The 70,118-nt window shown below is 47.6% G+C and overlaps 2 protein-coding genes across 5 annotated transcripts; one reads left to right on the forward strand and one right to left on the reverse strand.

Moving 5' to 3' along the window:
* Positions 1–1,637: 1,637 nt before the first annotated feature.
* Positions 1,638–10,480, reverse strand: RAC2 (Rac family small GTPase 2). Its single transcript, XM_068191182.1, has 7 exons — positions 10,291–10,480; positions 7,352–7,423; positions 6,044–6,161; positions 4,516–4,578; positions 3,690–3,849; positions 2,676–2,810; positions 1,638–1,905 (listed from the first exon to the last, which is right to left on the reverse strand). Exons 1-6 carry the CDS (start codon positions 10,323–10,325, stop codon positions 2,680–2,682), a joined length of 579 nt encoding a protein of 192 aa, XP_068047283.1. The 5' UTR covers positions 10,326–10,480; the 3' UTR covers positions 1,638–1,905; positions 2,676–2,679.
* Positions 10,481–19,238: 8,758 nt separating this feature from the next.
* CYTH4 (cytohesin 4) lies at positions 19,239–36,914 on the forward strand. Of its 4 annotated transcripts, none has more exons than XM_068191186.1 (14): positions 19,259–19,354; positions 24,705–24,787; positions 27,776–27,880; positions 28,127–28,189; positions 29,349–29,433; positions 30,467–30,585; positions 30,962–31,042; positions 31,685–31,797; positions 32,358–32,506; positions 33,482–33,593; positions 34,007–34,083; positions 34,407–34,478; positions 35,318–35,472; positions 35,802–36,914. In XM_068191186.1, the coding sequence occupies exons 3-14, from the start codon at positions 27,828–27,830 to the stop codon at positions 35,872–35,874; spliced, it is 1,152 nt and encodes a 383-aa protein (XP_068047287.1). In that variant the 5' UTR covers positions 19,259–19,354; positions 24,705–24,787; positions 27,776–27,827; the 3' UTR covers positions 35,875–36,914. The 4 variants fall into 4 exon arrangements, with proteins under 4 accessions (XP_068047285.1, XP_068047287.1, XP_068047286.1 ...); XM_068191185.1 differs by lacking the exon at positions 19,259–19,354 and adding an exon at positions 24,175–24,622; XM_068191184.1 differs by lacking the exon at positions 29,349–29,433 and having other exon boundaries at positions 19,239–19,354.
* The last annotated feature ends 33,204 nt before the right edge of the window (positions 36,915–70,118 follow it).

The following is a 70,118-nucleotide window of genomic DNA, read 5'->3' on the forward strand; positions in this document are numbered from 1 at the left end:
TGGGAAAGGAATGGCATGTGTAGCACTCAGAGGTTTTCTTTACCCTGGCAGGTAAAGGTTTTCTTTACCATGGCAGGGCAGGTGTCTGTAGCACCATGCAGAAGCTCCCAAGCTCCTTTGTTAGAAGAAACAGCCATGCTACAGCAGAGTTCTACACAGTCCTGCTAACCTTGCAGGACTTGTGAGCATAAGCACAGTCACAAATTCCAGGTCTCCAGATCACTTCCTCAGTGCTCTGAGTCGTGTCCCATTCTCTGCCTCAGCTCCAGTGGGGGGCTGTGCAAAGTGCTTAAATTGTGTTGGGAGGAGAGCTCCGCCTGTGCACCTCCACAGGTAGGCATATACATGAATTTTGTTTCACACACATCGTGTGCATTGCTGTACGTTATAGGGGATGGGCAGACTGAAAAGGTAAAAGCCAAGGCTTAAAAACTGGAGAGAAGTAATAAACCACGGGGAATATATTGCCTTGAGTCATGCTTAGGATGCTTAAAGGAGGTTAGATGCCATTTTCAAGTACTTTGTGTCCCTTGCCCTTTCACAGGCCTATGCCTATACCAGAGGCTTCATTTTTATTCTTCTGGACTTACACTGACATAATTTATATTACCTTTGGATGGGGCCTGGGCAATTAATCCAGCAGCCCATGTGCAGTGCAGATAATTGTGGAACTCCCTGCCACAGGGTGCTTGCCAGGGACTGTTCTGAACTTTATTAGTAGGTAATGTGTCACATCACTGAATTAACTCCCTCATTCAGATCTGACTGTGAATTGGAACTGCAGAAATCTCCCTGGCAGCAGGGTACCTCAGGAGCTTCACTGTGTCTGGTTGCACCTGGCATCACGAATGCACCTCCTCAGTGCAGGAAGCAACCTTTGAAGCTCAGAAGTGTTGCTGCATCCAGAAGCAGTAATCTGGCTCAACTCCATAGTTTCTCTGTGTCCTCCTAGGACTGCAGGATTTTGCAGTGCCAATCATCACACCCTGAGCCCTCCCCTTTCCTGCAAGTAGTGGCAGTAGCAGCCACCCTGTAACACTTACTCTGAAGTCCCTGCAATGCATCAGGAAAGCAGGTGCTCACAGCTTCCAGACCCACAGTACCGCTGGGACCACTCTCTTCAGCTTAATTTTAGTGTCTTGGAGGCAATTTGTCTGGACTGGTGACTCATTCCTCCCTCTTTCATTTTTTTTCCCTGCTCTCCCCCTTCCTATTCTCACTCTGCCTGTGTCTGGCATTGTGAGAGAGTGCCAGAGCTTAGAAGGATTAATGCAGCAATGTTTTGGTGAAAAGATGTCCCCAGCAACCTGCGGGGGCAGTCCCCACGGAGAGGAGTCTGCGTCCAGGTGTCCCCTCCCAAAACCTGCATCCCATCCTGAGTGGCACAGAGGGGAGACGACTTTTCCTTTGAACACATGGAGACTGAGAAGAGGAAAGGTAAAAGGAATGCGGGGGGCTCAGCTGAGAACTCAGCAACCTAGCAATCATCCTCCAGCAACTGGAGCCCACCAGGCCTCCTGTGGGGCTGCCTGTTGCTGCCGAAGGAGGGGCACAGCTGGGCGGTGCCTCCAGCCCAGCCGTCCCATTGCTCACGGCTTCAGGGCTGTGTCCCCCTGAGGCGCAGCGCATCACCGACATGACAAGAATGTACAGTCTGTTTATTGGGTCTTATTCACTACGTTGTAACCTCAGGGGCCCGGAAGGAAGGGAAGGGGCAGCTGGGCAGGTGAGGTAAGAGCGGGGACGTTGTGTGAACAGACAAACCAGTGCTACAGACCCACAGCAGTCTCTCAAGCTGGCAGAAGGAAAAAGCAATGACCACCCCAAGGTGCTGAGCTCTGGGTTGCTGGAGCCATCACTCTCCTGTGTGCTGGGCAGCCCCTGGCATCAGGATGAGACCGGGATCTATAGCCAAAAACATGACAGACCTCATAATACCAGCTCAACCTTCTTCCTGCTCTCCCTCCCTCTGTTCTGGTGATGGTGGGTGTATGAAGGGACAGGGTTCAAACTAGTAGGCTCTCATTCCTCTCTCTCATCAGGCTCTGACCAGCTTTGACTCTTGTCATGAAACCTCTCTCCTCCCTCTGCTGCCTTATACTGAAGTGGAGGCAGTGGAGGCAGGTAGGGACAATATGAGGAGTAAAGGAGTCCTGCAGGAGAAGCTGCCACTTGCCAATGAACAACACAAGAAACCCCTTGAAGTGAGCAGGGCTTGGTAAGAGGAAGGGACACTGGTAACTGCCATGAATAAGGAACAACTTTTTCTTTCCCTTTTTTTTTTTTTTTTTTTTTTTTTCCATAGGCAAAGGCTATGGCCCCATAGGTCCCAGGGCAGGTCATCCCCAGGGCAGCCTGGATGTAGTTCCCTCTGTGGCAGAAGCTGACAGACAGTTCTTCTCTGTGAGGGCACCTGTGGAAAATCCTATGCTGCCCCACATCAAGAGATGGGAACAAACTTGCCCACAGTCAAGCAGAAAGGAGGGGGAAGTTGATCCTGGGTGCATCATACCATGTCCTATCCTCTCCTCAAGCAGGATCGGTTGTCTCCCTCTCTCCCTTTGAAGGTGACCCTTTCCAACAGCCTCACCAGGAACAGAGTGGCCCTGACCATCTGGGTTCAGGAGCAGGAAAGCACCACTGGTGTCACTCCCAGGGATCTCTGTCAGACTTACTTGCTTAGAGGAGGCTGCAGGCCCGTTTCTTTGTCCGGGTGGGCTGTGGGCACAAGACTGCTCGGATGGCCTCGTCAAACACCGTCTTGAGGCCTCGCTGCGTCAAAGCCGAGCACTCGAGGTATTTCACAGAGTCTGTCAGGAGGAAAGCGGGTGTTACAATGGGGAGGAAGGGAGCTGGGGTAGGCAGTGGGGGTACCCAGGTTTCTGCTCCTTATGCTAGAAAGCATGGCCCCTGGCTCTTGCCCAAGCTGAATAAACACATCTCAGGTGATCAAAGACATTACCCATTGTCAGGACACATTTCACTCACTCAGACAGTCTTGACTTCAGGGCAAAGCTTGTCAGCTGCACTAGACCTAGGTTTGCCTACTGGCTACCCAGGTAGCCAGAGCAGAGCCATTGTGTGTGTCTGACCATGTCATCCTGGCCAGATACTCTCTCTGCTGAGCTTCTTCTTGAAAACTCCTTCAAGCTATGTTTCTCATCCTCTCTCCTGTTTCTGTGTGCCACATCTGAGAAGAGCTGGATGGTGAAGTGAGACACCCATACCTGGGATGGCACATATAAGCCCCAGCAGACAGAAGCAGAGACAGGAAACTGCAGTTGCAACTCTTCCTGAGAGATGTTAAAAGCCTCTCTCTGCCACTCCGGATATGGAGGAGTGGCCTCTGCCCACAGTGCAACTGTGGCTTGCACAGAAAAAATACTGTCCCAGATAGAAGTAAGCAAAGTAAAAGGGGAAGAGAATGTGAAAGTGTGTATATGTGGAGGATAGTGGCCAGAAAGAGGTGGAAAACAGAGGGCTGAGGGGTTGAGTCTTCCTCAAGAAGCAGATCTCCTTCCTGAGTCTCCTGAAGTGCACTTTGGCCCATGGCCCTGGATGTGTCTCCTTGTATCCCTCAGAGATATCACTGTGAGATACCACTACAAAAGCCTCGTTAAATTCAGGTGAAGCCCTTTTCTTCTGCCTCTCTCTTTTCAGTAGGTCCAAGATGATTCCCAAACACATACCTATTTCCTTGGCCAGAGCAAGACCCTGAGGATATGTTATGGGGGATAGCTTCTTCTCCTTCAGCTTCTCAATGGTGTCCTTGTCATCACGGAGATCCAGCTTTGTGCCCACAAGGATGATGGGAGTGCTTGGGCAGTGGTGCCGTACCTCAGGAAACCACTAGCAATGGAGTAAAATGCCAAAGGTGTGAGAAGAGGTCACATGTTTGGGCATGCATATGGGAAAACAAAGAGGCACTCCTGAAAAAAATGTCAGCAAGGTAACTAACAGCCTGTCCTTTCTCACATCCATTGTTGGGCACTATAGCCTGGCCCAGGCCAACTCCTGTTGCTGGGTCCTCAGGCATAATCCCTGTTAGGGAGCTCAAATTTTGTTATGCAAAAACATCAGCTGTTCTCAGCTCTCGACCCTCCCACCCAGGGAAGAACATTAAAGTGGTAGGGAGGACATACTCTTGTTCTCTGTTCACCAATCTCTCCCTTCTTTCCTCACTTCCCATCTAAAAGCTGTGGGCACCTGCTTCTATACCCTATGGACCAGTCCTGTGTGTCTGTCCTTTGACAGTCTTGGCTGAAAGATGCCACCAGAATATAAGTCTGTGATGTGACAGCACAATTCCCCAGCAAGATGAATAGTAGCCCATTAGTAGAGTTCTTTAAATGAACCAGAAAAGGCATCTGAAGGAGGTTTCTGACTAACAGAAAAGAGATACAACCTTTGAACCTAGATGTCCTACTGATAGTCTCCACCCATAATCACTGTTCTTGCAAGACCACCACCAACATCACCTCCCTCAGTCCCTGGCAGACCAGGATAGGGTCTCACCTTAGCACGGACGTTTTCATAAGATGCTGGGCTGACAAGGGAGAAGCAGATCAGGAAGACATCCTGTAGGCATACAACCATGGTGCAGAGTTAGGATGGGAGCATGGGATGGCATGATGAAGCAGGAAGGAGGCGGGAGGGGGGGGAGGGGAGGGAAGGTCTGTGTGGGCAGCACCCTCCCTCTGCAGCAGAGGGTTGTGCTTGGGAAAGCTCTCTCTATAATATAAAAGTCCAGACTGCTGCTTCTTGCCTCCAGTGGAGAGAAGGATCTCTGTTGCCCTGAGTCATGGTAACCATAGCCACCATTATCAGAAGAACCAAATGGTCAACTCTGAGGACAGGGTTTTTGCGGTTGGCACACTCATCCTCATGGGAAATGGCCTGACAGCTTCCTGCTCATTTCTCACAGAACACCAGAGAGCTTTTAGGCCAAAGGAATTTTGCCTACAGTTGAGACAGACCTAGTTTCAGCCTAAAATGTATACACACACAAAACTCAGAGAGCGCAGTTTTAGATCTCTAGGTAAGCGATTCTCATGGGCATGGTAGAATTCAGACTTCCTTTAAAACCAGAGCCAACCAAACAAAACCAAAACCATACCAGCTCATCAAGGTTATATCTATTTCATCCAGCTTCACCTAGCTGGAGCAGTGGTGCTAGACCCAGCCTATCCATTTCCATACTTCTATAGCCATCAGAGACCAAAACCTTGGAGAAACATTCCTCCACCTATCCTTGAGATATGTCTCAGGGTGGATGCAAGCATGCTGTTGAGAAATAGACCTACTTGCACTGACTGCAGGCAAAACCACCTTATACCACATGTCTGATTTTTAGGTGGCTGAAGCTAGCCCTAACAAATAATTTCTAATCAATTCCTAACCTTTTTGACTGCATTGGCAACCTTCAGACAAATGTCTCATGCAGCAAGGTCTTTCTGAGCTGGCCAAAAGACTGCTTGAAACAACATTTTCCAGAGAAGGTGATCCTCAAACCCTGAAATCATTCTGTCAGTGAGGTGAAAAACTGGTGAACACAGTATCTGAGGCACCCATTTATTCTGCTAGAGGCACCAGCAGATCAAACACATGCCCACAAATCATATCTCTTTTAAAAGGCAGAAGTCAGGAGAGAGGGGTTCATAGAAATGTGACAAGCTCCTGCCTCAGCTCTTAAATTCCACGAACCACCTTTACTTTACAAAGGGAAGGTTTTTTCCAGGGCTGTGTAAGGCATCTGCCCCACACAAAGTCAGTGATAGCTGGGCTCAAGAGTCTTTGAATGTCTTGTTTTCTTGCTCAGTTATACCAGTTACGGGAGTTTAGATAAAGGCTACAAAATATCCTTAAGATATCTTTCAACTTTTGGCTTCGAGGTGGTTGTATATCAACAGAGATATTCTCAGAAAAGGGCAGAGAGAGACAGTAACAACCCTGTCACTGTTCCATGGCACATGTTGAGTTTTGCAGAGAGGGATGGAGATGTAGCTGAGGGAGGAAGGGAGGAGGGGCATGGAGTATGACCCACCGTCTGCGGGTAAGAGAGCGGCCTCAGCCTGTCATAATCCTCTTGTCCAGCAGTATCCCACAGTCCCAGATTTACAGGCTTGCTGTCAACCATCACGTTGGCAGAATAGTTATCAAATCTGAAATTCAGAGACATAGGCCATGGCTCAAACAGGAGAAGAGGGAGCCCTTCCAGTAGTGTAGGTGGGGCTCACTAGGTGCACCCAGGAACAAAGGGTGATGATTCCTCTTCTCAGCTCACCTAGGTGATGCTGGTTTCCTGTTAACCTCCACTTTATGGAATCCTCACTCATCAACTTCCTCCCCACCATTCAGCTGTCCTGGACAGGTGCCTGGCTGCAGCTACACCTTTGATGTCTTGCATGCAAGTTCACAAACTGTTTTCTTTTCCCATTTTTTTCCCCAATATCCTTCCCACAACTGCATCTGCTCTACAGCCAAGCCCCTGTCTTTCTTCTGTGTTCTAAAACCTAGTTTTATTCTTAGAAGTGAAGAAGAATCCATGTCTCTGTAGTTTGCTGCACTCCTCAACAGCCCTGCTGGAACTGAGAACAATGCATCCCATCACCCTTTGACAACCGAGCTTGGAATATTTTGGAACAACTCTCAGGATTGCATGCTTAGGAGTAAAGTCTTGGTAGGAAAAAAAAAAGGAAAATAAAGCAACAGAGAAGTTCCTACCCTCATCCTAGAAAATTTTATTTCCTGGTCCTTTAGGTACTTTTTTCCCAGATTAAGGGAAACCAGTGATAGGGAGAAACCAACACAAAGGTCTTTTGAATGTGTTCATGGCATCTGCACATTAGAAGGGACATGATTTAGTAGAGGGCTTGGCAGGGCTTGGCTAGTAGTTGGATCTAATGATCTCAGAGGTCTTTTCCAACCAGTTCTGTGATTCTGCTCCATGCAGAATCTGTGACTGCTCCAATGACAGCAAGTGCTTTGGACAGGGAAGGAAGTGGGCTCCCATGTCCATCCACCTGCCTTCTCTTGGGCCTGGCCCAGTTGTTGTAACTTAATGCCTCTTTGTTTTGGCCAGTAGGATCCCATCTGCTACTTGTAAACTTAGCAAGCAGATAGACCTTGAGTTGGCTGGAGTCTCCCAAATATCCCATTTCTACCAGGGTTTTATAAAGTTGCTTCTTGTGAAAGGTAACAGATCCAAAGTTAGAGAGACCTTCACTGGGTTTTGTCTGCTTGGCATGGAGATTGTGACCCATGGAGTGCACAACAAGTGGTCACTGAGCCCCTTCACATCCTGCTTTTAATGCCTGCCACCCACTCCAGGACCTGTTTATGAATTACTCACACAGTGGGGATGTATTCTCCTGGGAAGGCATTGGTGGTATAACTGATAAGGAGACAGGTTTTTCCCACAGCCCTGGAAGAGAAAGAAAACAATGGCAGGAATTCATGGCAGCGCAGGCAGTCTTGCTAGGGTGAGATGGAGATGGGGCAATCCTTCCACACTTCTAACCTAGCCCTATCTGGAGACCCCTGGAAGCAGAAACACATTCACAGGGCCAGACAGTGCACAATAACAGGTTAGAAACCTGACAGGAAGAAAGACAGGATGTTGCCCAGAAATGTTTGTTGTCTTTGAGCATGAAGGCTTATTTTTATGGTCTAGTACAGAGGTTACTCAGGTAAAACACATCCACTCTGAGATGGAGGTGGGAGCCCATTTTACAGTGCATGCAGAGTGCTGTAGGCTCACAGCCAGGACAGGAGCATTGGTTTGGTGTGCCATGACAAAGCTGCCATGCCAGCTTCAGCACTCGAGTACAGGCACTCCTGCCTGCTTTTCAGCTGCTGTGGCCAGGGACTGGTAGCAACTTTTACTGACTTACCCAGTCTTTCCCATCTACAGTAAGCTGCAGCAACACGTGCACAGAGAGCTGTAAGGAGCCAGAAAGGTGCCTGCCCCCATGGCTGATGGGGGTTGCTGGTGGTGCTCCTGAGCTAGAAGCTGGTGTTTCCTCCCCCACAGCCTGATGCAGCACGGTGGAGTGCAAGGTAGCAACACAGTCCAGACTGGGTGAGAGCATTGGTGGGATAAGGAGCAATAATGCTTTCATGTGGGGGAAGGTGTTGTGGGCAAGCTGAAGCCTGTGGTGAGGGAAAGAAGTGCAAAGAAACTGGAAGAAAATTAAGCAGCCAAGACAGGTGTTGGAAAGAAAATCCTTCTCCTGCTGGGATGCTGTTTCTCAGGTTTGTGTGGCCTAGGAAAGCTTGGCCCTGTTTCAGTTACAGAACACAGGCAGGTGACAGCAACCTGCCTCAACTAGAACAGCCCAGAAGCAGGGAGAGGTCTTTTCCGGGCAAAGGCTGGAATTCTGCTGCTGGGACTCTCAGACCATCTCAGCTGTACCTGCAAAGTCCCCTACCACAGGGCTGCAGCTCTGCCTTTTTGTGTGCCCTTGACAGGCACTCTGGTCACAAGGCACCCGCCTGTCGCTGGACTGTGGGGCAGCTGAGGAGGAAGCTGAGCTTTTCGGCATGCTCTGACATTTGCTTCTTCCTCCTGCCACCCCCCTTTCTTAGATCCTCCTCTCTCAGTCCCTGCTCTTTCCCCAGGTGCCTTGCTTCCTTCTTATCATGGAGTTATCGAGGGAGGTGAAGAAATGCCTCAGGAGATCTATGGGCCTGCGAGAGGATCAGTCATGGATGAGGGGGAGGCTCTGAATTGGTGTGGTTGAACAGAGAGCTGCGCAAAGGCTCAGTGAAGGGGTGAAGGTTAGCACACAGAGGTGAGGTTAGTGGCATGTGCAGGCTCCTGTGATTGAACCCAGAGCATGTTAAGAGGTCAGTGATCTGTGATGGAGGGGTTATAGGGGGAGAACAGCTATGGGACAACACGTGAGCTGAGTGATGGGAGAAGGTCCTGTGGTTGTTAGGGTTGAGCCAAGAGGGTGACATTGCTGGCACGGCCAGGAGGGAGGTGAGGGGTGGTGAACCAAGAGCTCAGAGCAATGGGGGCTGTGTTGCAAGATGGTGAGAGGTGTACAGAGGTGCAGTATACAGAGAAGCAAAATGACGAGACAGAAGACATTTAAGAGGAATTGAGGTCTGAGAGGTTGAGAGCAGGACTGTTAATGATAGGTAAGGCTTTAGAAAGCCTTATCGCTCAGTAAAACAGGACATGTGGTGGGGTCAACCATGATGTGAGGGGATGCTGCCTTGAGGGAAGGCTACACAGTTGGTGCTGTGTGTGAGGGGCAAAAGGGATAGGGAATTGGTAAGAGATAAATGCCCAGTGGAGGCGTTAATCCAGCTCCAGTTTAAAGCCTTCAGGGACCTTTCTTAGAGGTTATGGTTTTTATTTGGGGCTCTGTCTTTCCTCATCCCTTCTCCCCGCCCCCTTGCCCCAGCCCTTGAGAACATGTCTGACATGTACGGGTATGTGTGCAGATATCTTCTTTCCCAGGCGAGTTCTAAAGGAGGAAGTGACTGTGGGGAGCAGCACTGCTGTAAATGTCTCTTTGTCTACTACCTTACAGCTGCCCCAGATAGGTCTGGCCAGCTTCTAGGTAGTCATCACAGCCCCAGGCAGTGATGACTGCTTAACTCATGGACGGCTTGGATAGGCCATTTCCAGGCATCAGGGGACATGGGCAGAGAAGCCACCATGTTGTGAAGGCAAGGTTTTGTTAGCTCCCACTCCCAAAGTGGCCTATATTTTTGCCTATCTCAGTGAAAAGAGCTCCACAGAGGGCCCTTGCCAGCAGTCTCCAGCACACCCCAGTACGGAGCTAACCTGCTGAGAAAAGCCAGACATGGAGATACTGATAGACATCTTGCCAGGACCAGAATGCCATGCCCTCTCCCACATGCCCAGTGAGCACATGGCTTTCAAGGAGCCATTCACCTGCAGGAGAGCACTTGCACCTAATGGGTTTTAAATCTAACTCCTGCCTACAAGTTGAATCTGGCAGGAACACCATCACCTCCTGTGTATGGGACAGATCTGCTCTACTTCCCATGAATGCAGATGGAAATGCAGATGGAAATGCAGATACATGATCAGCATTTCCGTGCAGATGCTCTGCGAAATGCCCTCTTCCACACTCTCCCAGAGGAATGTCCCTTGCCCTGGGGAGGGAGGAGTGAGCATGTCTGCAGTAGTAGCAAGCCTGCAGGAGGTCAGAAGAAAAGCGGGGCCAGTTTCACCAAGCATCCACCATTCTCCGTGCCCCTGGTCAGAGCCTGTCCCGTCCCGCAGCCGCAGCAAACCCGCACGGTACGTACCCGTCTCCCACCACCACACACTTGATGGCTTGCATGGCTCTGGACCCGTGGCGGAGGACGGTGCCCGAGGCAAAGGGAAGTCAGGCCAAGGCAAACAGCAGGGAGGGATGGGCAAATGTGGGTATCAACAGCAGGTTGCAAGGAGGGAGGAAGTGGAAGAGGGAACTTCTCTCAACGATCACCCTCCGGTCCCTCCGCCCCTCCACCGCAGCGACAGCGCGGTGGCACAGGCCGTTGGCTGAAGGCGGAGCAGGCGTGACTCCCCGCTCGGGATGACGACTGCTGTCATATTTCTCGTTCTCCCTGCCTGTCTCACCCACTCCCTTCCCACCTCATCCCAATGAACAGAGGGGGGCACCAAACTGCTTTTCCAGGGGAGCTGAACAAGGGTTAGAAGCGGGGTAAGAATGTGGAAGGGTGGGTTTTCTCCTCCCTCCTTTATCATCCAAGCTTTGGAGGAGGTGTTAGCAGGGAAGGGAATCTGAAGTGGGAGTACCAGGGTGATGAGGGGTAATGAAGGTTTTTCAGGTCTTCACAGCGCCCCTAAGTGTCAAGGGTGAAATATCACAAGGAACAATACTGCGAAGGCTGAACAAGGAAGTCATGCAGCCTCTAGAAAGCAGCTGCGATCCAGTGGCTGCTCTGTTCCTCCTCTACTGTGGGTAAAAGGAATTGCTGCACTTACTTACCTGCCCAGACAACTAGTACATCCTTCTCTTCTTCAAGCTGAACAACCCCAACTCTCTGAGGCAGTCCTCACTGTCCTTCAGAAAAGAAAAGATTTTTAGAGCTAAGCATCAAGAAGAAGAAAGCAATCACCCTAAGAAAGAAGAGACGAGAGCAGAATGATCCCGGGAAGCTCTACTCCTTTCATTATTGAAAAGAGCGTTTGCCTCCTCTTCCTTCCTTCTCCTCCCATGCAATATTAAGCCCCAAAAAGAGTGTATGTGGGCACATCTGGGTGCTCCAGCCTGACCTCATGAATGGATGGGCAGGAGATGGGTTTTATAGAAGATGGGATATGGTGGCACAGAATTAATTAAGAATTTCCAGGCTTTGCCTAGAGGTCAATCAGAGCAAGAACAGTGGGTTTGCAGCTGGGATGTTCTTGAAGGAAGGAACTCTGAGTAAAGTGTTTCTCCAAAGGCTGATGACCTTTGTGCTGCTGCAGCCGCAGGAGGCTGTTGCGACTGACCTGCTCTGGAGGAGAGCACTTCCAGCTGTCACTCAGCACTGGCTACAGCCCAGAAACCTTCAAGTATGGAATGTTTCCAAGTCTTGCCGCTATTTCAGAAGTACAAAATGAGCAGCTGTACGAGGTGTTCCCTCTGTGGGTGGTAGGGAAAGGGGAGGAAGGAAACCCTCTGACACCTCTGCAAGTGAGAGCAGGAATGGCACACAGGAATCCAGGTCAGAAAAGGACATAAGAGAGAGGGACAAAGGCTTTTACAGAGGGGAGCTGGAAAGAAGAGGCAGGCACAGAATATATTAACTCAGTTAGAAGGCAGGTGTATCAGGCTCTAGAGAATGCTACTGGTGGAAAGACAAAAACCATTCTAGGACCTGGTGGCAGGGATGAACAAGGACCACTGACCTGCTGAACACCTGAAAACCCGTGTTTGCTTTTGTCCTGGTAGTCTGGCATATGGGCTTGTGGGACTGGCAGTGTGGAAGGGACCAGTGAAGAAGACCAGTTTAATTGGTCAGGGAAGAGGGACTGTTGTGGAGAACCCACATACAGGTGGGCCCGATGTCAAAGACACTGTAAATCTGCATGTCCAGCAATGAGCTATGAAGTCCTGTCAAGAGCCCATTTCTGGGCAAATTACTTTTGCAAGATAATTCCCTGCAACTGCAATGGACAGTCAGTTCTTGTCCAGTCAGAAGTCTGTGCTGTGAATCTCTAAATATCCTTCCTCCACCAGCATTTCTGTAGAGGGATAACAGGGATCTACATAAAAGCTTTCAGGATGTTTCTTTCCATCACATTTAAATGGGATTAAATGGGATTATTCAATAATGGGATATTACACTCAAATAACACATACAGTAATCACTCTAAGAACAACTGGCACCTGCTGCATTAATACCTTTCATTTGTACATGCTGCAGGAAAAGAAAGGAACCTGCAGGAAACAGGCTCATAAACCTGGACTGAGCATATACAGATGTGTTGCTGCTGCTCTGATGTCCTCTCACACCACCAAGAGGTGCTCTTGACATGAGTTTCCTTCTGCATGTGCAGCAGGGCACACATCTGTGGTTTCTTGTTCCCTTTGCTGAGTTTGAGGGAGATGTTAAAGGGAATTAATTGCTCAGTGAGACACTTTTGTTCTGGGAGGCTTTCAGGGTCCTGAGCTGGGTCACCTCAGAGCGACCCAGATGTGCTGGGTTTGCATGGCACCCCTGTGAGACTGCAGAGCAGGGATGAAATGCATGATACTGCTTTTCCCCAGAAAGGATCCAAAGCAGTGAGGACCACCTATCTCTCCCTCTCTTTCTGTGGTGTTTTGCCCCCTCAAGGATGATGGAATAAAAGTAAGGGGGCTCTTTCAGAAATGGTGCTTGCACATCACAGCCCTGTACAGGAGGGCAGGAGCTGAGCAAGAGGCTTGAGCACAGACAGAATAGCAGGGAGAATTCTTTCATGGAGGCAGCACAGTGCTCATTTCTTTGCACACACAGGACACAGTTACAGCATGTCTTCTCATCCCCCTGGATTTTTTTTTTATGTGACCTCTCTCTCAGGCAGTCCTGAGTGGCCATGAGAACTTTTCTCTGTGCACTGGGTGTTCATCAGGGTAAACATTAATTTGCTTCAGCCTGACTGGACTGCAAACTGTCCCCCTTCCTATATACCCCTTTTGTACCTTCCCACTTCCCCTTTGACACAGCTTCATATCATCTGTCTCCTGCTTTTAGTTCTTGCTTTTCTGCTTCTCTTTTCCAAAATTCCCACTCCTCCCCATTGCTGCTTCCCCTCCCCCCGTCACTGCTGCGGTTTCTCAGACTGCCACAGTTGCTTGAAAAGCCTGTCTTGACTTAAGAGCTCAGATCATAACTGAAGTGGGCAATGATGTTCTGCAGTCCTTCTTAGAGAGGCTGTGGAGTTGTTTCACACAGAGTCTGTTTTCTGATAGGGCCCTCTTCTCCAGCCTAAATTTGTTCTATCAAACAAAAGCTTAGAAAAAGAACGAAGTTTCCAATCCAGCCTCACTGAAGACACTGAAGCCATTTACATCCATCATAAGCAACTCAGCTTGCAAAAGTGCTTACTTAGTTTTGCACCTGTCTTACTCATGGGCTGTTCTGGAGACCAGTCCCACTGCAATCAGGGGCAGGTGGTCCATTCCTGACCTCGTGTCATGGAGGCATCTCTGTCTTCTGAGTGTGACTGCTCTCAGCCTTTCCACTTTGGGCCAAAACAGCAGTTCTGCTGCCATCTTCCTACCTGGAGCACTGAAAGGGGTTCACCTCATCTTCATCTTTTCCCTTATGGATCTGGGTAAGCAGAAGAGCATGGCACAAACCTTTGGGCTTCATGTTCTTTGTGATGGTTGTTTCATACTTGTACTTCCTTCAGTCGAGAAGTTGTTCACAGACACTGTCTTACTGGGGTTTTGTGGCTGGGTCTTATCTGGTTCTCTGTACTTCTGCAGGTCCCCAGTGATGCTGATGTGGGTTTCCATTCCCAGTGACATTTTACTATCAGCCAGTGACAACCCCCATCTTGCTGATATGAGTGTGCCACTTTAATGGCAAGAAATACAGATCAATATCTGACTGTGCATTCTTTCCCACAAGGTGCTTAGACAGCTGAATAACATTTTTCACCTGCCTGTTGTAGAAGGAAGGTAACAGGGACTAAAGATTTTATGTGTAAATTCAAACTTGAGTGTCAGCTGCATGACATGACTTGATTCCCTCCCTGCTAGCACCCTCTGTATGTTATCAGATACACTGTGTTTCATAAATATAGATCCAATACATATCTTTACTTGTAAGTGATGATGTCTTCTAGGAAGGCTGCACCAGGGAAGTGAAAAAAACTGTTTAGAGTACTAAGAAAATCTATAGCTACTCTGTTTTACAAGACTAATATTTCCTGAACTACCAAAGTAAAATCTTGTGCTTCCCTTCCACCATTTTATTTCAAAGGCATAAAGCTTCAATCTTGCTGCACTTTCAAGTCTAACAAATAAAAAACATCCCTCTGGCTCTTCATTCAAGTTTATCAGACTCTAAGTGACCCTTCTGTATTCTTCATAAGAGGGTTTCTTCTTGCCTATGGCCTTTTATAATCACCATATTTCTACCTTTAAAATAAAGTCCAGTCCCTAAGCCCAAACTGAATGGCAGCCCAAGCCTCCTGAAGGGGCTATTGAATTTGAACAGATCTGGACATTGTCGCTCTGTGGAGACTTGTGGGAATACAGTTGACATGTTCAGCACAGAGAGATACATGGCACTTTGTCCCTGCCTTTATCCCCTTGAAAGCAGTAGGAAATATTTATATGTCCTTTTTATTTACACAATTATTTTAAGCCTGTACCAAGCAGCAGAAAAGTGCACGCACATTATTGGTTTGATATTTTCCATCGAGATAACCAGAACAACAGATATTTCCAGCTCAATTTTAAGTTTTTGTGTGCAGTCAGGGAGCATCTAGGGAGAAAAATTGGTCCCTGGCACAGGAGGCACAGGGAGTAATGCCTGGAGTACTGATCTGCAGCAGTCTGCCTAATCTGCCCATGCCCGATGAGGTGAGAACAGTGGACCAGCCTGGATACCCCCTTTGCACACACTGGCCTTGCTGACACCATCTGTGGGAGAACCCACATGCTCTGAGCCACTGGCTATGGACAACTCTGACCACACCATACAGCATTTAAACCTCGTTTTCCCTAGGATACATTGGATCCTATATCCCAAGGGCATAATTAATTTTCATTTCCTTCCTTCCTTCCTTCCTTCCTTCCTTCCTTCCTTCCTTCCTTCCTTCCTTCCTTCCTTCCTTCCTCCCTCCCTCCCTCCCTCCCTCCCTCGCTCCCTGTCACTGTGTCTTCCTTTGGGTGTTGTCCCCCTACCTTTTTTACTTGAAATAACAAGAGTTCTGTTTTGTAGTCTATTTATGGTCTTTTCATGCCATGACTACAGAACATGTGACACCTTAAGGGCATTTTCTGACACATTGCTGGCTGGGGTAGTGTTGGTATCCATCTGAGCTGACTACAGATCTGTATTGCCTGTCTGGGATGCTCAAATAGACTGACTTCTCAACTGGTTCTAGGTTTCCTCAGGAGAGGAACAGGTTGTATTGCTCCAGGGTAAGCCTAGAACTGAAGTAGTTTGTCCACCATGAGAATTATTGGAGGACTAGGGACCACAACAGAGAGGCATACTTTCCCTGAACTTTGGAAAGAATGGGAGATGCTCTAGGGTTAGTTTATTTACACAATCCTGTCTGTTGTGTACCCTCAGGAGAAAACATCTCACAGGTGCTTTGTTTTCACATGACATAGACTCATGCAGTTTTTATCAGTGCATTCCCCACTCAGACTCCTCTGGCTGAAATAACTGAAAGCATTTAAGGTCCATCAAATGTTACAAGCAAGGCCCAGAGGAATGCAAGTAGTGGAGGTGATCATTGAACTGAAACAGGAGCAAGGTCTCCAAACAGGGCATTCAGGCATTCCAACAGATAGGCAGGAACAGCTTTGAGAAAGAAACATCAAGGAGCTAAAAGATGAAGGAAGTATGGAGGAGAGACACAGGACCAGGTTTTGTACTCTGCTGGAGTGGCTGAAAGTACTTCTGCACACACTTCTACAGACATCCATTTTGGTGTTTGCATTTTGTGGTTTGACCTGCTCACACAGGTGTGTAAGAGGAGCCCTGATCAAGCTGCCTGTATCTGTCTCCTACCTTTGTGGCAGGCGAGATCATGTAGGCACACAGTTTGTGGTAATTGGGAGTGGGGCTGTGGCTGAGCCTCGTCCCTAATGGGCTACAGCTGTGAAAAGCAGGTGAGCAGCACTGAAAGCAATGAGACTTGGGGTGCCCAGGTACTGACCAATCACCAAAGGGAACAGAGGGCTCACAGGTGCAATGCATGAGCATGAGGGGTATAAAAGGTTGGGCTAAAGAACAAGCCAGGCAGATGCTTGCAGCCTTCTAAAGTGGGGTGATGTTGCTCTGTGTGGGTGGATGCTTTCTGAAATTGTATGGTGTTACTCTGTGCATTGTGGCCATCTCAACTGTGACATATGCTGTGACAAGATCACATCTTTCTAGCGAGTACTTTAGGCTGACATGTCTTGATGTCAGCTGCAGTACTGCTGAAACTACTTTTTTGTAGAAAAGAGTGATGGAAGGAAGGACTGGAGGTTATACACCAGAACCAGCTCCAGTGAAGAAGCTGGGGGCTCTGGCCTAGGTTGTGGAACAGTGAATTCTCCACTCATGCAGCCCAGAATCTCAACACAGAAGTTTAGTGTGCACAGGATAGGATATTGACTATTTGTGACCCAAGTGCAGGCCTCTGATAGCTTTTACGTGTGGACATTTCGTGTAATGAAGATCTGGGTGAAGACATGGATATAACAGCTGGAAATAAGTTTACATTCATGTAGCTCACTCCCTTCCTCTTTTTTCACTCCCAAGTTTCTAACTGCTTCTTAGTAAATACTTAAACTGGCTATAGAAAGTGAGTGCTAAATGCATACCACCAAGTCTTCCTAAGGATCACAGGTTGTGACCCTGCCTACAGCTGCCTGTGTAAATTCATTCTGGATTTCTGCCACTGCTTGACATGTGTAAGCTGGGGATATCTCCCACTCTTCACTGGAGGTTCATCCAAAAACAGCACTGAACTTTCAGCATAACCACAGCTTAAAGCAAGTACAAGGCACTGGGTGGAAGGGAGGGCAATCTGTGTCTTTCTTTCTGAGGCCAGACGTGAATGGCCCTAGAGCAAGAGACTGAATCAGGGAATAATTTTGGAAATTTTTGGTCTATTTCATCTCAGTATGATCTGTTGTAATCATTCAATTTCATTTTTTTCTGGATTTTTAATTTTTGATTGATAAGATATCCTTTTGGGAGTGTTTCTTCCACTCTGTTCATTCCCTTTCCTGAAAGTAGATTCTTCCTTTCAGGAAAGGGAATCACATCATGAAATCAAAGGACAAGGTTGACAGATCATCCCACAGGCTTTTCTTGTTTTCGCATCTTATGGGGTTTTTTTGGGCTTTTTTTTTTTAATTTCAATTTTTCTATTTCTGTTCTATGTCTTTGTTTATCTTTCTTTCCTGATTTTAGGGATTTCAAAGGGAATAAGTTTGGCACATTTTGCTCCATTTCCCTACACTCAATTTCATCTCAGTACTATTGGTTGTAGTCACTCCATTTCAAATTTTCTGGATTTTTCAATTTCATTTGGGTGGATTTTCTGTTTTTTTCAATTTCATTTTTGATTGACCATATCTTGTTTTTGGGAGTGTTTGTTCAACTGTCCTCCAATTTCAAGATTTCATTCTCTCCCCAAAAGGAAGAATTTCCTTTTAGGAAAGGGAATGAAATCTTGCAATTTGAATGAGGATCAACTGGACAAGCTTAGGTCTGTATTCCTGCACTTCAGGTCATCCCATTGGCTCTTCTTGTTTTCACATCCTTTCAGGGTTTGGTTTTTTTATAATTTCACTTTTTCTGTTTCTCTTTGTTTACCTTTCTTTCCTCAATTTAGGGATTTCATATGGAATAATTTTGGCATGTTTTGGTCTATTTCCCTACACCCAATTTCATCTCAGTACCATTGGTTGTAGTCACTCCATTTCAAATTTTCTGGATTTTTCAATTTCATTTTTGATTGACAGTATCTCCTTTCTGGAGTATTTGTTCAACTCTGTCCTTTGATTTCAAGATTTCATTCCCATTCCCAAAAGGAAGAATTTCCTTTCGGTGAAGGGAATGAAATCTTGCAATTTCAGTGAGGATCAATTGGGCAAACTTCGGTCCATGTTCCTGCACTTCAGGACATCCCATTGGCCCTTCTTTTTTGTTGTTGTTGCTGGTTTTTTATATTTCAAATTTTTTTCTGTTTCTCTTCTGTCTCTTTTTTTAACCCTTTTTTCTTTATTTTAGGGATTTCAAAGGGAATAATTTTGGCATGTTTTGGTCTATTTCCCTACACTCAATTTCATCTCAGTTGTAGTCACTCCATTTTAAATTTTCTGGATTTTTCAATTTCATTTTTGATTGACAGTATCTCCTTTCAGGAGTGTTTGTTCAGCTCTGTCCTCCAATTTCAAGATTTCATTCCCGTTCCTGAATGGCTGCTAATTCCAGGTCTCTCACCATCAGGAATATTGCTAAATCTGAGAGAGGACTGCATTTCTCCTTAGTTCACTCTGTCCTTACTTACAAGGTTTCACGTGAAAAGCACTTTGTTATGGGGGGAAAACAGAGCAAGACTTTAAGTTACACTGAGCATTGAGTGAGGTAGAAGAGTCTGACAACTTTATCCTGCCCTCCATCAACCCTCCTCCAGTTCTGGAGTCTTCATTCCCATCCCTGCCCCCACCCCACTCTGCTGCTGAATTTACACAGGAAGAATCTTCCTTTAAAATGAAACCACTTCCCCAATCAGATGGATTTTCTGAATCAAGAACTTCCTTTTTCCCTCTCTCCCCTCTGAGTATCTCAGGCAAAAGCCTCTCACCACTCATTTTAGTCTCCTCAAACAAAGATTCCCAAAAGCTGCTGGGATGGAGATGCATTTGTGAATTTGCATTTAAAAGTAGGCAATGAGCCTCATTTGGCTCACAGAAACATGTACACAGTTTTCTTCACTGCTGCAAGCTTGTGACATGTGATTGGGGGGAGGATGATGAGAGGAAGGAGGAGTCACAGGGAAACCCGCCCCCCCCCAAAGCTGCTGCGGTCTGGTTTGCTGGCTCCGAATTGTTTCAGTTCTGTGAAGCATCTGAACGAATGAAATACAAGGGGGAACACCAGTTGGGTTGAAAATATATTGTGCTCTTCAGGATGGACCTTTGTCCTGCTGGTAAGCCTCAACCATTGTGTGTCTTTTTTGGGGTGAGGGCTCTGCACTCTGATAGAGAAGAGCACACCATGAAATCCCAGCAGCTGGAGTGGGTGCTGTGGCTGGAGGAATGACATGCTGGAAGATCCCTGGTGGTACAGTTAATTGCTTCTCAGTTTTCAACATTAGGCATGGGTTTCTTTTTACTTTTTTACTCTCCTTTCCCACTGGGAGAAATTTCCCCACTGGTTTGAATGACCTTTGTACTGAGTGTTACTGCTCTGATTCCTTGGGCCAGTGATGCTGGGCCAAGGTCGGAACTGACTCCTCGGTGTCAGTGGTGTATGTGACACCTGGGGTGAGCACTGTAGGCTTTGGCTGCTCTCATTCAATTCCGACAAGCACCTCCATGGTGTTTCCCTTCAGATCCCAGGAGCTGGCTTGCCTTTGCAGAGCCTCTGATGCAGTTGGGTATCCCAGTGTAACACCTGTGCAAGGCTTTTGGTGTGGGGCCTCCCTTGCTTATGGCCGTGTTAGAGGTAAATAACTGTATTAGGGTTCTAGAAGCTCCAAGTGGTCTACAGGTGGGCCTGCCTGGTCCTGAAACAGTCTCAGTGGGCAGATGTGGGTGAGGGGAAATAAACCGCATCTGAGGAACTGGAAGAGATCTTAGGTTTTATTTCCTGCTTTGACAGGTGGTGGGTAAAGTGGTTGGGATTTAGCAAGGAAAGGCGTGCCACCAGACTGAACATCTCCAGCTTCTGGCTGAGGAAGCTCTGAGTGTGTCAGAGGGAAAGCTGAGTGGGAACAGGCTGAACAAAGGAAGAAAAAGGATCACCTTGCAATGTCTGTTCTCGTTCTGACTCTGTCCCCTCAGGCTTTTGTGTATAGGATATGGAACACAGAGTGAAAGCAAAAAGCAGTGCCCAGTTTCAACAACTGTTGTGCACTTTATAGCTTTGAGGTGTAGCCAAGGAAAGGGCATGCTCAAACCACATACCAGACTTGCTTGCCAGGGAAATTGATGGTACCTGTAGGAGCTGAGTTCTTGCCAGCATCTGACTGGTATTGAATGTTTGTGAAAATGGGTGTCTTCTGATCACCCAGCCCTCACTACCTGAAAGCAACTGTAGTCAAACTGGGCAGGAGGAGGGATAACTCATATTTTGCTATTTATTTTGGGGTGTGCCTTTGAGAGAAACTAGGGGTCTCCTAACTGAAGATCTAACACTGTCATTTACTCAAGTTATGTGTTACTGCATTAATTATGTCTTGAAAGTTACACATTCAAGCAAGCATACTTTCAAGAAGCTATACACACTGCAGTAGCACAATGAGATCCTATTCAGGCACTGTGGGGGTTTGCTCAGTTCTGGGTAAAGGCAGAGCCTGGAGACAGGCAATGCCTAGAGAGATGTGCTGGCTCTGACTGATGTTTTTGCTCAATCCCATCCTGTCATTCCACAGCTGGGTGAGAAAGTGGGTTTGTTTGGTGCTGAACTCCCTTGGGAGCCAAGGGTGCCACCAGAAACAGTTTTCCAGCGAGCTTTAGAGTACTGAATGCATTTGGAGATGCTCAGTTGTGGCATGGTTGTCCTGAAGGTCAGAGGTGCATGTGCATCTTTCTCTAGGGACACTCCTACCAGGAGACGTGATGGTCCTGATCTGTTTTCGAGCAAGGCTTGATGCCTCGGGGAGGCTGCTCTCCCTACAGTGTGTGTCCTCTTCCAGCTTCCTTCAGAACCCTCTCAGGACTGTCTGAGTGAGGGCACAAAGCTGGTGTGCCAAGCCCTTCAGCTGGATGTGTGACACACAGGAGAGCAGACTGGTGCTGTGGTGTCCTGTGGTGGCATGTGTGGGGTAAGAGCTGCAGTCAAAAATCATGGAAAGCTATCCTGAAGGATGGATGTAAGTTGTCACGTGAGATAAGGGGACCAGTAGACAACATAAATTCTTCTTCCCAGCTTTCCCCCCATAGCTGAAATGTGCAAATTAAGCTTGTTGGGCTTTATGTTGAATTTCTTCTGACACAAGCTGGCAGAGAACTGTGCAATGCTGCAGGAGGGAGACACACATGGCTGGAGGGAATTGAGGACTGGAAGGCTCTGTCATCTCCCTGCTGCTAGACTGGTACCCATCTGTGGAGGTGGTGCCCTTTACTGGAGATGACACAGCAGCCATATAAAAAAAAAAAAAAAAAGGAATTTCAGGTGAAATTTTTCTACCGGAGACCTTCCTTCAGGCAGAAGCTGCCCATCAGGCTGCTTTGCTTTTGTGCTGCCGTGGGTGGAGTTGCCCAAACGTTTAGCAGCAATACTCAAAGCCCTCCATCGCCTTGCAAATGAGCCTGATGAGCCTTTGCTGTGGTACCGTGGGTGTGTAACACACGGGTCTGCAGTGGTGGCACAGGTACAATCATTCTTCATAACCCTTCTCTGCTGCTTCTGCAGTTCATCCTTCCAGCTCTCCTGGGTGGTCACTTCCCGCTTACCTCTGTGCTTCAAAAGCCATCTCCCTATTCCTATAATTTTCCATGGGACTGAAAGCCTGACACCTGGGTGGTTCAGCACAGCCCTTTGCAATGGGAGATGAAACCAGTGAACACAGAACTCTCTGCTGGCCACACAAGTACCCAGATGTTTGGGCAACTCTGACCTGCCCTCTGGGTGGGGAAGCTGAAGGCATAAGCCACACAACTGGAATAGAAGTCTGTGTCCTGAGTGACAGCACTGAAAATACAATCCTGATGAGTTTGTGAAGAACTGGCAGGTCTTTCTATGTGGGTCTGCCCTGAGAGTGGGGAAACAACCTCAGGGGCAGGTGTAAGACCCACAAATGTGATGCTGATGCACTTTCCTTTCAACATTTGCTCTCTGAAAATAAATTCCAAGCAACAACCTATGTTCTCTCTGGAGAGGATAGTAGCCATTTTTTGTCTGAACTGGAAAACTTCAGTATTGGTTGGGCTGACAGCATCCTTTTGAAACCTGTGGGTGTTTTTGTGGTATGTTCTTCATCAGGGTAAAATTTCCCCCTGTGCAGAGAACCCTGACCAGGGCTGTGCTTCATCTGTGTGCTGATCTAGTCCTAGAGGGAAGTAGAACTGAGGTGGTACTGAGGACTTTGACAAGGCATGGGCCATTTTCTAAAGCAATCAAGGACTTAAACTGTATAGGAAACCTGACAGAGAGCCTCTCTGCAGCTCAGTCTAAATTGCCCTAAAAGTTTGATCCCTCCATTTTTTTTCAAACTATGTTACCCTTTCCTACTTTTTTCCCCCTTGATTCCTTCCCCTTCTCTATGACTCCTTCTTTTTCTCCCCTGCCCTCCCCCCCCACACAGTCCTTCCCACACTTTTCTCATTCTGACCAACTCGGCAGGTGGGATTTGGGGTTTTCAGATGTTCAGGAGGAAGGGAGACTGTGTTAATTACAGCCTTGTTGGGGGTCGTGTGGGTGAGATGGTGTCCTCTGGGAGCCTCATGACTCTGAGATGCTTTAGTAGACACAGAACAACTGAAGCAAAGCAACCAGCCACACCACAGAGTTTGCTGATGGGGTGGGGAAGGCAAGGTTCCTCAGGGCTGTCCTCCTACGGTGCTTTTGTGGAAAGAATACAGGGCAAAAGGTCTTTGTTGTAATTTGTCAAGGAGTCACCCCAGTGATTCCACAATTACAAGCCCCGACAGGAGTGAGAGAGATACAGCTGGAGAGACTGAGAGGCCGGCTGATCTGCAGACACCACAACGGCAGGATACATAAATTAAGCTGAAGGGCCTGGGCACTGCTCAGAGGCACAGGGCTGACATTCAAAGGGAAGTCAGCAACCCACCTTACAAGTGCCAGAGCCACTGCATGTTTTTGGATGTTTTTCTTTGTGGTTTCTTTTCATTTGTTTGTTTTTTGTTTGCTAACCTTCCAGCCTGCTTTGGTTTTCCCCTCACCTACAGATTTGGCTGTCATGAGCTTTTGGATGCCTTTTTCCTTCTCTCTGGACTGGCTTCATCAATCAGAAAGCTTCTTGCTGCTCTTCACAAGGGCTGCTTGCAGGGCTGGGAGGGCACATGGGTCCTTCCCAGTCTGGCTTCATGCTGGCTCTTTGTCCAGTGCTTTACTCCCACAGACTCAGCTGCCTCTCCACAGGGAATGCGATGCTTGAAACCATCAGGAAGAGTGGCAGGAGAGAGGCTGAAGCCTGAGAAAAGTAACAGGAACATACTTAGCACATGGAAACCCAACCAGCCAGGAGGATGGGGGAAAGATTAGGATTGGCGAAGGTGGGTCTTTCTGAGCTGTTGTGGCCATGACAGGAAAGAAGCAAACTAAGATCATTGCCCTTGTTGCTTTTCCTTCTGTCTGTTGTGGCTGCTTCCTTCCCTTTTTTTCTTCCACTCACATTTGTAGCAGTTGTTTTGCATGTGAGATCCACACTAAGAGAATTTCCAATGCAGCTGGTGCTACTTCCCCTTTTTCTGGGAAGACTGGAGGCCCAGGGGTTTTTGTCTTACGAAATAGTGGAGCAGGGCATCCAGTGACTTGACCTGGCTTCCTGGGGAAGCTTTATCTTGCAGCATTTAGGTGCAGCTAGGACCCTGTCTGCAAGTTTGCCAGTGATCTCCAGTGCTCTCAGCCTTCTCGTTCTCCTTGCAGAAGAGGCTGTCTTTCACCTGGATTATATTTAGCATCAACACTGTCACCCCATTTCTTTTAGGTCTTTTGTGAATCATATTGTGGTTGCCTTGGCTTTGCTGCTGTTTGTTTAAGTTCCTGTACATTACAAGGAAGCCTACTCATATTTCTGCATTTTCTGCTGTTCACAGAACAACAGCCAAAGACATGCCTTTTTTCGGCAAGGCTTTCATCCTCTAGATCCTGTCCTCCTACTTGAAAAACCTTGATTTTCTCTATTAAGCCATTTCTAACTCTAGCTATGGCAGATCAACCCATGCAGCCAGTGGTTTTCTTGTGAGGTTGGGATGGAGATGAAGTAATTAGGTCATAGATTTTCAGTACCTAAAGACTTAACAACCACCAGAGTGCATTTAGTGAGACCTCGTCACCATGCTCAGGGCGAGCAGAATTGGCTGAATAAACCGTGGGTGTCTTCAGGGTCAGCTGAGAGGGCTGTGAAGAGCCTTTGGCTGCAAGGAGAGGGAGTATGGTCTGTGCTGCACACTCTAGGCTGAGAACCATTTGCAAGGCAAAGGTGAGGTGCAGTGGTTGCAACAGGAGGGAGCACAGATGCTGAAACACAGAAATCAGAGTTGCTGTGGCATGACCTCAGGAGAAGGTAAGTGCTGAGAGGTTGGGGCAGCTTTTTCCATGATACGTTGGCCCCAGAAGAGTTTTCATAGGAATCTTTATTCTTTCAGAATCAACTGGCTTGAGTGGGGCTGAAGAGGCTGAAATAGAGACAATCAGGAAGCACAAACAGGAGCTTCTGGATGACATTAAGGTGAGGACCATCCTGTCCCTTGTGCCTGCCTGATTCTGAAATCTTGTCTTCACTAAGGAGCATTTTCACATAACAGTCCAGGCCATGCAGAAGTGCTCTTGCAAAGGAGGCATTTTCTCAGTCATGATCCAACTTCAGTTTTAAACTTCAGGCTGCCCTGGCCTGTTTGCCACCAGGGTATATCCAGCCTGTGGTACTCTCTGCTGCAGGAATCATCAGCTGCCCCAATGGGATATTTGAAAAAGGCTAGTCAGATTATGAGCAATGATGAGTTGGGATTGTATATTTAGGAGTAAAGAAATGCCTTTGCTAAGTTGTACTGGCAGGCATCTGGCTCAGCATTTATGATTCTTTTTAATTACTGATTACCTGCTAATGGTATATCAGTCCTAGTTACCTGCAGCATCCCCCTGTGTTTATCAAACTTTTGTTTGCTTTGTGGACCTCTAGCAAGTCCTATATGAAGGATCCTGTCTCTTCAAAGAGGTCTCATGGCAGGACCTTCCACACAAGTTTCTGTGGCTGAAACTTGCTTTCCTTCTTTTCTTTTAGCTGACTGAACTATTTCTCAAGTAGCTCCTAAAATGTCTGAAAGTAATAGATTCAAAATCAGTCACTAAGACTGCATCACAGTCCTGCATGGTGCTGTGCCCTTTCTATTCCGTTGTGCCTCCACCATGAAATGTGGTTTCTCATTTGAGAGAGCTTATAACACTGAATCATTGGACTTGGACTGATTTTTCCACAACATGAAGCTGTCTAGATGCTTAGGGAATAGCTGCAATATTTCCTGGCATGGAATAAGGGATTAAGTCAAACTACATGTTACTTCTTAGGCTTCTGTCAGAGTCCAGGACATCTCTCTGGCTGCCCTGGCTGTCTCAAGACCCTGGCAGGGGGCTCAGAGACCTTGGCATGAAGTCAAAAACACCTGTGGCTTCGATTTTAGCCCATGGGAAAAGTTGCCAACTTTATATGAGGAATTACAAGCCACAAGAGTTTGAGTAGTGTAGTAGCTGAATTGACACAGGGTGAAAAAGTAGAATTTTGGGGTTTTTAGGATGTGATTCAGGGGTATAAGATGGAGGGATTTGGGCGTGTCCTAGCCTTCTCCTTCTTCTTGTCCTCCATGTCTTGGTGTGATGGTGACACTTTTCTATTGGTTTAAGGTAGAGACACACTGTCTAACATAGATGATAGGCATTGGCACAATATTGTAAATATAGTACACGTAATTTCTAGTATAAAATGTAAATACCGCCCAAGGCGACACGCAGAATGCCATGGCCAGCCTGCTAGAGAGACCTCAGCAGGTCAGAGAAAGAATGTTATAGATAGGGAAAAATAAACAACCTTGAGAAGCTGATCCTACGCATTTCAGACTCCTTCTTTGGCTGCACAGGCTGGGAAACAAGGACTTTTACAATCTTGGGATCATCCTGACACACAGAGACACCGCAGACCCTGAGAGCCTTCCAGACCTCCTCTCTCTGCTGCAAACCAGAATGGTCTCTTGTCCCCCCTTGCAAAACAGATTATGAATGTACATTCCTGGGATTTGCTTGTGTGTGTTTGTCTCTCTTCAGTTTTCAGAACAGGGGATGGGCACTGTAAGAGCAGGATACTTGAACAGGAATACTACATTTTTTTGCCCACTATGGACAGAGAAAGGTTGCTAGACTGCACAGACACATGCTTTAAAACCCAAAGCCATTAAGCAATGGAGTACGCAATGTCCAGTGGAGCAGAGTGAGTTTGGGTGAAAAGAGTGACATAGAACAAGAGACATTTTCCCCATGGGATTTTTTTTTCAAAATGTATCTATCAGTACCCTCAAGCACAAAGACTTAGGGGCATATCTGGGGGAAGAGGAGGGGAAGAGAAAAGAGGATGGGTCTTTGCTTGCCAGTAACACTGGCAAAAGACAGCAGTGAATAGAATAACAAAACTGATAATCATTTGAAAGTCATGAGCTGAGATCATGGTTCTGTTACATTTGTGCAACACCTAAAACTTAGTAAGGAACACTCACAGCTCTGGGGACCAATGAAGCACAACAGAAGGTGGCCAGAGCAAAACTGAAACCCAGAAGCTCTTTTAAGTTATGGAATATTGCAGAAATTCAGTTTCTCTATCTGATTATGTGCTCCATCCACATCCTCATTCATTGATGAGAAAGGATCTGTCATAAAATAACCCTTCTTCCCTTGCCTGTTCTGTTTGGTATGGGGAAGAATTTGGGTGATTCCTAGAAGAGAGCTGTGATGCACTTTGGCTTTGAGGTGGAACATAACTGCAGGATGGAAACAAGGAGTTACAGACACCTTCATTTCCATGGTAACACAGAATATCCAGCCAAGGCAGCCATGGTCTGTCATGAACCTAAAGGAAAGTGAATTCCACAATTGATTTTTTTAAATCTGGCAGTAATTACTGTACCTTTAATCTTCCTGTCTTTTTTTTTCTCTAACTGAAGAGAGTTATCTGCTCAATGGTATTTAGATGACAGGTACACTAAAAATTCTGTGTCTCACAATACAGACACTTAGGGTTCATATTGATCTCACAGTTACCAGTTCCGCTTCTCCTTTCCTGGATCTGTAGCAGGGTTATGCAAAATAAAAGCTCAAAAGGAATGGGCACAATGGAAGGATTCTTGCATCTGACATTGTTTGAGGAACTGGAATAAACAGTGGGGTGAGTTCTCTGACACTCGCCACACTGATTAAGCTTGATTTTTCCAGTCTTGATTGACAATAGGCATGAGGACATCCTTCTGTCTCTCTTTCCAGTTGTTTTCATCTGGAATCCAGCAGGGTCATTCCAGAGCAGTACCCATTTCATAGGCATCTTTGGCTGGTCATGACCACCTGACCTGTCCTTTTCCTATGACTGAGGGAAGAAGTTAGACATACTCTCACGCTTCCTTACAGGGTGTCTGCTGTTTTTCCCTCCATTGCCTTCATCTTCCGGATATTTCTTTTACAGAAGCTGAAGGAGGAGATTGCTGAGGTGTTTGCAGAGATTGAGTGTTTCCAACATGCAGAGGAGAAGCAAGTGGCAGACAGTAATCCTGGAGAGGAGATCAGGCAAGTGGAATGAGTGTTCCTTTGCTACAAAGTCTCTTTTTAAGTTGAAAAAACAAAAACACTGATGGGATTCAGTTCACAACAAGGGCAGAGAAATGGGCAGGGAAATGAGGCCCTTCTATCCTCTTAGATTTCTCATTATTCCTGGATAGTCAGACACCTGTCCTTGTGATACCTCACCTTGTGAGTGAAATTACATGGCCCTTTATTCTAAGTTTGACTTTTCCTTCTTTTTTGTGTTTACAGCAAGCTGTCACAGAGGGATAAAATTCTGTCCCTGGGCCGGAAGAAATTCAACATGGATCCTGAAAAGGTAGGATTTGTTCATTTCACCTGTGAGGATAAAGCTGGGAGGAAGAGCCTCTGCTGGCTGCTGTTCCAGTTGCAGCCACTGATGTCAAAGGAACTGTGGCAGGGGACTGTGGGGATGGGTTCCTACCTCACAAAGGCCCCTGTTGGGAGCAGCCTCCGCCCTCCCCCTGACTGAGGTCTTCTGATATGATCAAGCTGTCTTGCCTCTCTCCATCATGGGCTTAGAGGCCACAACATACAATTCAACCCTAACCAAAGAGAAGTAAAGGGAAGATGGTTTAACACTTCCAGCATGCCATGAGAGACAAATTTCCTTCAGCACAGCCCTTCTTGACCATGAGAGGCTGCTTGGAGCTTGCTGTAATGTGATAGAGGAGGATGAACTAAGAAGAAGATGAGAAGTTTTGATAGTGTGTCAGGTTCCTTGGCTCATTCAGAACAGAAGAGTACAGAATGTCTCTATCATCTTGAAAACCATTTTGTTTGAACTGTGAAGTAAACATAGCTTTTCCACTTTCTGGAGCTCTGACCAGTGGTGTCAAGACTCCATAGCTTTCAACCCTCTGCAGAAAGCTCTAAAACCATCATAATTAAATAGAGAAGATCTGAGAAAGACCGTTCCCTCTTCCTTCCTCCTCAGTGGCAGAGCATTTTTTGAGCTCTTCAAGGAAAACCACAAGCTGTGATCATCAGCTCACCATCACAGCTAACATCTCGGGTGGCTGCTGCCCTGCATAACAGCTTTTCATGCATCCTCTGTGCCCTGCTGAGAGCATCGAGGTGCCTTGCCCAGTGTCCACACCCCAGCTGGAGTGCTTGCCAGTCCCCTGGACGTCCCTCTGCCAGTGGGAGTTGTCTCAGGGCAGCAATGTCAGTACCTACAGCATGTGTGAGAGTTGGTTTTATTTTGCCTCTCTGTCTGACCTTGGTTTGAAGCCCCTGAGGCATCTCTCTCTGCCGTGCTCTACAGGAATGCCCAAACTAATTCTAACCCCAAATCAGTTTAGCTTTATGAGTTCAATGCCAATCAGACTGGTCAAAATGTTATATACTCTGTGCCTATAAAATGCAGATCTCTGATTATTGCCTCCCTCTTGCTACATGCCACAGAGTGGGAGGTGCTGCAATGCAAGGAAATTTCTTTGCCCCTCCTTTCTAAGGTTACACTCCATCCATGCAATGCTGATACTTATAAATGACTTCCTATCTCCAAGATCCCATGGAAAGTTCCTGAGGCTAGAGGAGGTAAGCATTAGGAATCTGGCTGATAAAAACCTTTGGGGAGAAACATTTTCTTCTGGAAAATGGGGCCCCATCATCACTGCAATGCTTTTCAAAATTAAATTGATCTTACTGAAAATCCATCTGGGGAAAAAGAAAGGAAAATAGAGTGGAAAAAATCTCACAAAAATTTCAATTTCTTTGTTTAAAGCTGCTTTTTCTTTGGGACATTTTAAAAATAGTTTCACATATATTGCAAGAGAAAGTGAAATTATTCTGTTGAAGGAGAACATTTTGATGGATCTAAAACAATTTTCATTCCTTTATTGTATATTGCAAGGAGAATTGCAGTGTGGTCTGGAGAACTGCAGCATTGTTAGATATTGTCAAGAATCTTTTGAAAAAAGTCTCAGCTTTTTCTCTGGCTTTAAAAGTCATGAAATTCTCTCTAAAAGAGGATATTGACTCTTTGCACAACCCAACTCACAACCTCTATATTCCTTAAAAAGCATATTCCATTCTTATTGTCTAGGAGGGATGGAGCTGAAAAGATTGCAGACTTCTCTGTTCCATGGCATAAAAGAAAAATCTAGGAAAAAATTGTTTCAAGTTGTCTCAAGCCTATATTTTTGTCTGCGTACATTTTTTTATTATGCCTTCTTTTAAAAAAACAATTTTTCTTTTAAGTTAATTTAGAAAAATAAAAAACATTTAGGAACAGAACAATAAGACATTTAGATTGAAAATATTAAATGTATTATTTTGACTATTCCTTTTTGGACTTTAAATCTACATTACCTTATTTTGAGTTTCCATCCCAGTGAAACATTTAGGCAAATCTAGGGATGATATGAAAATGGGACTGACAACCCATAGTGGATGAAGAGGGATTGAATAAAGATGAGAACATGGTTGTGGTCTCCCATGAAGGGAGTGGGGTATAAGAGAGGAGCAAGTACACTAAAGCTAAGGAAGGTTGACATCAGAGTGTTGGGATTCTACTTTCTCAGTAGACCATAGAGCTGTTTTACTTCCCTCTCCTGCTTCTCCTTCCCAGGGGATCCAGTACCTGATTGAGCACCAGGTATTGTCTTCAGACCTTCAGGAGATCGCCAGATTCCTCCACAAGGGTGAAGGCCTGAACAAGACAGCCATTGGGGATTACCTGGGTGGGAGGTGAGCAACCCAGGATGAAGAGACCCCTTGGAGGCCCTGTCCTGCCTGACCCCTCTGAACTACCATTTTGGATGACTTGTGGTAGACCTCATCCAGGTGCCAAGACTGAACATATCTCCAACTACAGTGGGCTGGGTGGGCAGGACACCCCTGGGAGGGCCTTTGGAGTGTGACTAAGGCTGGCTGTATGGGCTACCTTTTCTCCTGCCTGCAATGGGATCAGTCATCCCAGACTGGAGTATGCACCTTGGCTTCTTCTTGGTCAGAGGGGAAGTGAGACAGGGATGGAGCCAGGTGCATGTTGTCACACCAAGGGACATCCAGACAGAGCAGGGTCAAAGCTCTCTTCTGACCTTTTCCCTCTATCCTCTCGCAGGGACCCCACAAACATTCAGATCCTCCAGGCCTTTGTGGCATGTCACCAATTTGCCAACCTCAACCTGGTGCAGGCACTGAGGTGAGTGAGCATGCCGGGTGCAGGGACAGTGCTGGAACCTGCTCAGCCGCTGGGTCTCACCACCCAGGAAGGTCAGGAAGCCCTCTTGGGCTGAAGTGGGAGCTTCCCAAGGCCCTGCTGTGTGTGTTGACTCTGTGAGGAGTCAACACTTTCTCAGAGGGGTGGGAAACACTTTCATGGCCCCTGGATTGGGTTGTCCATGTGCAGGAAAGTGGGTCACTGTGGTTTCAGTGTCTGGGGGGATGGAAAAGGTTTTTTTTGGCAGCAGGAAACGTCTGTCCTCAGTGCCGGTTATGTCAATAACAAAGTGACTCTGTTTTAGGGCACCTTGTTTTATTACAGGCCACCTCCTGGCAGGACTCTTTCTCCTGAGGCCTCTGCTGCCTTGCAGAGGTCTCGTTAGGGGAGCAAAGCCATGATTTCTGGGAGGCTTAGTTCTCCTTCCTGCATTTAGGGTGTTTGAGGTTGATGTATCCAGGCAATTTCTAGAGAGGAGCAGAGCTCCTGCTCCACACCCTGTGTTGTCTCCCCAGTGTGATGGGATGACTTCTCTTATCTTCATGGTGTTGCATGGGTTGAGGGGAGGCATCAGTGTCCCTCAGACCCCATCTGAGTGATGCTCTGACACTCTGCTCCTGACAGACAGTTCCTCTGGAGCTTCCGGCTGCCTGGGGAGGCGCAGAAGATTGACCGGATGATGGAGGCCTTTGCCAGCTGGTACTGCAAGTGTAACCCAGGAGTGTTCCAGTCCACAGGTAGTTGAGGGAAGAAGGCCCGTAAAGCTGAGCTATGCTGTTTGCTAGGGAGAGGAGCCTTCCTTTTCCATTCACAAAGCACAAGGCAGCACCACTAGGAAGTGTGTTTGCCCTTAAGCTAAAGGAGGCAGCCCAGTTCCTGTGAAGATTTTCAATAAACTGAGCATCTTCAGTCCTCCTTTTCCTACTGTGCTCCAGGCCCTCCTGATAGGCACCAGACTGGAGAAGGGCTCCCAGCCTCACATGAGGTATTACCTCATCACAGCAGGGGTAGCACTGACAGATGTAGGTCTGCAGGAACTTTCCTGCTAGCAGAGCTGTTATTAGACTGCATCTGCTCAGCTTGCCCCATTATCCCGAGGGCATGGAATCACCTCCCTCATAGGAAATCAACTGTGTCCCTCTTTCTCCTAGCAGAGGGAACAACACCTCCCTTCTTCTCCTACAAATGAGAGGATGACTGTCTTCTTCAGTGACTAGAAACTAAGCCACCTGTGGTGTGGATTGATCTGCTCTCTAAGACAAGTGCCACCCATGCTGATTTTCTTTCTCATTGCTAGATACCTGTTACGTACTCTCCTTCTCTATCATCATGCTTAACACCAGCCTGCACAACCCCAATGTGAAAGACAAACCCCACTTTGAAAGGTTTGTATCCATCAACAGAGGCATTGACAATGGAGGGGACCTGCCAGAAGAGCTTCTAAAGGTAAGAAGAATTCCCATTCTCTCATCTCCTGGGTCCATTGACAAGCAGAGACAGGGGATGCATCAATTAGCCAAGCTACAGCTGGCATTTTCCTGAAGGCTCAGCAGGCATGGGACCTGCCCTGTGAGGTAAAGTAGAGGTGGGCGGCCTGCTTAGATGTGTCTGCCTTCACCCAAGCAGCCTGGGCAGAAAAACTTCTGTCTTGTGTCAAAGGGGCTGCCTGCATCCCACACCTGGGGTTTGCTGAGCAGCATCCCCTCAGGGTAGAGGCTTTAGATGATTCTCCAGAGTGTCATTTCTTCCAGGCAATTTGAGGGAAGGTGCAGGAGGCTGTAGTCTTTTTTTTTCCCTTGGTTTGGGGTTTATGTAATAAATGGTGGCAGATACAATGATGTGAACAACATTTCAGTATCCTTTGAAAGCAGTAACCTGCCTCCCTGTCACTCTGCTGTTATAAATGTCACTCTTTGTGCCCCTCAATACCAAAGCTTTGGCTCTGTGAAATATGCCTCCTTGTGGCCATGTAGCTCTACGTGCTGGTCTCCACATTCCACTTCCCAGTAGCATTTGGCACCGCCAACCCAGGTTCTAAATGGGGCTGCATCTCTGCCGTGCTGAGTCCCATCCTAGTGCCTTAATACTACCCACAGCAGCACTTGTCACTGGGTTTGGTCACTGCAACTTGTCTTGCTATAGGAGCACCATTTTATAGCTGTGGTTTTCCAAACTGAGACTCTTTTTACGGCACAAGATGGAGAAAAGAGCTGGTGACCCCCCCCCCGGAGACCCTGTGCGGTACAGACTAAGGACTGTTTTACCCTCAGTGCTCATCGTGTGCTCTCCTGCCCTTCACCCAGCTTGCCTTGTAAAAACAGAGTAATGGACCAGATGGACCTAGGATAGTTGTGTACAAGCTTTGTCAGAAATCAATCTTTCTTTCTCTCTCTCTCCTTCCCCACCAATGGTCTGGGGCAGAATCTGTTTGAGAGCATAAAGAACGAGCCGTTCTCCATACCAGAGGATGATGGCAATGACCTCACCCACACTTTCTTCAACCCTAACCGGGAAGGCTGGCTGCTGAAACTAGGTAAGGGGGAGGACTCCCCTAGCTCCTCTGACCTCCCCATTTGCCTGCTTCCCACCATAAATTTACCCCGGGAACCTACCGTCATCTCCACTGTCATTCGCTCCCGTCTGCTGCAGTGGGCTGAGGCTGACACCTGCTGTTGAAACCAGCTGCCTGCTCCTTTGTCCCAGCTCCTGCAGGCTCTGTCTGCTCAAAAAGGGACTCAAAACCCCTCCCCATTCCCAGACCCATCAGAGCAAAATTGGCTCTGTGTGTGTGTGTCTATCACACGGCATCACGGTGGTACCGTGATGTCTCCTTGGGGCTCACCTGCAGGGAGAGCTGGGAGGGTGTGATTGTGTGTGCATGTCTGGAGCTTGGGGGAAGGACAGAAGAATGTGTGTCTAATGGCTCCTGAACCTCACTGCCTATAGGAGGACGTGTGAAAACCTGGAAACGCCGTTGGTTCATTCTGACCGATAACTGCCTGTATTACTTTGAATATACCACGGTAAGGGCTTAACTCATGGGAAACTGTCCTGGTTATGAGCCTCTGAGGGGCCAGGGAGGAGCAGAGGGTAGGAGGCAAGTCTCCCTCTTTTACTCTGTACTCCCAGACTGATTTCACACCTCCACTCTCTCCTGTGCTGAGGAGAGAGGCTGGACACTGCAGCTGTGGTCTCCTCTTGTGTGTCAATGGAAGGGGTCTCCCGAGGCATTACTCTGCCCTTGTCACCTCCACAAAGGCCCACGCAGGGGAAATCAGAGAGGTTCTAAACAGTGGCATAGATTTGGAGAGTATGTTGGTGTTAATTCATGTTTCTTTGCCTTCAGGACAAAGAGCCTCTGGGCATTATCCCCTTGGAGAATCTATCAGTCCGGAAGGTGAATGATCCCAAAAAGCCGGTAAGTGTCCATTGATTGGCACTTTGCCAACACAGGCTTTCAAGATGGTTGGAGGGAAGAGAAGATGCACACAAATTCCTCCTACCCTGCACAAATTGCTTCTACTCTACTTGCTTCTCAGAGGGAAGGTGCTGCTGCAAACTGCCTTGCCCCTATCTAGACATAGCTGTATTTTTAATTTATGTTTTTGGTGTGAGTAGAGAGCTGTCCTTTGGCTGACTGTATTGTATGTTTTCACGTGTGTATGTGTGTGTAGGGGGCCAGAGATTAATGCACACAGCTGCCTTCCTACTTATTTTGCACCAGGAGATGTGGGTTTAATTTCTCTCCTCGGGACTCTCCATAATGAGTTACAGCACATGTAGACCAAACAGAACTGTTGGTGTTAGGGAACTTGCCCAGGAAGTGACTCATTTCTTCTGTGTGTCTTTTGTGGATACCCACTTTTCAATGTGTCATGGCTCTGGGAAAAGTGCCTTCTATCCGTGTGGTGGCAGGCAGAAAAGAGGATGTTACATCTACTTAAGAGGGGGAGGGATTTTCATGAGTGGAGTGGAGTGACAAATCCTAGAAGGTGTGTTGTGATAAGTGCTGATTCTCCATCTCTCCATAAAGTCTGTTTTAGTGTCCATTTGTTCACAGGAGGGGTGTATTTACCTAGGAAGGAAGGTTATCTAACTCACAGGGAAATTTTTGGGGTGGGGAAAGATAGGGTCCATTGCATTTTGGAGACTCCTGCCCATTGGAAGCTCTCTGAGCCTGTTACCCATGGTTGAAGGCAGCAGTCTTCTTGGTTCCCTGTCTAATCCTACTGCCCCATTTTGTTTCCTTTCGGACAGAACTGCTTTGAACTCTTCAATCCCAACTGCAAAGGGCAGAAGATCAAAGCCTGCAAAACAGATGGGGATGGGAAGGTGGTTGAAGGCAAGCATCAGTCCTACAAGATCTCAGCAGCCACTCCAGCAGAACGTGATGAGTGGATTGAGGCAATACGGTGAGGAGAACTTGAGGCTTGAGTTGTCTTTTTTCAGCCCTAGGGATAATTGATCACAAAGTTTATTTGGCTATCTTTTATCAGAGCTTGAAAAGGGGTGTAGAAGGAAATGTTTGCAGTATAACAACTATGGTACCTGTTGACTTCAAAGAGTTTCGAGATCCCTTCTGGAGAATCTCTAGCCACAGCTAAATTCTCTGCTGTAAATCTGCAGATCTCCAGTCCTATGTTTTAATAACTGGTGTCTGTGTTCAAGTTCAGTTGGGTTGTCTGTGCTGCTCTCCATCATTAAATCTCTTACTTTTTCTCCCATTTCCTCTGATTTCTAGGACCAGCATCACACAGGATCCTTTCTATGATCTGGTTTCTGCCCGTAAGAAAAAGATTGCCAGCAAAAACTGAACCATGACCAAGTCACCGGCATCAGAAAGGTGTAGGTTATTGGACAGCTTCCCTCTCACACTGGGCTCTTCCAGGGAAGAAATTTGGGAGCTTTGGTTCCATCTGCCTCTCACTTGGCAGGCAGATGACTGACAGGACAGCTTGCCCTCTTCTTCGCCTTCCAAACTGAAGGCAGAGGCGCCGGGTGCGATCCACTGAGGACTGTCGGAACTGTGGGCAGGGGGTTGCCCATGTCTGAACATAAAGGCTCAACAGCAATTGGCCTTTGGGTTCTCCCATGTAGCCCCAGACATGGGGGACAGGATCTGAGAGGAGAAAAGAATATCTGCACAGTGTATCCAGCCCCTCCTGTTGTCACACCAGGCCAGGGTATTTTTCTGTGAGGGACCATGTAGATTCTCTTGGAGCAGCTGAGCATGGTCCAGTTGTTTGCAGAGCAGAAAGGCCCCAGTGGTTTCTCTTCTAGTGGTTGTGGGGTGGAGACCACAGATATTTAGAAACTCGCTGTGAAACCAGAGGTCAAGGTAAGATAAGAAGCCCTCAGTTAAGAAGAAATCCCTCTCTCCCCCTTCCTAAAGCCTGTAGTGAGGGCTGTAATCCTGGGAAGTCCCCACTCTGTAACTGTGTCATAAATGTTAAAAAGTTAAAGATAATTGAATCCCTATTCAATGTAAGGGCTAACTGAGCATAGAGATGCTGTGGGACCAGGAAAGAAGCCCTGGGTGTTTTGTATCTCCTTTTTGAGACTCAGGGACCACCACAAATTTCCTTAGGGAAGAAACCCAAACTCTAGCTCTCCTCCTAGCTGATGGCTCCCTGACAAAGGTTGGTTCCTTGAACCAGAGGCCTGGGTTTTGTATCGGAAAGTTTTGCAGTCAGATGGCATGAAAAAATGGAGGTACATATATCTCCCTGCCAGCACACTCACACACAGAGAGGCATTCATTCCCATCTTCATACAGTGGTATCATCTGGAGTCTGGGGGTTTTTGTCTCTTGTGTAAAGAGAGAAATTAAAGTGCTTAAAACAAGCCCAAAACTGAGGGTAATGTGATCATTTTCATTATAAAGTCAGAGGATGTGATATAAAAGTATCATGTTCCTGTGCCCAGCAGAGCAGCCTGAGCACCGCTGCAGTCTCTTGGTTTTTCCTTCCTGCAGAGGGCTGTATCTACCAGGCAATCTGCAGCAAGGCCAGCACAGCCCGATTATTCATTCCGGTTCTTCTCGCCCAAGCCGCAGGAATGTTGAATTAATTGCAAGAGGCAGGGAGCGTATCTCAGAGTTGAAGCACGTGCTCACCCTGGAGAAGCAGCGTGAAGGTTTTCTTCTGTTCATGCCTGCAAATGTCTCCTGCACTGAATCTTTTTGTTGCTGATGTGATACAGAGTGAGTTCGCTGCCCACTGCTCTGGAGCACATGTGCTTGCACACACACAGTCACTCCTGCTTTGGGTTCAGTGCAGAGGCAGGCTCATGTCCAGAGGTGGGAGAGAAGTCAGAATATGGCCCCTTGGCAACATCTCCCATGTATGTAAGAGAAATACAAATATACTTTTGCTTGGTGAGAGATGACCCAGGGCTTAGGATTGGAGTGAGAAATGTCTGTTCTAGTGCTTCTCAGGCTTATACTCTTTGTGACAAAAGCCATCAAAATGTAGTCTGGAGTCTCTATTCTACCCATAATCTGGTGTTTAGTGAGGGAATCCAGGCTAAGCCCTCCCTACAGTTTACCTGGATCATTCCTATGACATTAGGGTCTATCCAAGCTTTTCCCCATTCCTCCTCATCCCTAACCCTTCTAATTGTCCTCAGGCTCCATATATCCTCTCTTCCCTTCTTCCCCTAGTTACCCACACTGCAGAGAAAAATTACTCCCAGCAGTTACAGGGTGGGAAGTACAACTTGAGAGAGCCAAAACAATGCACAGAGACAGGCAATTTTGTTATTTCCATCTGTCAAATTAACCACAAGAGTCAGGAAGGGTTGGACCATGTTTCATTTCTCCTAGAAACTGAGGCAGGGAGACAGTAAATTTGAGTTTCCATTGCCTTTCCTTGGCTCCAGAGGAGAAAATGCATGTCTAAACTCCTTGCCATGTGATGCCCCAGTCTACTCAGTGCCATGAACACAATGACACGTGGTGTTGCCCGCCAGCAATGCAACACGTGCTCTCTCTGAGTGGTGACCTCATGCCTGCTGAGTAGCCATGTGTTTGGTGTTGGCCTGGGTGTCTCGGGACAGGTCTCTAAAACTGACCTCTCACTCGTGTCTGTGTGCTTTGACAGACTCTCTTGGAGCCCTTAGAAATCTATGAGAGGAACGACTTGTGCAGCTCGAGTGGCATCAGCAGGGAAGGTGTTGCTGACCACTATCACACATTGCCTGTGCTGAGGGCAGCTGCAGCAGCTCACACAGGCACACACACAGCCCCTCAGGTGCTCAATCTGACAGATTGCTATCTGGATGCTGGAAGTATTTCTCTTTCTCATAGGCAGCACGTGTAGCTCACACAGACATACGTGCAGAAGACTGACACTTATTCCCTGCCTGCCTAAGGATTCCTGCACACACCCAGCCATTCTTTTTCATAATAAATGTCCATCTGTTTTCATAAATAGAATAATGCAGATGTGTGGAAGAGACCACATCGCTGCATCCTGCCTCTTCCTCACTCCTTCCTGTCCTCCTATCCCCTGTTTATCAGCTCCTTTTTGGAAGGCTAATACATTTTAAAAAGGCATCCTAGAAATTGTTTGCACTGACAGAGATGGAGCAGCTGTGAGGAGAGCCAGCAGCCTCATGCAGTACAGCTAAGTAGAGAAAATCTCTGTGAGGTGGAGGGGTAGGACAGCGTACAGATGGAGGCACGTTGGACTGAATTATGGAGTAGGAGCAATCAAAGGACATCAGTTGAACCTGTCCTTTGCCAGGGGCTGAATGCTCTTGGTGATGGGGACTCAGGAGCAAATGGACTCAGGAGCAAGACTGCCTCCAAGTTGGCCAGGATGGTGTTCAGTGACAAGGTGAGAGCACCCATTAGAGACACTGTTCCTGTCAGGCCTGAAACTGCTCAGCTGTGCGTCACACAGCCTTCAGCACAACAGGAAAACCCAGGAGCTGTTTTCTGTCAGCTAAACAGGGTTGTATGTACCAGGACTGCCAGCCTTTTAACTCCCTCTGTGTGAGCACTTGTACTTCACCCCTCCACAGCAGTGCAGGGATTGACACTGAGAGGGGACAACAGTTCTGTCAGCTCGTACCATAAATCCATAGGATTGGGAAGGCTATTGCAATGGCCTCACAGGAATGGGAGCCAGTCTTTTCCCTCTGAGATCAGCCATTTGTATGGAAAGGAGCACAGCCTCACTGTATTGGAGCTGGTTGGAATGGTGCAGTCAGATTTGTGAGCCCAACAGGAGCAGTTCCTCTGGTCTCCCACCACTTATGTTTGGTGGTTAAAGTAACTCGATACCTGAGGGTGGGGGACCCACTGAGGCAGGGGTACTGAGGTACTTCTTCCTTCTTAATTTTTTGTGTTTTGAGTATGCATTTCACACAGAAAAGCCAGAGCACAAAGGTAGAGAGTAGGATGGCTCTTAAAGGCACCATGGCCTCTCTGCTGCACCTTGCTCTGGATCAGTTCTGCCTCCAGCCTGGCAGAGGACCCATTTGGGGGGCTGGAGGAAGCCCAGGCAGACAGGAGTTGAGACCTGGCCAGGATTTCTTGGAGTGTCACTGCTGTCACATCTGCAGTGTCTCTGCTCTAAGTGCCTGTGACGGGGCATGCAGCAGTCTCATCTTGCCATGCCATTTCCAATCCTGCTGCCTCTCTGCAATGAAGATGAATGTTGCTTGTCCCATGCTATCACATTCCCATGTGTGTGAGCCTGTGTACACACAGCAGTTTGCTGCTGAAGGCTGGTGCTAGTGGGCCAAGTTCAAGGAGGCTGTGTGTGGCGGGGCAGAGGGATGCAAGGAAGGAGTCAGGAACGGTGGAGGAGTCTGTCTCTCTGCGGGTTGTCAGTGAGGAAGGGCTGGCACTGACAAGAACAGGGCTCCCACCTCAGCTCCAGAGCAGGGGCAGCACAAATGTCAGGAAGATGTAAGGTACAAACACCCTTTGAGCAGCCTGCAACCTCTGCCACAGATGCTGTGCCACACCATGGAGGGACACCTCGTGTCTGACAGCTGTCCTCTTCCGTGAGGACAGAGTCGCGTCACTAGACGTGCCAGCCCAACACTTCAGGGAGACGGTGGAGATGGTGCAAGGTGGCCATCACATGGGCCCTCAAAGGTGCAGGCTGTGCAGGGGGAGGACCATATGTCCTGCCAGCACAGCATGCTTTGATCCTGCACCTTGCTGAAGGGACCTGGCAAAACTCTCTGGATGGGAAGAAGAAAGATAACAGAGGAGCAGGGAAGGGCAATCCTGTGGGGCTGGACAGCAAGCAGTGTGTGGGGAGAGGGGGACAGGACAGACTGCAGACATGTCTCTGGGCTCCTGGCCCCTAGGGGCTATGCTAGCAGGAGCATGGCCCTTCACCTGGGGCAGAGCTGGGGAAGCACTGCTGTGGCTGTGTTAAGGGACATGGCAAGGTGACTCATTTAACCTCCATCTGAGCTACCAGATTGACCTTAAGGGACCTACAGAAGTGACATTTTCTGCTGCCTCTGACTGTGGCGGGTGGCAGCAAGGTTCCTGGAGTTGGCTGAAGAGGTGGTGATTTGTGCAATTAACATCTAATCAGTTCTATGAATATTTATTGCTAGTCAGCAAGCTTCTGAGTGACAGTGAAGCCCCATCTGATTGGGATCACATTAACAGGTAAGTCAGAGCCACCTTTGGGGGTCACAGACCTCTCAGTGGGGCAAAAGTTCACAATGGTATCACCATCCAGCAGCACATGGGAGCACATGTGCAATATGAACATGGAAAACTTTATTCATCCCTTTTTTGGAGAGATGGAAAAACTAAGGTTTTAAAATTGACTTGCTGGGGAGAGACACCTTGAAATAGTCTGAATATATTAACAAACAACACATGGCTGAGTTTGAGCCTGGGTGTTTGCTTTTGGTTTTGTTAGATTTGGTTGTTTGCTTTTTGTTTGTTGGGTGTTATTTTTGTGTGTGTGTGCTCTCTCATTTATCTTCTATCGCAACATAGGAGAGAAAAGAAAAGGGAGAAAAGTATAAACCCCTGCAATTGTGTGAAAATTCACGTAACAGTCAGGATTTTCTTGGAGTTTGTCATTGACCCTTCCCCCAAAATGGAATAAAGTGTGCAGAAAGCTAGTATTTTGTTTCCTCAAAAAATACTACTTTGGAGTCTTTCTGTCATCATCAGAAATTTTGACTGTTCTCGACTTTGTCTAAATTTATGCTGTTTCCAGAATCCTCCATTCTCTTCCTCTATCTTCTCTCTGCTCTGATTCTTTCACCTCACTTCTGCATCTGGCTTCTCTTTCCCATGGTACCTTCCACCTTCTGGGCTTTGCTCATCCCTCTCCATAAACTTGCCTTAACAAATTCCCTTTTTCCTGATGCTGCCTCTCCTGCCCTCTTGCTCCCTGGACAGACTCAGCCTGCCTTGGCAGAGCTCTGGGAAAACTCCCTATTATCAGTGGAATGTGAGCTGTTAAACCTCAGCCAAACTCTTCTGCTCCTGCTGCTCACCTGCAGCTTGGGTTTGTGCTGGAGGTGCAGCCAAAAGCCTGTTATTACCTAAATGAAAAAGACACACAGCCCTCCCTGAAAAGGAAGACACACAGATAACAGTGATTTGCCTGTTGCCTGCTGCCTTCTGACTGAGAAAAACACCCCAAATTCCAGCCCTCAGTGGAGGGAAAGGGACAGAGACAGTTCTGCACATTTTCACTTTCTGCATGGAAAGGATCCTGTGAATTTTTTGTGCCTGCGTGGGAGAAGATCCTCAGAATTTTCATCACAGGTATCCCCTTCTTCTCATGGTATTGTGCTTGGCCTTGAGTGAATATAGGTAGGATGAGCACTGGGGGAAAAAAGCCCCAAAAGTGGGAGCCAATAATAGACCCAGAATAAACTGCATGGTAACAGGGCAGGAAACAGAAAGGAAGGGAAAGAAGGGAGGGTTGGCAAGTCTGAAGTCATTATCATAGAGCACAGGGGCTCTGTTGTGTAGAACTCTGTTTTCCTTGCTGCATTCTTCCACTTTCCTCAGCAGTTGCACCTGGAGCTGTGATTTTAATATCCAGGAGCTAATGGCCTGCTTGGTCCCTTCTCCAGAGGGCATTTAGCAGAAGAAAGTGTGCTTTGCACAGGGAAAAGCTAGAGAGACTTCATGGGAGACAGTAGAAAGGGACAAGAGGGGAGCAGGTAGCTCAGAGCCACGTGCTGTGGGGAAGAAGTACACATCTTCCAGGTGCCTGGGAATGCCAGCTGACCCTAAAGCCCAGACATCACAGCTTCACATCTCACAGCTTGGTGTCCCCACAGTGATGCCTTTACTCGGATGCAGTTAGAATTCAGGTAGTGGTTGGCAACACATTGAGGGGTGTATGACCAGTGGTCAACCAGTGATAGCCAGCCAGTATTGAGTGGTTTCCCTGTCCTGGGACCCACATTATTTAATATCTTCATTAATGTCAGAGAGAGTGGCATTAAGTATAGTCTCAGCAAGTTTATGGATGACACTGAGCTGAGTGGTGCATTTGACACACTGTGGGAAGGAATGCCATCCAGAGGGCTCTTTACAGGTGGCAGATTTAAACTGAAAGAGGGCAGATTTAGACTGGATGTAAGGAAGAAATTTCTTGTGATGAGGGTGGTGAGAGACTGGAACAGGTTGCCAAGAGAAGCTGGGGATGCCCCATCATTGGGATTGTTCAAGGCCAGGCTGTAGGGGGCTTTCAGCAACGTGGTCTAATGGAAGATGTCTCTGCCCACAGTAGCAGGAGATGGATTAGATGATCTTTAAAGGTCTCTTTCAAATCAAAGCATTCTATGAACACATGCACACGTTCTTTTTCCACTACAGTACTTTTTATATCCATTTACCATTTGACCATCATCCTTCCCGAGTTAGATCAAAGAATCATCAATTTCCACAAACATAAGACTGGACTCCTTAAAAAATCCCAAGATTTTATTTCAATGTTGCCTGGTTATTTTTTGGGCGTTTTTTTTTTTTTTTTTTTTTGTCTGGAGAAGAGAAGGAATCTGGCTGCCCTCATTCCTTTTCATATTTGGTCTGAGAATTGAAATTATCTTTTCATTACCTTGACTCCAGGTGCTGGGGCTTTAAGGAAATTATTAATTTTTAGGATGCTTAGAACAAAATGGTGAGAATCTGTATAATTTCCATGCACTCCTTTCATCAGACAGCTCTACTCCTGCTGTTAGGTGTGCCTTTATGCTCACATCTCCCCAAGCGTTTGCCCTCCAATGTTCCCCTGCACCATGTGCAGCTCTGCTTAGTCCTTTGCAATCACACACAGTAATTAATACCTTTTTGTTTTGGTCTGGATTGTGGTTTTTTTTTTCAAAGAAAGGTCAATGTTTATCTTGCCCCATGGTGACATTTATCTCACACTCTTCAGAGACAGGCTTGTTGGCCTGAGCAGCCAGAACTGCAGGTGAATCCATGGGGCACTTGGAACCCTCTGCAAATCCAGGGGGCCATTGCTATGAGGGGAAAAGGAGAAGAGGAAAGCCTCTGCCCTCTAGGCAGGCTTGGGAGCTGTTTTATATTTCTCCTCCTCAGGGCAGACAGGCTGCTCCAATGAGATGGGAATTGCTAAGAGATTGCAAACTTGTTGCTGTGAATTTCAGAGATGCCTGGCAGGGGCAGCTGGCGCAGTGAAGGTTCAGTGTATTAAACTCGCCATAGTAAAGCCATAATATGATTTTGCATGCTGCTGTGACTAGAAAACCCAAACCAGCTCAGCACCTCACCTCATCAGGGATGCTCTCAATACCTTCTTGTTGCTCCAGCCCCTCTCCCTGCACCTGCAGTGCGTGTCCCAGCAATGAGGCTTTAGAAGAATGTCTGTCTGTACCAGAGGAAGGGGGGACTTTATCTCTTGACACTAACCAAGTCTCACAGGCATGTTGGCTTCTTCATCTGCTCCTTTTAGGAGTGTGCCAAGCATCATTTATAGGTGGGAATACATCATCATCGAAGGAGAGAGGGCAGGATTGCTTCCTGGGAAGAGGAGAAAGAAAGTGAGTTTCTGGGAAGGTGGGTCAGCTGTAGATGGAAAGGACACTTGGGAAGAGAGAGGTCAAGTGTCAGATGGGAAAAGAATGAAGGGCATGGAGGAAAACTAGGAAGAGGGATGCTCCAGGGAAAGAGCTGGGAATGGTTTGGGGGAGGGATGCCTTCAGAATAAGTAGGATGTGGTCAGGGATCTGGGAGGAAGGGTAGCCAGGAGATGGAGCTGTGGGAGGGCAGGCACTGGGATTGTACAAGGATTTGCAGCCAGGAGAGCACTGGGAGGGCGGTGGGCATTTAGAGGGGATATATGCACCACTTCCCACAAGGTATATTCCCTTTATAAAAATCCACTTTGTAATCTGGAATCTGGGATTTGCTCTGTTGGATCTGCCTCTCCTCAGCAAAGCATCTAAGAGAGTTCATCTTGTTAAATCCTCTGCCCTGGAGGAGGTGAGGAGGTCAAATACCTTCTGAAGGACAAACACTTAGCAAAGCTGTTTCCTTACTGTTGCAGAGACCTTAATCCCTCACCTCCTTCCCCTGTTCAGGCTCTATTACCTAGAGGGAAGAAAAGATGAGAAATACAGGTGGATACAAGAGTGAGCCCCACATCCATCTTGCATGGGACTCCAAGTCTGTGTGCTACAGTCCCAGGTGGATTGTGCTATCTGCCCAGCTCTGCAGCTGCCCTGAAGGGGTGAGGGCAGGGAAAGCCTGGGGATCCCTCCCAGACCTGTGTCCTGACTAACTCACAGCCACCCAAATCTCCTGGTGAGACTCAGACTTTACAACAGAGGAACACACAGGGCAAATGCCTGAGAACCCTATGCATCAGGAGAAAAAAGCTAGTGTCAGGCTTTGCATGACAGAGGAGAAGCCCAAATAGTACATCTGTTTCTGCCTTACTCTCTGTGTTTTGGCTCAGAAGACCTCAAGAATTGCAGTGGTTTCTGTTACACAGAGCCGACTTTGGGGTGCAGCTCAGGTGCAGAGGAGCCTGACTAGAAGTGAAAGAGATGTGAGTTAAATAAAGGAAGATTTCTCAATGGCAATAATTTAGTAATTTGGAGGTTTTAAGGTGACTACCTCTGACACAGTGGGTATTAGCACGAGGAAGTTGTGAGGCATTTCTATGCATCTTGTTCTTTTCTAGCCCAGAGGAAGCCAGGAAGGGACCCGAGGGCTTGCTCTTCAGCTGTGAGTAAGCTTGCAAAAAACCTGCATTACTTGGGTCACTGACAACTTGTGTGCCCCAGGGGCAATGCTCCCTGCTGGCTGGGTAACAAGGTCTTCCATCTCCAGTGCTGGCAGCGTGGCAGTCAGCCACTTGAGGAAAAGATGGATCAAAGCAGAATGCAGTCAAGGAAAACCTGAGAGGGAGATGGAGTCCAACTCTGTGAGGCCAGGCTGAGTCTGCTAAGCAGTAGAAGGACAAAACTCCATTTCTTCAGCACTCTGGAGGGTGAGGCAGGAGTAAGGATAAATGGGAATTAAACCTAATGTTTCTATGATCAGGACCCATCAGGAAAGGCTCAGGGCATCATACTTACCCTTTTATTAGCCTTCCCTCCCAGCACCGAAATGAGACACCAGTTGCCTCCATGTTTATGCCAAAAAAAGACACCACAGATACAAGGGAACAGCAGAGCAGATTAAGGGGAATGCATGGAAATAGCAAAGGCTACATTGCTCTACCTCTTCCTGAATGCTCTTTTCTTTCCCTTTTTCCTTTTGGTACTCCATGTGCAGTGGTTTCCCATCTGCTTAGTGAGGAAAGGCAAGTGAATCCCTTTCTCTCACCACCTCTCCACAGACAGTCTCCAAGGGCTGGGGATGACAGTGTCTTTTTTGCCTGAGTTCTGCCACAGAGCAGAGAGGCAAGTCATACCTGACTGAGGATGGTGCTGCCACCAGAACAGGCTGGAAATACCCAGCCAGCATCCAGCCACTCCTGCCAGGGGAGATGGCTCCATACACCAGCTTCCTCCTTCCCTTTGAGGGATGGACATGTCTCCCTTTGTTCTTCTCAAGGGAAAGGCACTGCTGGGCATAGAGGAGGGGAGCAGATCTGTGTGGGTGTTGGACAGTGGTTCCCCACCTCAAAACAGGCATGCTGTTAGCAAACAGCACTGCACAGGATTGCCATCATGAGGCGTGGAGTCACAGGAGTAAGATCTCTCACAAGAGGAAAGGGCAACTCTGTACTCAGCACACACAGCCTGTTGGCCCTAATTTTTCCTCTGCTCTGGGCTCTGTGTGCCAGGATGAGATGCATCAGGAGAGGTACCATTTTACTAAATCTTGAAGCTGACACTTTTAATATCCATTAGCACTGCTACTCTGCCAGAGAGCATTAGTTAAGATACATGGACTGTTCCATCCCTGATTCCTAGCCTCAGCCCTACTATCCCTCCTTTTGTCTCCCCAGCCCAGCCTGACTGCTCTTCCAGTACTGACAACATCAGTCATCTCAGGACCAACCTCCTTGTTCAACAAATCTGTCAGTTCCATCTTTTACTCTGCTCATTTTCAAGGATTTTTGTATCTTGAGGGAAGCATCTCTCCGTGCAATGCACATGGACCAATACCCAGACACATACCTAGAAAAGGACAGAAGGCAAAACTTCCTTTCTTCTGCCTCCAAGAAACAGATAGGAAGCACTAAATGGAGCAAAGGAAGGAGGAAGTTTGAAATACAAATGCTGGCATTCCCTCTTGGCTGCATTGCAGGAGTCAGCAGAATCCTCTGCCAAGATTTAATTTTGAGGCACTGTGCAAATGAGTTGTCAAAGCCGCCCCTGTCAGGCCTCCACTGGTTTGGGCTACTGAACATCCAAAAACAGGATCACAACTATAAAAATATAGAATGGATTGGGTTGGAAGGGAGCTTACAGATCACCTAATTCCAACCTCTCTGCCATGGGCAGGGACATTTTCCACTAGAACTGAGTGGATTGCTCAGAGTGCTTTCCAGCCTGGTCTTGAACACTGCCAGGGATGAGGCATCCACAGCTTTGTCAGGGCAATCTGTTCCAATGTCTCACCATGCTTGTAATAGAGGAATTCTTCCTAATATCTGATTAAGATCTTTCAGTTACCCTCTGTCAGTTTACCACCATTCCCCCTTGTCCTATCACTACATGCCCTTGTAAAAAGTCCTTCTACAGCTCTCTTGTAATCTCTGCTTTGGTGCTGAAAGGCTGTAGTAAGGCATCCCTGGAGCCTTCTCTTCTCCAAGCTGAACAGCAGTCCATGAAAAAGGATGGATCAGGAGCCAAGAGTAACATAAGCATGGGTAGGGCAATCACCTCACACTACCCAAGCAGGGGTGGTGGCAGCAACAAGAACTGTTATCAAACTTCGATAAACCAAGAGGACGAAGCACACCTCAGATTCCTTCAGGAGCCACACAGCTACAGTGTACCAATAGTGGGTGCCTCGGCATGAGCTTAAACAGGCCCCTGAGGCCTGGGCAGAGGAGGTGTGAGTGGAAGCCACAAGTAAGACTGACCAGAGCAGCTAAGGCTCATTAATGCACTTAAGGCCCTGACCCTATTTAATACCACTGAATGCCATGCCATGCCCTGGGTGCGGTGGTTACTGCAAGGGTCACTGGGGGTAGGTGGGCAGCAGTTGCACTGTTATATTCGAGCCTGTGTTTGTGATGAAGAGATTTACACATGCCAAATGTATCTGTGCATACTTATATGAAGTTGTGTGACTGCTGAACCCAAAGCAAAAAAAAAAAAAAAAAAATTGAAGCTGACAGAGCTGCTCAATCTACTCCCTCAGTAATCTGGTCTGCTCTTAAAAGTATAGGTGAGTTATTTTTGTTATTTTTACCATTTCTATCATCCCAATTTAAATAAATTAATGATGGGAAAATCTTTTTCAGAAAGACAAGCCTTAGCCTTTTAATTTCTTGGTCTCAACTGTTGCATTTGGCTGAGTTTGAATCAAAGCAGCTGTCCATCACTGTACCTAGACAAGTAGTAGAATGTACAAATATGCTTGAGTGAACTCTGTTTAGAAAGATGCTAGGCAGATGGTAAAAGTTTGTAACCATGCTAGGAAGTTGGAAGTTGTTTTCTTGAATATGGGGAGACATTTTTGTCTGAGACCTACATTATTAGGATATACTAGGGAGTTCTCACAGTGAGAAATAGAGGAAATAAAAATTTCCTCTCTACAGGCAAAGGACATTGTCAACTTGTCCTTATGCAGATCAGAGGTAAAAGAAAGAGGTAAAAATGAAGAGAAGAAATGAATGTGTGTCAAGGTACCAAGCATGCACAGATGTCTGAAAGGATAATAGTCACAGAAGAAGAACTGATTGGAAGTTGCACACACAAAATAAGCAGCTAGACAGACAAAGTCTTTCAAAGGTGTTATTATTTAGAAATAATTCCATAGCAAAGCACAGGTATAAAAAATCAGTATCTCATACAGAAATTTCTTGGCAGAACATAGAGTGCTTTGGCAGCTCCATCCCAGCCCCAATACCATGGCAGCTCTAGGCTGTCTCTTGCCATGGACCCTAGCCTTAGTTTCTGGCTCAGGCTGGGACTAAGATCCCACCTCTGACCCACACCACAAACTTCCACCCAGCACGACTCTCTTAGCAGTGTACATTTAGTTTTGTCTCCCCCGCTTTAAACCTACTCCAACCACACCTCTGGTTTTTATCTTTATACCTTCGCTAATGGCTTTTATCCTCTCTACAGGATGTAATGGAATTTTATAGACAAGACTCTTAGCCATGGTCTTTCCTGTACTAAGTTCATCTTGAATCCTCAGATAGCTTTCTTAAAATATTTGAAATTGCAATTCAATGTCTTCATTCTACCCTGTCTACTGTCTTTAAAGGCAGAATCCAGCTATTTACGTTAGGAGCATGAGCTAGTATTTGCAATACCTCCTATCAACATGGTGTTGAGGCACCAAACAGAAAAATTCCTGGGATTGCAAAGATTCTGGAACTTCTTCTTCTACATATGGGTATGCTCAAGTCCCCTGGGACAGACCGAAATTTTCCTCTCCCAAGGTTCTTCACCCAGAGGGTGATGGAGCACTGGAATAGCTCCCCAGGAAAGTGGTCACAGCACCAAGCCTGAGCGAGTTGAACAAGCACGTGGACAATGCTCTCAGGTACACAGTGTGACTCTTGGGGTGTCCTGTGCAGGGCCAGGAGCTGGACTTGATGTTCAGGATCAGCACGTTCTGTGATTCTGTGAGTGTCTAATTCCTCTTTAGGCACTTGAATTCCCTTTGATTGGAAGGGACTGTAACTGTGAAAACTAAAGTCATTTGTCATTCCTTCACTCTGTTTTTTAAGGGTCAGTGTAGCCCAGAGACAGACAGACAGAATGAATGAATTAAGCAGCTCTGAATTAATCTCTAGTTTAGCAACATGTTCCTTTAGTCCTCGGGAAGGATTAGACAGGCAACACCTCAGAGCTGACCTCTAAGCTCTACCTGCTGCTACAGCCCAAGGTTGATTTGCCTTGGATTTGAAGCAACTGCTGTCAATAATATAAAACTCAAGAGGTGAATAACAGGCCCCCTCATGAGATCTTATTTTTTTTCCCCAGCCACCCTCTCTGCTCCTGCAGCTTTAAACCCAATGAAGGAATGAGTAATTTTTTTCGTAATGACTGAAAAAAGGCAGATAAGAGGTAGGTCTTCAAATTAAGAACCCAAGACTTGATTGCAGCTCTTATCATATTTTTCCATTTTTCCCCTTTTTCCCAACAGAAAATAAATTGCTTCAATAAATTATGTATTTAATCTGCATAGAGGACCAGCAGACTGGGCTCTCCTTTTAATATTTTCTACTGCAAGATAATCAGCCCATTCCTCTCACTGCATGGAACAAACTAATAGATTTTGAACAATTCCATTATTTGATGATTTCTACCATTATTAATACAAATTGTCTCTACTCGCTTTCAATTAGGGCATTTTATTTTCTAATAAATCCCAAACGGGTTCTCTCAAACACCACCTAAATATGGAGAGATTATTGCACTTTCCATTTAAATAAAGAACCCATCACATTGCATGCCTCACCTCCCTCTGCTTCTCATGACTTTCCTTCTTCCAAACTCTTTTTCCATTTTCCCCTCCTGTCACTGTCAGCAGACCTCACTTACTTTCTTCTCCTTCTTCCAAGTCCAATTCTATGTCTGTGGGATGTGGTTTGCCCCACAGGCAGAGGAAAGATCATGGTGGATTTTTTGTTGGGGATGGGAGGTTGTAGGGTCTGTGGTTTGGGAGGGGGAAAATATCCTTTATAAAGGCCCTGAGTCACACAAATAAGGCTACTGAAGTGTTTCTGAGAAGGTGCATCAAGACATAATCACACAGTAAAAATGTAAGAATGATCCACACTGAAAAAGCCAAAGATCTAGAATTTTGTCCTAAGGAACAAATGTTTAAAAACACATAAATATAAAATACTATCCTCAGAATGGAATGTCAGCTTTTCAGATACCAGTTTGTACAAACAGCTCTCTTTCTGCTATCAATCAAGTGCATTCTCTAAATGGTGCTGCTCAGAGCAGACATTCAGCTCACTTTTAAATGCAGCAACTTCTGGGGTGGAACCTGCTGCCCTGTGTGCTCCTGCAGTGCAGCAGCGTGTCTGAGTGATATGAGATGCCTGGAGAGGTATGATTCAGTGTGGAGGATGTCTGCACTGCCAGCTTGCAGCAGTCTGGAGACCCATTCTGTATTCAGTGCTGTGGTAGCACAGTTTAGCTTTCAGGAGGGGCACTACGAAATCCAGCCCAGCAGCTGGACACGACTGGTTGTGGGTGAGGAGCACCAAGCACACTCAGTACTGTAGCAGCTCTCCCCCAGCACGGCAACTGGATGCTCTGAGGAAACCACCAGCCTCAGCAGGTTACCAAAGGCATCCCAGCTGCCTTTCCCAGGAGAAAAGAGCACAAACAGGCCATGGGTTTCTTCATGCAACTCGTCTTTTTTAATGCTGCTGCCTGTCCTCCTGAGAGATAGAAGAGTGCAAGTTGTCAGCTGCTATGGCAACCCTGTCTTGTCTGGCAAGGAGAGGGGAAGGATGAAAATGAGGGCAGGGGTGGGAAAGGGTGTGGTGATAGAAGATCTCCACAGCTTGGTTCAAGATAATCAATATGCATTCATCATCCTTCATCACTGCAAAACAAATGAGGCTGCAAGGCAGAAGGGGAGGAGACGGGATGCTGTGGGATGGACAGGCATAAGAACAGGAGAGCTGGGTTGCTGCACAGTGATGGGCTGGCCATAAACTCCACATGCATGGGCTTCATCTCCTTCTGCACTTTGGCCACATTGTTCACAGTGTGTGCCACACATTCTTTCCCAGTGGGTCGCACCTCCACCTCACCTCCACCTCACCTCCCTTGGCCTCCTGGGTTACGTGTTGCTGTTGCCCACCTGCCGATGTTCTCTGTGAGTGTCGCTTCACAGCCCCTCCTGGACATGCACAAAGACACACCGCTGTCCCCACCTGCGGGCACGTTTGCAATTCACAGCTGCAGAGCTGTGGAGGTGCGGCTCCTCATCCTGATGCAAGCCCCACCGTGCTCCTGTGATTCTGGAGCCCTGGCCACATGCGCACACGCCTTGCAGCACACAGAAGGCACAGCCACACATAGGCGCTCCCAGGCTTGGCCTCTGCCACGTATGTTTGCATACACTGTCACAGCCAACTTCCCTCCTCCCCTCCCAAGCAAATTTGCTTGAAGCATTTGAGTTCCCCAGCATACACACATCCTCCCCTCCGCCCCGATACTCCCTCCTGCCACGCCAGCCAGCACCAGCCACCCCCACAAAAGCACACGCAGGCAGATCGAGAGCGGCGGCAGAGCCCTCAGTGAGCTGCTGGAGCAGAACAGATGGCTTAGCAACCAAAAAAACAGTCATTTGCTCCACAAGTTTCTTCCTCAACGTTCTGTTTGTTTTCAGAACACGTTCATCACCAGAATAAAATCCAGGCAAGATGGGCTGATATAAACACCCCAGCCTTGATCCCTTGAGGTGTGAACTCCCACCTGCTTTTTGCATCCTTTTTTTTTTCCCCTCAGATTTCAACTCACTCTTCCTGAGGCACCCCCTCCCCCTTTCCCACTTGCAAATGCCCCCCCCAACTTCATCTGCCTTGGGAGACAATACCCCCTCAGCTTGTCTCATTCTTGTCCTCAGCTGGAAGGCACATTTCATGTATTTCAATGCTCATGTCTTCATTTCAGGTGTGCAACTGACTCAAAAGAGCACTTTTCCCTTTGTCACATGCTGGAGTCACCTCCCCGAAAAACATTTACTCTAGGTTTGGGAAAGCTACATAGTGGATCTGCCATAGTATCCATCAGGTAGCACGTACTGCTAAAAAGAAGGTTTGGGGGTATGTTGCAGCTTCTTCTCCCCTACGTGGAATTCCTGTCTGGGACTTGGGAGAGCAGATAGATAAAGGGACACTTGTATGAGTGAGGAGAAACTGTCTTTCACAAGCAGGAAGGAAGCTGTCATAATCTTGATATGTGCTGCATCACAGCCAGTGGGAGTTTTATCTCACACAGGTCACACAGGTCAGTTATCAGGACCTATGGCAAGGGGCAGGGGAATCTTAAACCCTGCCCTGCTGCAGCGTTCTGCCATCTGTGGGGGTTGGGGTTTCCATCCCTGCTGTACATCAGCACCCGAGCAGTTCTGTCCATCACTAGAAGCTTCTGGTCAAGCTGAGCTGCAGCAGGAAGCAAATCTGACTCTGTCCAGGGATGTATCTGGAACTGGGTCTCACAGACCCACTCCCCCCGCAACTTCACCAAAATTCAGGGCTGGGCACTCAAGATGCAGGGTCCAACCTCCCCTGCCAGCTGAAACCAAGCTATTTTTACAAGCAAGCCAATTAACAGCTCTCTGTTCATTCTCACATTGACACTTAATGATGATGCCGCCTGGGAGAATTCACCAGATGCATGGGGTGGGCAGTGAAAAGTCCCAGGAAGGCAAACAGCTGGTTCCAGTGAAGTAGGAGGACAAGAAAGCTGGGTTTGTTTGGGGTCATGCTATAGCTCCTGGACAAATTCTCTCAAACCCTGTCTCCCACCACTTAAACAGGAATCTCTGCTTTTGCAATGTTCTCCACTGTAAAGGAATTGCACATCTCTGTTTCATCACCGAGGACAGGCCCCAAGCCCCAGAGTACAGCCAATTAAGAGCCAGGCTGTGCACAAACTGCCTTTGTATTTCTAGCAGTAGTTGGGGTAGTGCCCTCCCTGCGCACCTCTTTCCCTATTCCCTTCCCCATGAAGAAAAGAAAACATAAAAAGCTTCTGTGAGATGAAAAAGAATTTTTGAAAAGAAAGGCTAGATGAAGAGGTAATTGCCAAACACAGTCAGTATGAGGAGAGGCAGTGAGAGGTGTGAGGAGTCCACAGGTATAGTGAAGGCAAGGAATTGTGTCAATAATTTGTAAGGAGGAAGCACTCCTGTGCTGTGAGGCTGCTGTCCTCAGCCAGTGGTGAAGGCAGCAGGTAGAGGAGGGTTCAAAAACATGGTCCAGGCAGGCAGAGTTAAATGAGATGGGGGTCTGGACAAAGGAGGGATGCAGAGGTTAAAAAGAGAAACTGATCCTTTATGGGAGGTAAATGGGGACAAAGGAGTGCAAAGTACACAAGTGATAACCTTTAACCCTAAAGAAAAGTTGTGCTGCCACATGATTATGCTAGCTCATGCTTACCTCTGATTTAACCAGCCATGTTATACTTAGGAGATCACACTTAGAGCCCAACTTAAACTAAACACAGTCATCCAGGCTGTGTCCCGCTCTTGGGACAGAAAATTTCAGTATAAGGGCTGAGACAGGGTCTGCAAGCCTGCTGTGGTTTTTTGTGCATCACCAGGCTCTTCTGAAGGCTCGAGGCTGTGTCCTCTGTGAGACTCAGTTACGCTATCCATAGGAGTTCTGCTCCCCTTCTAGATCTAGACTGAGCTGCAAAGACAGGCTGCACCATGCCTTGGTAATCTTACCATCCCACATGGATGGAGCCAGGGACTGCAGCATGCCATGGCTGCCTGCCCACCTGCGCCCCTGCCCTGCCACATCAGGCAGGCACACATGATGGGGTCTCACTGCACATGGGCTCAGCACAGGACAGGTGCACATTGCAGAGCGGAGCTGAGACTTGTTCTGGCATGTTGAAGCTCAAATTTAGCCTAAAGATCTTTTCCTTTGTCCCCAATGGCCCTTCCAGGGAAGGAGGGCATGAGCATCAGCCTTGCCACCACCATGAAATTGTGAGCAGTTGTGCTGTGCAGCACAGCAACAACTGTGAAATCCCAGGGGGAGTCACGGATTCATTACACTGCAATGTATCTGGGTCAAAACAGGGCAGGACAGGGGAATTGACAGGACAGGGAGAGCTGAAATCCTTCCTCCCTTGCCTCCACTGCGAGCAAGAGCAAGCACTCACAATGTTGAGCAGGCTGTTGTGATGGCTGCTGGAGCCATCCAGGGCTTTTCCCAGAATTATTGTGTCTGTGGTCTCCAGAAATAAATCCCAATGTCATCCTTTTGCTGAGTAGCCTCACCAATTGCCAGGCTGAAAGACCAGGGAGAAGTAGGAAATCCCTTGCAAAATCAGTGGGTAAGCAACACACCAGGAAGGCTCCTGAGCCTTTCACATCTGGTTTCATGCCCAACCCTCTCATCTAGTGGCAACCACAATTTCTCCTGCCTCCTGCTTACCCTGGGAGTGCTCCCCCAACCTTCCAGCCCTGCTCCCTCCCTCCCTCCTCCATCACTGTGCAAGACACCAGCAGGCTGTGAGAGGGAGTCTGGGGGATGAAGGCTGCATTTCCTGACAAAGTCAGTGAAGGTTTGGCTTCAACAGCAGATAAACCCTTGGCCCTTCCATGTGTTTCACTCACCCTTACTCTGATGCTCTTTCTCCTAGAAAGCTCCCCCACAGATATCACCCAATGCAGTAATTTCTACCACCACAGGGTCATCTTCATTTTTGTTGCCTCTATTTCCTTGGTGCACCCATTAGAAAAAATTTGTTGTCACAGAGGACCATTATGAATAAATGGTCTTGTGGCAGATCTGTTCAGCAGGGGATGGGGAGGAAGCAGGAGCCTGGATGTGCAGAGGTGGAGGAGGCTGGAGCTGTTCTCCTGCTGACAGCGGCATTCATCCGCAGAACCGTGCAGGACCTAATTAACGTGCAGCGATGCTGCCCGTGGCAGGTAGTGCCACGGCAGGACATCAGCAGGGAGTAAGCAGACAAGGAAGAAAGAGAGAAGAGGGTAGAGAGATGAGTGTAAGGATAGGGAGGGCAGGACAAGTAGGGGAAAGGGGAAAGTGGAAAGGGGAAAGCAGGCAGGGCGATGAGGGCAGCTCGCTGCTTCTCCATTACCCTATAGGTGTATCCTCCCTCTGGCTTCCCTAACAAATTCATAATTACAATGTCTTTTTGTTTTTCACCTCACTGCTGTGAAGTGGCAGGCCTTTTTGTAATGTTAATAACATTTTCAAGCCCAGAGCATCAGCCAGAGCCCATGAGGGGCAGTGAGAAATGCAGGGGTATGAGGCAGGGAGAAAAGTGGAGCACATAATAATGTTTTTTCTCTTTTGGATGAATTCAGGAATTGGGCTTTTGGTTGACAAAGAATAAACAACCCCATCCAGGTCTAGAAAGCCAGGTCTTCTCATCCATGGGCACACACCTGGCTGAAGGTAAGAGGATGGGGATGAGGAGTGTGGAAGGGGAACAGAGCCATGTGCATGGGCATACAGAGGTAGCAGGAGGTTTTGCTGTGAAAGGGCCAAATCAAAACATTTAGTGTAGTGGAGAGTGTAGATGATAAAAACCATCATGTGGCAAGGGGAGACACACTGTCATACCACACAAAACAAGCTTTACTTACAGTGGCTGGATGGAGGGGTGGGGAAGACACTTTGTGGTGTGCCCATGCATGTTTGTTCACTGTGTGCACAGGGCTTTGTGCTCATGTGCCCCCATGCACTCAAAGCTCTCACCGCCCATGTGCTCAGGCTCTCCACATGTGTCTGCCTATGTCCACCTTCCCCATGTGCCCATTTGCTCAGTGCGAGCCTGTGAAAGTCAAAGTGGCAGCTTGGGTTTGTGCCTGCGAGGTGCTGGCGCAGGCTGCGGTTGCACAGTTGTGCAGCTGAAGCGCGTGTGCGCGCGCACACGTGCACACAAATATCTGCTGCTCCCCTTCTGCACCAGCTGGGAACAGCCCATGGAGCTGCAGGGCACGCCACATCCAGACAGCAGCTCCATGCTCCTGGATGCTGTGAATGATACAGGCTAGCTGTGGCAGTTCTCAGCAACTCAGTAGAGGGCTCTTAACTTGCACAGACAGCTGGTGCTGGGGGCAGCTGGCAAGGGGCTGGAAGCCAATCTACTTTGACAGCTGCTCTGCCAGGGGTGGTTGGGGGCTTCTCTCTTCATGTTTTCACCACAAACTGGTTACCTAGTGTGAGGCTAACAAGGCCACTGCTAAATCCAACAGAAATGGGATCTAAGGGGACAAGCACAATGTGCATTAAGCAGAAGAGCATCAGGAAAGCAAAGCACTCGAGAGCTGCACGCTTCTTGGTTCATGCGCTACTGATACACACTCATTTCATGCTTGCTGATTTTCTCTGGGCCCTTCTTCCTGTCTGTCTTCCATCGCTCGTCCTCTTTCTCCCCACCTCTACCACATCCTTTTCCAAAGTACCTTCACTTTGTGACCCTACTGAGCACCCAGTCAGGATATTGGGAAAGCTGGAGCTTCCATTGTCACTGGGACTGGCTCTCTGGATATCTTCTGGCAAAAAAAAAAAAAAAAAAAAAAAAAAAAAAACAAAACTGAGAGGTGACTACAGTCATCCTCAGCTGATGCCACACTTAGATTGGCATGAATGGCCTTAGCCATCCTGGGAGACCCAGAGCCAGGCAGGTTGCCAGCTATCACAGAAAACTGTTGGAGCCAACAGGCTCCTGACAGCACTGGTGAGCCTCCTGCTATGAATAAAGGAGAAAACCCTAACAGCTTTGAGCCTATTGAGGAGATCCAAAAGGGCTGTGATGTCTCAGCATAACGTTCATCCTTGTAGATAAGTATTGGATAGGAGGGCTTGGAGCAAGCAAAGAAAAGGAGGGGAAAGAAAAAAATAAAGTGCTCTGGATTACTCTTGAAAACTGTCCTGGTCTATTCTGAGTCTTTCTGGCCCTCTCATGCCCCACACTGATCCATTCTCCATAGCCTCTCTTTCTTCCTTCAATCCACTGCAGAAAAGCTGGTTCTTTCTCCCATCTCACAAATGAGTTTGAGAGGCCAGTGAACACCTAATTTTCTAGCTCCACAAGTATTGGGAAGGAAAGAAAAAGAGTAAAATGTGTGACTTGGCAGAGGCAGCAGTTTTGTCACACATCACCCCATAAATCTCCTGCCTGACAGAGTTTCTAATGCTGGAGTCACTTAAAACCATGGCATCGTATTGGGTTAAATTGATGGATGGCACTGAGAGAGGGACAGCCTAAAGCGCTGAGTAGGGACCCTGCCTGATGGCAGGCCTCTCGCTCTCCTTCACATTCTGCTCCCTCTCTCCACTAATGGAGCCTCATCTCTTTAATCAGAAAGCAAGTGCTCTCCAGGTTACTGCCTGAAACGCTCAGAGGCACTCTTCAGGGAGACCTGCAGGCAGCAACACTCAGCCTGTGAGCTCTTCAATCAGGAGAGGACAAAAGAAGGGAAAGCACAAGGCTGTTCAGAGTGTTCATACAAGTAGGGTTGTGCTTCCTCAGCTGTCAGTGGTGTCAAAAACAGCCCATCAAGTTGTAGGCAAAGCCCAATGCCAAACCAGCCTTGGCCAGAAGACAAATGAGTATAGAGGTTCTCAGAAAAGGCCACCTCTAAAATGAATGAAGAAAATCATGTTCATTCCTTCCAGAGAAAGGAGTGGGCTCCTGGGGCAGCCCAGTGGAGATTGTGGGAGATTATCCCAAGTCAGGGCTCTGACCTCACTGCAGCCAGTGCTGGGATCAAGTTAAGCCTTTTTCTCAGAGCCTTTCTTTGACTCCCTGTTTTCATCCCTTCTCAGCCTAATTTACTGAGAAAGATTTTCTATTGATACCTGCCTGGCTTGGTGTTATTTCCTGTCCTATGGTGATCTAAGTGCAAAAGAATGTCAGAACATCCCACAGTCCTGTGAACATCGATTTTTTACTTCCACTCTGGGATCAGATCCTTTGGCATTCAGACTACACTGCTACCTATGTCTGCACAGCACCAAACACAAACACTGTGAATTGCCTCACAGCCACTGTGGCTTTGAACCTCTGTCTTCCACTCCTCCCACCTGCCCCATCCACCTTTCCTCACAGTCCCAGAACCCTGTCCCCTGCTCTGCCACTGCTCCTCAAGGGCTGCCTTCCCCCTCTACCTTATATTCCCCACCTTCTCAGATTCCCCTCCCAGGCACTGTATTTTTCCAAGTTTGTTCCCACTACATTTTTTCCCATTGATGTTCCCCAGGGAAATCCTCTCCTGTTCTTCACATCATTTTTCCTGCAGGTGCAGGACTCATTAGGTACCAAGTTTACTCTTTAACTGTCAAAATCTGTAAATCAAATGTCCTCTTCAGAAGTGCAGAAGTGTTTTGACTGAGGCTTTCAAAAGAAGCCTGCTGGGATTTTGGTATCCAGCTCCCAACATGGCTGCCAGTCCTCTCTCCTTTCACCTTCAGAAGCTGACTCAGCATCAGCCTTCTCCTGTGCCACAGGAGCTCTGGGTGGCCATTCTTGCTCCCTCTTTTGCTCTCTGGGGGAAATACAAAGCTAGAGTTCAGCATCTTTACCATGTGGCTCTCACACTCACTGCCCTCTGTTGTCACTGGGATGCAAACTTGAGGGTGGAAGAGAGACTCCTCCTGTGCCAGGGAAGCACTGGAATACAACTTGCACTTCAGGTGCTTCAAGGGAGGTCTGCTGAAATAAAAGGAACCTGTAAGACTCCCAGAGACCTCACAGAAGGTAGGCTAAAAAGAGCAGTGAGATGTGCTAGATACCAAAAGGCCAAGGTCTGGAGGTGGGAAGGAAGTGGAAGCGGTCCTGGGGAGGGCACGTTTCCTGCTTGGCTGCTGGTAGACACAGTGACATCAGTCCTCCTATGAAGGGACCTAAGCACAAGGTAATTTCAGCGGTGGTGTTTTCTAAATGCTGCCTATGTTGATGAGCAAGGCTGCTCCCATGAGCTTACCCTCTGAACAGATTGTGCATAGGGCTGGAAAAGAGAAAGTCAAGGAGAACCATAGTCTGGGACAGAAGAAGGAGGAATTTATTTTAAAACCCTGCAGACTTTGATCTTCTCTGCTTGGGTGGCTGCTTTGAGAGGTGAGGGAACAGGGTGGGACCACACATGGTCTCTGCAGGTCTTCTCTGCCAAATGTCCCCCTCTAAGAGCTGGGACTGCTTCCTGAGGCAAGGAAAGCTTCTCCATCCAAGGCTAAACCATCTGTGACAAGTGTTTGCCACCATGCCATCATGTTCTACCTTCTCTGACAGTTTCCAAGCACCCCAGCCTTCCTAAGGTGGTGGCCCCCCATGTCCTCCCTTTCAGTCTTTTTTTGTTGGATATTCTCCCTTCTTTACATCAGCATGAGCCCTACCTGGTCCTTAAGCAGGAAGGGACTCCTGGGGTCTCCTGATGCCACACTGGCCTTGCCAATAGGCTCCTTAGGTGGCTTCTGTGTTCTGAGGTTCTGAGGTGCAGCCAGCAGGATGGGGGCACTGCCTCAGCGTGTGCTTCAGGAGGGCTGCTACAAGAAACAGGGCAGGAGCAGGGGAGAAGGCTGGGTGGAGAGAGATAGCGAGTGGCCCCTGCTCCCCCAGCTATCAGCAATGCTGCCACGCTTGCCCCCGCTGTGTGCGGGCACTCCTGGCGCCCTTTGGCCATGTGTAATCAGCACCATTTTCAGACGGCACAGCCTGCTTCACCCCTGTGCCTCTCCAGGCTCTGCCTGCCTGGACTGTTCTCCACTCTAATCCCAGAAAAGAGGAGCAGAGCAGGAATACACCTCCCCTTCCCAAAACCAAGATAATTTTTCCTGCTGACAGTGAGAGTATTTGTCTTGCATCTCCCTTCCCCCCTCTCTCCTCCTCTCGTTTTCTATGTGTTACACTTTCTCTAATGAGGGCAACATCTGCTTCTCAGCCTCATTTGAATCCCTGAGCATCCTCCCCCAGGGAGTGCAACAGGGGCTTGGCAAATAAGGGCAGGTAGCCACCACTGGAGAATTGCTCTCCTGTCAAGATGTTGGGTGCAGAGGATGAATCACTGCAGTGGCTCTCGTGGCTATGGGTGGGAGCAGGGCTGCTTGTGTAGGAGACTCAGAAAACTCTGGCCCCCAATCTCTAGGTGTTTGAGATCTAATGCTCAGGTTGTCATACTAATCCTCCAGAGGTTATTTCAAAGCCTGTACATTTCAAAAGCCCATGGAAGTATGGGCCTATTCAATCTGGAGGACATAGATTTAGTACACATGCCACATCTACACTTTTGAAGTCTCTTGGGTGAAACCTCTGCTCTTCCAGTTGCCCAGCCAGCCAGCCTGAGCAAGGGACATCAAATGTGTCACCTTGTAACTGTGTAGGACAGACTTTTTGGGGGGAGCTGTGAACAGGAATGTGGGGGGTCAGTCTGCCATCCCCCTAGGAGCCTGGGCTGTGACTTCTTGCCTGCAAGGTCAAAGGCTGAATATTTGTAAGAGCAGCCTCAGGTACTGGAGAGCCTGCATGTGGCTTGGCTCTGAAGCAGAAATCCCCATCTTTTCCCCGTGCAGCCTTGGATGCATCAGCTGCCTGGCTAAACCTGGTGACTGTGCTAATTGGGAGCATAGGGAGAGGGGCTGAGACATGTCAGGGAAAGATGGAGTGACTGAAAGAGCAGGCATCAGTGGCGGCATCGGGGGACGGTGGAGGGAGAGAGGAAGGTTCTATGGTGGGATGAGGAATGGGACAGAGGCTGGAGAGAATGAGCAGCTGAGCCAAGCAGAGCATTTGGGAGAGCGGGAAATCATGCGTCAGAGCTGCAGGGACTCGGGGACAGTGTCACAGGCAAGGCTGAAATATAAATGGAAATTCTCACTGAGCCGCATCGATGCCATATTGGTGAATGAGAAAAAAGGAGGCTGAAGGAGTGAAGGAAAACCACACAGCCAGGGCAGCCCATCCAGCACCTTCTGAGGCATCCTTAGTGGCACTGCTCCACCCCATCAGTGGAAACTGCTGAGCAGAGGGCCAGTGTGGGTGGCAGTCAGTGGGGTGGGAGAGTGGCATTAAGTCATTAGTTTGTCATTAATAAAACAATGAGGAGAGTGAACAAAAACACACAGCCTATTTTTTGGTTGTTTCTTTCTTGCCTTTTTCTCTATCACACACATACACTCTCTTACTCCCTGGTCCCTGCCTGGACAGCTCTGGTACCCTCAGCAATCAGCTAGCCCCCCTTTTCCCACCACCTCTAATCCCAGCCTCTGTCTCCTACAGAAGTTGTTTTGTGTGCTGGTATTTCTCATTGGGACCCCAGGAATACATAAGACATGTGACTTTCACTACCCCAGGTGCTAACACACCTTATAACTTAATAATATAGCTGTTCCTTCCCTCAGTCTGGTCCTAGAAGACCTAGAGGGGCTTGGGCTGATGAAATGTACTGCTCTTGGAAGAGTAGAGCAGCACCTGTCCAACAGCTATAGGCAGTCCAGTTAAGGTGAGTGAGAGGTAGGGGAGCAAGGAGAATAATCTCTTAAGTCTGTGGAACTGACTGAAGTGGTGTCCCTTACAGGAAAGACTGGTCTCTGACTTCAAGAGTTTTCTCCCCTGTGGCTCCCTCATGGCCATGTTTCATTTAATTCTGTTTTCTGCTTGGCCACAGCTCTGCACGCGCACCAGCCCAAGTCCCCTGGTCACCTCTGGCCCCAGTCAGATCTGCCTTCTATCTACCTCCTTTAGTCATGCTGCCTTCTACTCTCAGATTCCTCTTTCTCTTTATCTAACCCTTTTGTTCTCCCACCTCTCTGTATAGTGAATTTCATGGCACTGGAGAGAAGCATTAGGAAGTCCAGGTGGAACAGTGCAGATTAGCCCAAAGGTCTGCCTGTTCCTGCATCTGTCTTTACCCACTATTCATTCCCCTGTGTCCCAGGAAGAAAGCTTCCTCCAGAACAAAGGGGGATGCCTTCTCAGACAGAAATAGAAGTGCTGAGAGTGTAAGTGCCACCATGCCATTGGGGCCTGCAGGTTGATGACTCCAAGGACTGAGCTGCCAAGAACAAAAAGACAGCGGGGTGGGCCAGTGGCATCTTTCAATCTGGATCTGCTGTGGTTTCCTAATCCCTGACTCTTCTTCACCAACAGCAAGATGGTGAATCTCTGCCTCTGAAAGCACAAAAGCCTAAAAGCAAAAGGGATACCCCTGTGGGAGAAACAAGAACACTTCAACTCAGTGGGTAAGTTCACACTGAGAACTTCACAGCTTCCTGGTGACTCCATGAACAGAGATCAAGGCAGAAATGTTTCCATTTGAGGAAACTGAGGCTCTCTGTGGTATACCAGCAAGCCCAGATCTTCTGTCTGATGGAGCCCCAGTGTCATGGCCATGACTGCTTTTGTGAGCACCACTGTGCCATGAGACACAAACAGTTCCCTCTTGTGTAAACAGCACTGACTCTTCTCCCACAAGGCAGAAGGAAGATTCTACATCCAGCCATTTCCTCAGAGAGAGTGGTCGTGAGCTCAATGGGAGGGCAATCCTGACAAAGCCAGTTCAGTGAACACAAACCACTGCCCAGGTCAGAACTACTCATACAAATGCTAAGAGGTTGCTGGTGTTCTGTGGAAGGGATGTCATCTGCGTGGTGACATCTTAGCAGGCCCATGGTCATACAGTTTGGAGGAGCAAGGCCTCTTCAAATGCTTGCTTCAGCACGGTGTACCAGCAGCACCAGGGTGGGGACCTGCCGCAGCCCTCTCTGGGCACATTAATTGAAGCTGGAGGCAGCAATATGGACATACACAGTCTGCCCCACACCTCTCAATGCAGTCAAACCCTACATGGTTCTAACATCTTTTCTCCTCAACTTAAAGGTCAAAATCCAGTTTTCCCTATGAGGTCAGAGCTTACAAAATGCATTCCAGTTTTCCTCATTTGGATCAAAACTGCCTGAGGAAGAAATTTCCCATGGGTCCTAGACATGTTCAACAACCATGTCAACCCCCCCTGGTCCACCTTGCCATGCTGTGAAGGGAAAGAAGAATGTTTCCCTCTCCTGCACAGCACCCCCTCATCCCTCACCCTGCCTGCCATCAGTCCTCATGAGCATCACAGCCAGCTCCTGTGCCACTGGAGCAGTTGGCTTCTCTCTTGATTTTTCACAAGTGATTATCCAAGTCAGAATTTGTCACCCACAGAATGAAAGGAAAATGAACCTTCAATCACAGATGCAGATCTACCTGCTGAAAAAGAAGCAGGTGGAGGGGCAGGGGGAGAGAGAAATGAGCAAAGGAAGAGAAAAACAAGGAGAAGAAGGGTATGTGCAACAGAGAGAAGAAATTATGAACAGAGTGAGCAAGAATAAATATAGGAAGGAAACACAAAGAAAAGAGGGAAGTGAGGAGCATGAAAAGCCTGAAGTGAGGAGACTGAGGTAGAGCAAATAAAGGGTATTTTTTCATGATAACATGAAAAATGGAGGGGCAGGACAGGAGATATCACTATATCTGGAGATGGAGCAACAACATTTTCCTTATTTTCCTTCCCATTCCATCTCCCGCCTGATTCAAACCCACTACCCTCACCTTTTCTGACTCTCAGCATGACTGGTCCCTCTTTGGTTCTGTGAGGGGGATTCTGCCTGCCCTTGAGCCTGTGTAGAGGCAAGGTAACCACTGGAGTCCGGCTCTTTGAAATCCCTTGTCCCTCTCACCACCCTAGATGCCCACAGACACACACTTGCACATAGTTATTCATGTCTCTCAGATGGCAAGATGGTTATCACACATCCTCTTAGTCATCGCTTAGCAAAGATAAACACATTTAGTGCTTAATTTTCCCTCATCAGTCAGGCCTTCCTTGGCCCCTCTATCTGCTGCACTGCCCTGAATCTTCTCCATTTTCTTTCAATTTTAGTTAATAAGCTGCTCAGCCAAGCAGAGCCCTCCAGAGAGGGGCCAGCAGCTCCCTGACTCTATGCTTCTTTAAGGACAACCACTTCCCTCTCTCCACTCCCCCCTGCTCCCTCCACGTCCTCCAAATAGCAGCTCTGAATTTTGTTCTGTAATCTTCTCTACCCTTCCCCTCTCTACCACCCTTGCTAAGCCTAGCAATTTGCCTCCAGGTCTCTCAACCACTATTCCCCTTACAGAACCATTTACTGGTATCAGATTAGGAAGGCCCAATTTTGAGGTTTGAGAATTATGTATGAAAGTATATGTGCTTCTGTAAAATAAAAGGAATGTTTTGGCTGAACTAAGGAGTCCCTATACAAACAAAGCTCAAAGACAAAACCACCAAGTATTCCAAATATAATTTAAAATTCATTATGATAACCATATCTCAGTTGTATTAACCCAAAGACTTTTCATTACACCACAGCATTTGGGGTGTCACACGCTTCCCAAGATGTTTATCTATGCCTTCCAGTAGCTTCCAGAAATGTGGAATTTTACAGCAGTGCTACAAAACCCTTCCAGCTATCCTGAAGTACCAAAGCTGAGCCTTCCCTATTGACTGACTGGCCACATACCCACAACATAGTCAGATTTGGCCTTCTTGCAGCCTGAATATGCCCACAGTGACCTGTAAGATAGGGGCAGAAGGGTGAGGCAGCTCACTGTACACCTTGCCTCCAAAGTTGTAATGGGATGAGGCTTTGTCAGGTATTCCAGAGAAATGACAGGGAGAGCTATGGAAAGTAGTCCTGCACTGTGCTGCATATAGCAATATAATGATCACTTCAAAAGCTCCATAACACAAGCACAAATAGATGCTGGACTGGGCAGCCACACACACATCCCCACTGGAAAGGCAGGGAGGAATCCAGGACAGGGCTGTGAGTGTCTGACAGTGCTGAATAAAAGAGATGCTGCAGGTGTAATGATTGCTCAGGAGATTGCATTTGCTTGTGGATGAGGATGGACGATCTGACTAGATTTTGAATAAGTTCTGCAACAAACCGATCGAATGCCCTTTAATCAGATGAATTTAGCTTCTGTCTTTCTTTAAGATGGTTCCAGGACACAATCAACCTCCTGTTTGCAGCATTAATGGGCATCATCTAAACATAGGCATGCACCATTTCCCAAAAGCAGGAGGTATGGGATAAAACAGCAGTGTTTGAGAGAGGAAAGAAAGCAGCGTATTCTGAGAAAACAATGAAACTGCAGACAGGAAGTAAAGACCCCTAAGAAAAGCCTGAAGAAAGGGGTTTGGGCAGCAAAGAAATTGCCTCCTAGTTTTTGACATACCAAAGCAGCACTTTACAGACACGCAGGGTATCCCTAGAGAACTTCCTAGATCTATTGTTAATATGTCTCCTTAAGGGGAAACAAAATACAGGAGCTTTAACATCAGTCAACCACTTGAATCAAAAAGATGCAAATCATTATCAGTGGAAAAGTCTGGAGCAGAGATCCTGTAATCTATATTTTCTCACTCTGGAGTGCATCTCCCATTAGGTTCACCTCTTCTCAGGACTTTGCTAGCCCCAAGTGAGTGGCCTGAGGGAATTTCCACCCTTTCTCTCTCACCCAAAGCAGCACGTGTCTGCCCTACAGGTCAATGATAGCCAGGGAGCAGACACAGAGCTGCCTACACATCCGTCCCTGTCTTTGGATGAGCAGAGGAAAGAGAGAAAAAGGGATGGCAGGAATATTTGAGGAGGATGGGAAGGGACTCACACAGACCCTTGCCATTTCTCTGTACACTGACTTTCCTATCCCCTACCTCCTGCTCCACTGCTGCCAGAGGGATGTTTTCCCTGTTGACTTCAGAAGCAGCAGGAGTCAGCCACTAATTAGGATCCAGTATGACAAAGCACAGAGTAGCCTGACACTGCTAGACCACAGTTGCCTGGAGGCAGAGGAGACAGTGCCTGCCGGAGGATCACTTTCATTAAGATGAAGAACATCAAACAGCTTTCCCTGAACTGACATCCGTCTGTCAAAGGAGCCTGCAAAGAAAGGCAGAGCTGACAGGGGCCCTAAGGAGAATCTCATTAGGATGGTTTTAGAGGGGCTTCTTGATGGGAGAGCTGTGGGGACTATCTTCTTCCTTCCATCAGCAGTGGCTTGTGCCTGTCAGTTTGTTGTCTCAGTTCTCGGAGGCTGATGGGGATGGACAGGTAATACCGATGGAGGTCACGGGCATGGGAATGTGACCAAGGAGGAGGCAGGGGACTGAAGGAAAAGTAGTGGAGCAGGACACCACAGAGCAAGTGCACAGAGGGAACACTGGAAGCACACTGCTTTTTGGTTCTAGGAAGAGGAAGCTGCTGTGAAAGGCAGACTACTCCAGCCAGCACCGTGGACAGTGCTGGGCTGCCCAAGGGGAGCCTGGTAGGAGTGGGAATAGCATCTCGCCTCCCTGTGCGCACTATGCAGAACTGAATGCAAAGGCCTGCTTTTTGTGCATAGGATTTGAGCATAGCTTTCATTCAGACACCTCTGCACGTCCCTAGAGCCTCTTCAAGTTCTCAATCCAGCTGAATTCACCCACAACCCAGCTTCAGAGGTTAAGGATATTTATCCATTCTCATGGAAGCAGTGATGAAGAAAGACTCCTTCACTTCACAGACAACAGCAACATGAATGTTTGGATGAAGAGGTAACCCCAGAGACATGGTTCTCTGTGACTGAGCTACAGCCACATGGCTCTAACACAGACCAGTGATTTCTAGAAGGCTTTAAACAGGCATTTAACTGGGACTGTAACTTCCTCCTGAGGCACTCCTGCTGGTAAGCATATTCAGACACTTGCCCTGCAGTACAATGAGAAGGCTGTGCTCAAATTCCCCAGACAGCTCTGATTCAGTAATCACAACAAGTGTTTATCAGTGCCTGCAGGGACATCCTACTTACTAGGAGTGGTCAGCTGGGCATTACACTGTGCTCAAGTGGTTCAGCAGTCTTTAGAGTCTGGAATTGACCTTGCAATTTGCTGCTACACAAATTGGTGACATCATTCAGTCTCTTTAAAGGCTCATGTGGGCAATATCATTGCCTTTTGTTAAAAGTTGCTACTCACAGTCTCCCGATGTAGAAGGAAAGCACCATGTTTCCATTTCTTTAGAAAGCTGATCCCAATGATCTGTCTTCTCAGTCACCCTTAGGGCTGCCACACATGACCTCATTTATTTGTCTAAGAGAAGGGCAGGAGTCCTAAAGCCCCCGGGCTGTAAATAGCCTGCAAGATCTCATGAGACACTTGGAATTTTCAAAAGACCTGTACCTGGGCAGCACAAGAGATGCCTCTGGAGCAGGCCAGTGTCTATGCATATGTCATCACAGTCTCAATCAAAGCTCACAAAACATATTCACAACTAGCACTGAAAGACACTTTGTGCTATTGCTGTGCAGTGCTGAGGTATGTGGGAATTTGCAGCCAGCTGAAAGGTGCTGGGATAACCTGTAAAGAACATTCTCAGCCAGTAAAGAACATGTTCAACAGCCTGCATCAGGACTTTGCAGTGATGACATCACCAGGGCTTTGAAGAGCTCTGCCAGATGATTTCTCATGGTACCTCTGAAAATCTGCAGTGCTGATGCTGTCTGGGTTTTAAGGGTTAGCAAAAATTATGTCAGTGTCTTGGTTTGAAAAGATAGGTGTCTGCTAAGGAAGGCAGGAGCCTCTCTTGAAATGGAAAATGTAAATCTCCTCCCTACGAATTATCATAATTTTGAAATTAAGGGATTTGTTTTAAATTATTTTATTTTTAATTCAGTTTTTTATTAGGGAAGAAAATAAAAATAAAATTAAAAATGCAGTAACATTGACAGAGTCAGAATACAACCTGACACCCTGTGGATCAGGGTGTTGGTGGCAGTCCAATTGAATGGTGGCTGCAGTCCTCCTGGAGTGACAGGTGTGGTTCTCTTGAAGCAGTGATGCTGTAGAAGGGTGCAGTTTTCTTCTGGGGATCTGGTGGTATAGATGGGCCTGGTCTTACTCTGGGAATCCAGTGGGAAAAAGCTGCCTGTGGAGTTCCAATGCTCAGATTATATCCAGGTAGGAATTCTTGGCTCCTCCCTCTGGGCGGAGCATCTCACAGTGGGACAATGTAATTTTATCAGTCATGCAGTGAGACTCAATGGCCCATTAACAGCAGATGTCTTCCCAGAGGGAGGATGGGTCATGGAAGAGATAAAGTAAACTGCCTAATTAACAGAAGATAACTGCCCTACCTCTAACAGATGGGAAATAGAATACACACCCCCAAACCACATCTTACAACCCAGGACAGTCATTCAAGGGGTGAATCAGAGGTCTGAACACTGGTGTGTGGTGCAAGGTTACTCACCTGTCTTCAGTGTCTCCTCCAGAATATCTCCCACAGGTCCTGTTTAGTATTCACCAGCACTCAGCTAATGTCTTGGATAACCCAGGTCACTAAAAATGGCTCTGGAAACCAGAATCTCACCGTCTAGATTCCTGAGGACCTGCAGCAATGGCACCATTTCCCATCTCGAGTTTTGCTGGGATGCCTTTCTTCTACCTTTTAGTCTCTCTGAGGGCAGCCACTCAAACATTCAAGGCTGTTCCCAGCACCTGGCTCATGCCACTGTCTCTCCAGCTGACCGAGAGCTGAGCTGCATGAGCACTGCATGAGCACTGCAGAAGCCCTTGTTTTGCCAACACACTTATGTTTCCTTCAGTCTTGCAGGACTTGACAAGGCCTGAGCCCTGGCCAAAACTAAGGGGTCTTGAGCACTGGATGGCAAGCAGAAGCAGCAGGAGCAGGACAGCTTATGTGTTCAAGCCAAACAGGTGCTGGGAAGGAACACTACATTCCCATCTTTCCAAGACTGGGAGTTTCTGGTGAGAGAAGACTGAGTCTCGCCAGCTGCAGGACCTGGCTATGCTGTGCTGGCCTTTTGGCTCTGTGGAGGAGCCTTCTGCAAGCAAGAGGAAAGCTGTCTGCCTCCTGCTCTGCTTTCAAATGGCACAAACACAAAGGCAGCAGGACAGGCTGTGGGAGCAGGACAGCAGCTACCATCTGCCAGGGCATTTTTACTACTCCTTCTTGGCTTCCCAGTGTACATGAAGGGAAAAGGTTTATTCAACCAGTCTCCCTCATTTCCATCCTTAACCCGGCAGACCAGTCAGGTGGTATTTCAGCTTTGGTAGGGATGGAGGGTAAGCACCCAAACAGGGAAGGCATTGTACAGACAGAAGGTTGTGGTGACGCACAGTGATGTGGTGGCATCATTGACTTGTGCCAGAGGGGTCAATGCATATCTCTTACGTGTCCCCATCCTTACATGAAATGTGTCACTCCACCACAACTCCAAGCCCCTTAAGTGGCTTCCCAGGATGGGAGGAGGTTGGAGAGGCTCCATTTTGGTTCACCCCTCTTTGTGCCAGGCTCTCATGCCACCACTCACACACACACACACGGGAGCTTTCTGAGGCTCTCTCACACAGGCTGTCTCACACACTCACAAGTTCTAACATGAACACATAGGGTACAGGACCCAAGTCTCTCAAGTGTTGTATAGGATCCCTTTCCCTCAGTGTCTGTTTCACACACTCTCCCTCTCTCCCTCACACTTGTGCATTCAGACATCTCTTTTTCTTCTGTCTGTTTCTTTTTGGTATTGGTGAGAATTTCAAGGAACAAGGCTCTGTCTTATTTACTCTGTTTGCAGTATCTCCCTGCTAGCCTGTACCATTTGGTTTGCTATATTACCATTTGGTTTGCTTTATTACTATTTGCTTTGCTCAGTTCCCTTCCCTCAAGGAGGAGCCAAACCCCTATCTGAA

The sequence above is a fragment of the Anomalospiza imberbis genome, chromosome 5 (assembly GCF_031753505.1).
Source record: "Anomalospiza imberbis isolate Cuckoo-Finch-1a 21T00152 chromosome 5, ASM3175350v1, whole genome shotgun sequence".
Taxonomy (NCBI): Eukaryota; Metazoa; Chordata; class Aves; order Passeriformes; family Viduidae; genus Anomalospiza; species Anomalospiza imberbis.

Excerpts from the sequence above, each read along its gene's own strand:
- RAC2 (XM_068191182.1), bottom strand. The coding sequence starts at position 10,325 with ATGCAAGCCATCAAGTGTGTGGTGGTGGGAGACGG. Across the intron at positions 7,424-10,290 it reads TGTGTGGTGGTGGGAGACGG|GGCTGTGGGAAAAACCTGTC; the intron begins GTACGTACCGTG and ends TTTCTCTTCCAG. Across the intron at positions 6,162-7,351 it reads GGAGAATACATCCCCACTGT|ATTTGATAACTATTCTGCCA; the intron begins GTGAGTAATTCA and ends TCTGAATTTCAG.
- CYTH4 (XM_068191183.1), top strand. The coding sequence starts at position 24,574 with ATGCTGAAACACAGAAATCAGAGTTGCTGTGGCATGACCTCAGGAGAA. Across the intron at positions 24,623-24,704 it reads TGGCATGACCTCAGGAGAAG|AATCAACTGGCTTGAGTGGG; the intron begins GTAAGTGCTGAG and ends TTATTCTTTCAG. Across the intron at positions 30,586-30,961 it reads GGGGATTACCTGGGTGGGAG|GGACCCCACAAACATTCAGA; the intron begins GTGAGCAACCCA and ends ATCCTCTCGCAG.